The sequence below is a fragment of the Thalassophryne amazonica genome, chromosome 11 (genome assembly GCF_902500255.1).
Source record: "Thalassophryne amazonica chromosome 11, fThaAma1.1, whole genome shotgun sequence".
Lineage (NCBI taxonomy): Eukaryota > Metazoa > Chordata > Actinopteri > Batrachoidiformes > Batrachoididae > Thalassophryne > Thalassophryne amazonica.
The window spans coordinates 73452553-73524641 of NC_047113.1; positions in this window are offsets into that span (position 1 = coordinate 73452553).

Sequence of the window (72089 nt, forward strand, 5' to 3'; positions counted from 1 at the left end):
TCCGTTCGGTACAGTTGCTGTCTAAGCAGGCGGATCCTCTAATGAGCCAGCGGGTATCAGCAGATGTGGGTCTATAACTTAATTTCCCCCCTCAGCTATAGAGCAGATCCTATGGCGTGTAAGTGGTCTTGATGGATGAGCACTACAGCTCATCATACCCCCACCATCACCACCGACGCCGAACCCTCAGCATCCGCCACCCTTCAGCTCTGGCCTTTACTGTCCCACAGTAACCACGTTACTGCCGTTCTGAAATGTTTCCTTACTCGCATTCAGTTTTTACTGCCATATCACAGAGTTTCATGTTGCATGCACCACTTTGAAATACATTAAAACCTCAGTGTGTTATGTGAAAACACACAGGCATTCTTGTCTTCCATCAAGACAATTTTTCTCTTTTGCAGAAACTTAGCTGGCAACAGCGTCAAGTCGCCACACTGTTGCCTGAAACTTCTTGAAGTCTTGAAATACAATATGTCACTGAAACATGGTAGCAAACATCCCAGTAAATGCAACTTGCTTTATGCTTCAGATTAACTTCTAAATCATCACATTTTTGCTAAACGAGAAGTTTCAGTGGAAAAGTCCCGCCCAGTCTCATTACAAAGATGTCACATCACAAGACTCTTAACATGGCAACATCTCAGTTGTTCTCATCTTATTTGGTCCATTTCATTTGTCTGCTTTTATGATTATTAAGGGTAAGATAATTTTGAAGTAGACGTAATGGTGGCATGAAAGATTTGGAAGGAATAGAAGAAGTGGGAATTGAAAAATGTAATTATTTTTGTTAGGTCAAAATGGACAAAATGGGAGTTGACCTTCAGTATTGTACCAGGAAATGGGCTTTCAATCCATCCATCCATCTATCCATTCATCCATCATCCATCATCCATCCATCCATCCATCCATCCATCCATCCATCCATTAAAATGCATGCAATAATTTGTCCTTAAAACAAACAAATGTCAACCAATACAATTACAGTGTGAACTTGGACATAAAATCAATCTTTAGCCATCTGTACTGTTGGTAAGTGGTAGTTAAGCCTTTAGACCATGATGGCAATACATTTATTGATCAAACAGGAAAAAATGTCAGTGGTGAAGGTGAAGAAGAAGGACTAAGTCCTCCACAGGCTCCGAGGTCCACTGGAACCAGTACTTATCCTCATATAATGTTGCAGGTGGATAAGAGTGGATTAAGCACCATGAGGTAACGTTGTGATTTGATGCTATATAAATGAAAATAAATTGAATTGAAACTGAAATTGAAAATAAGAGTCTACGACTTAACTATGATAGAACACCAGTCGATCTCAAGTTACTTCCCAAGTGAAAGCTGGTGCCCACTTAAAGCTGGGTGAACTGGGACAACAGAGATGGAGTATGATTTAAAAAGATGAAGTCATGCTAGGTTAGCATGAAGGCCTGTACTGTGAAGCCTGAGATGCATCACAGCTAAAAATCGTGCATATACTGTTCTGTATAAACAACACGACAAAAATGCACAAACACACATCTTTATATCCTCTGTCCCCCTCAAGGGCAGAGAGATGCAGTCTCTGCTGGTGGGCTGAGGAGACCATGTGGCGAGATGTCCATATTAGGTAACCCGAGTCTTCGCGGGGTTAGACCGCTGTGTGCTGGAGCGCTCTGTTGACTGTTTCAACAGACATGTTTTCCCAAAGCAAGAAAAACGTACACTAAGAGGGGTGCCTTAAGACACGGCTCAGTTCACCGAACTGGCTCGCCGTTGGAATCTGATCCTGCTTAAAGCCAGCTGCACCGTGTCGACTTTATATTTTAAATGTCAAAAAGGAGAAAAAATGTATTTAGATTTTATGTGCACAAACCAATACAACAGTTTTCTCTTCACACAGTTGTGATCATCTTTTTTTTCCTGCTTGATTCAAGTCACCTGCAGTTGCAGTCAAAAGTGTTAATTACCCAAGTGACTTAATCAACATTAGAATAATTGCACCATTAGAATACAAGTTATGAATGTGGGATGGTAAACTTGTGTAAAACATGCCGTTTATTTAATGAACATCAGGATACAAAGGGGCGCCCCACCGACAAAACAAGTGATTGATTGAGAGAGTGAATGTTGTTGAAGGACGAGAAGACAGAGGAGCCTGGATTACTTTGGGGTGAAGCAACAAATACGTTTGGAAGATATTTAAAAAGTTTCAGGAGATGTATTTTGGTTTTAGTTTATGCAGACATAGAAAATAGATAAGCAAATAACAACAAAGTGCCATATTTGTGTGGTTTTTAAAGCAAAATTTGAAAGTTAGACCTTCCAATGTTAATCCCCTTTCTAAAAATCAAAGAATAACCATAGCACAATCTTTGTATGGTCAAATTATGCACAATGATATGGGCTCCACAGAAATGCAAGGGATTGTTAAAGTATGTCCAACTTTGCGACAGAAAAAAAAAAAAAAAAATATATATATATATATATATATATATATATATATATACACACACACACACACACACACACGCACACACACTGAGCCCCATTAATGTGGGTGAGCTGGGGTCCAAAAAATTGGACTGCGAGTTATCTGAAACTGCGAATTAATGAAGCTGGCCAAAAAAATATACAGTATATTGTAAAGTACTCAAAATTTTCTGGGTCCACAAATCGACCATGAGTAAAGCCAAATTGCAACTTACGCATACACAAGGTAATGGGGTTCACCTGTTGCTCACACATACAGTATATATATATATATAGAGAGAGAGAGAGAGAGAGAGAAAAGTATCGGACCTTTTTATTTTTTGCAAAAACCTGATGTATTTGAATCACGTGTGCTTGCATGAGCAAACCTTGAACCTTCGTGCGCATGCGTGAACTTTTTCACGCCTGTCGATTGCATCATTTTCTGGTAAGCAGCCTTTGTGTGAGGATATGTGCAGTGCGCTCGGCGGATTTTCATTTCAAGGAAAAAGACGGAACGACTGGAGCAGCGCCGCATCAAATTTTGCCAGAAACTGGGCGACAGCCAGGTGGAAACCATTCGGATGATTCAGACGGCTTTCAGTGACTTTTCAGTCATGTGACTATCCGAGAAATTGTGGAAGAGGTGGACATCAGCACTTTTTCGGTACATTCCACTGTGACAGAAGATTTGGCCATGAAAAGAGTGGCGGTGAGATTCATGTTGCTGCTAACGGCGGAGCAAAAGCGCCTCCGTGTTGAAGTCTCGTAGGACATGCTGTAACATGTCCACCTCTTCCGCAATTTCTCGGACAGTCACACGACAGTCACGCATCACCACAGCGTTCACGTTGGAATGATCTGGTCATTTCAGCATGTTGATGGCCGCCCAGAGCGTGGCTCGCTCTCCACTGTTGTGCAGATGTCTTTAAACCGGTTGTACCGCTCCTTAATCTGTGTGATGCCCATAGCATCATCACCGAAAGCTGTCTGAATCCATCAGGTTTTGCAAAAAATAAAAAGGTCCGATATTTTTATAAGACCTCGTATATATATATATATATATATATATATATATATATATATATATATATTTGAACTGTAAATTCTGCAATTACACGGATAAATCACAGTCTGAAGCACAATGAATGAATGAATTTATTCAGCACGCACAGACCCAATATAACAACATGAACTCACAAAGAAAACAATCCAACAATGCCTGAAAGGGTGTAGGCAGAAGCAAAAGTTTATAAACAGTCAGCAGTGATACCGGTCATATGCGAGGACTGTAGCCATTGGAAACTGTGCCGGTGTTGAAGAGGACACACAGGGAGAAATCAACAAACTATCAGCATGGATGTTGTAGAAAGAAATGCTGCTCATTGTGGCGGGTCCTGTCTCAAGATAAAAAAATTCATATCTTTGCTCTGTTTTGTCAAAACTGTTCCAAAATCACTGTTGTATTATAAAAGTGAGCCAAAGAATGCAATTCCATGTTTTTCATGTGTGTGTGTTTTGTTAATCAATTGGTAGGAAGGGAGCTAGCCTAACCTAGTTTACACAGTGGCCTGGCTAGTTAGTATGTTATTAGCACAAAAGCAGGTATATTGAGCTCATTTGTGACCAGTTAATGTATTCTGATTCAACCAGAAAACATCAAATGGCTATGGGACTTTAGTAATTAATTTAACATTTCGGTTGTGACTTTATATATTTATGTAAAATACTGACAACACCAATAGATTTTCTCAGAACGTGAAAGAAGATGCAACGTAGCCAGGTTTCCAGCTTAGCCATTTTGTGAGCAATCAAACATAGCCAACTCAATACAATAGATCATTATACTGAAATGTTAAACCACTTATGCCCAGACAGCAATTTCAATTAGTCATGGTTGCATTGGAAGACATTTTTATATCTTGACTACTTATACGATTAGCTTCATACTGACAACACAATAGATACTAATCTAGCTAGCCTACCCAAGTTGGTAGCTACCATGGCTCACTGAGCCAAATAGCTTGCTACATGCTAGACAACTACCTAAATAATGACGTTACTACCATGTTAAATACATTTCTAAAATTGCATTTTAGAAAACACCACAGTAATGTCTGTTTGTAATGGGTTTTTTTATGAATTTTTTTAAAACCTTTCCAGGGATGAGGAATTAAAATTAGCATTAGCTATAAATGCTGTGATGCATTGCGTTGGATAATTGGTATTCAGCTCACTATGTAAACTGGACTCGTTCCTATCAAATAAACAATAAATTAAATGAAATTCTGTGAATCTTTTAATTGAACTGCTACTTCCTAGTTAGTCTTTTTACTTTATGATAATGTTAAAGTGTATCTGTAATTATTAGCTCCATGCTAACAACACAGAAGAAGCTGTACAATGACAAAAAGTTTCCAGGAATAAAAAATAAAAATATAACACAATGCTAAAATACCCTTGCCATATGAGCATTGTGTTCTTCATAATTTACAGGTGTTTAATTAATTGTTAAGATCCTATTGTCTTACATACAAGTTACAAATCAAGGAATATTTGTAGATCACCCTCTGTGCATTTGCAGGTATTAATGAGACAAATTTAACTCCATAAGAAGTTAGCTTTGAGCTAGCAGAAGTTAGCATACACACTAACATCTACAAAATGTCTTGTAAATTACTCCAGAGGTGTAATCAGGTTACAAAAGCAGTGTTTTCAGTTAGAAGTATTTATTTCTCACTAGCTTTTACATAATATATGACAGAGAGGTTATATTTACACACAAATGAAACAGAGTTTGCAGCTAGCTACCAGCCTGTGATGTTACCATGCTAACATCCATGAAATGTCTTGTAAATAAGTTCAGAGGCATTGTTAGGTTCCAAAAACAGCATTTTCAGTTTTAGATGTGTTTATTTCTCACTAGCGTTTACATAATATATGAGAAACATTTATATAAACATACAAAACAAAGCGATTTTGGAGAGACCAACCACTGATGTCATGGTGCAGCTCTACTCTGATTAGCTGTCACGCCCGTCACTCAAAAACAAAACTGAACAGTTTGAAACAGAATGTGACTTTTTAACCTATTAAAATAGGTCAAGGTTAGCCATCTTTGAACTTGTCCAAGGTCTGTGTCCCAAGAATGATCCCTGTAAATTTGAAGACTCTGGCAGTAATTGGACTGGTCTTACGAGGTCTGTCAATAAAGTAACGGTCCTTTTTATTTTTTCAAAAACTATATGGATTTCATTCATATGTTTTTACGTCAGACATGCTTGAACCCTCGTGCGCATGCGTGAGTTTTTCCACGCCTGTCGGTTACGTCATTCGCCTGTGAGCACGCCTTGGGAAGGAGTGGTCCCACCCCCTCGTCGGATTTTCATTGTCTGGAAATGGCGGAATGAAAAGGACTTTTTTCCCATCAGAATTTTTTCAGAAGCTGTTAGAGACTGGCACCTGGAAACCATTCAAAAAATTTATCTGGCTTTCGGTGAAAATTTTACGGGCTTCACAGAGCATAAGGACTGTTACTACGGCTTTAAGGACCCCTTTAAGGACGCTCGGCGCGCCGCGCTCCAAGCTGCGACGACGTGGCACAAGCCACCGGACCATTTCTAAACGGATGGCTCTGTGGATACGAGACCGTCATGTGCTCTTTCTCTAGTTATCACAAGACCTGGACATCAGCCATTTTCCGGCAGATTTCACTTTTAACAAGAGATTTTGTCATGGAAAGCCGCGCGGAGGCTTCACGCGTCACGACCGATTCGCTGATGAAGCGAGACAACGGAACACCTCCGTTTCGGAGTGTTAGAGGACAAGTTGGGACATGTCCAGCTCTCCACAATTTCTCTTATACTCACTCGACTGGTAAGCACTGAAAGCCGAGATAGGCATGTCCCAACGTGTCCCCTGGCACTCTGAAACGGAGGTGTTCCTTTGTCTCTCTTCATCAGCAAATCGGTCGTGATGCGCGAAGCCTCCGCGCGGCTTTCCATGACAAAATCTCTTGTTAAAAGTGAAATCTGCCGGAAAATGGCTGATGTCCAGCTCTTGTGATAACCAGAGAAAGAGCACATGATGGTCTCGTATCCACAGAGCCATCCGTTTAGAAATGATTCGGTGGTTTGTGCCTCGTCGTCGCAGCTTGGAGCGCGGCGCGCCGACCGTCCTTAAAGCAGTCCTTAAAGCTGTAGTAACAGACCTTATTCTCTGTGAAGCCCGTAAAATTTTCACCGAAAGCCAGATAAATTTTTCGAATGGTTTCCAGGTGCCAGTCTCTAACAGCTTCTGAAAAAATTCTAATGGAAAAAAGTCCTTTTCATTCCGCCATTTCCAGATAATGAAAATCCGACGAGGGGGCGGGACCACTCCTTCCCAAGGCGTGCTCACAGGCGAATGACGTAACCGACAGGCGTGGGAAAAACTCACGCATGCGCACAAGGGTTTAAGCATGTCTGACGTAAAAACATATGAATGAAATCCATATAGTTTTTGAAAAAAATAAAAAGGACCATTACTTTATTGACAGACCTCGTATGCTGAGCACAGACAGACGGACAGACGGATGGACGCAAAGCCTTCGCAATACCCGATGGCCATATTTGATGGCCATCAGGTAAAAATGGGAAATTTGTCCAGTAATGTAGCCTCAAGAGCACACAATATATTTAATTCCATTACGGAATGTCCTGTCTCATAGTTTGTTGTAGTTGTTGTTGTTGTTTATGAAAAAACAAACTAGCAAACAAACAACCAGATGATCATAAACATAACACCCTGACAGAGGTACAAAAATTGTTTCCTGAAATCTGTTACAAATCATCTTACCAGTTGAATGAAAGCACCTTTTTTGTTCTTCAGGAAACAGGCAATAACAATTGATTTTCAGTTGAATGAGAACTGGTGGAAGGCTCTCCGATTATCATCAATATTTAAGCAAAGAGCTAATAAGTGGTTTTTAAGAACTGTTTTGGTGACGTTTTTACTTTAAGTGTCTCGTTTTGCAGTCGAGCAGGAGAGTGTTTTGGGGGAAAGCAGGTCAATACTGACACACACACACACACACACATGCAGGAGTCAGTTAATGCTGTAAAGTGTCTATTCTCTCTTTGGCAGTTCTTCCTGAGTGACAGACTGAACTCTAAACACCATCTGCTAAAAGTCTGGCTAAACTTGACCCCGCTTTCCCTGAGGGCTTGACTGACCTTTGCCACCAGATCTCGCTCGCCAGGCCATCCAGAGTAGAGAGGAGAGGCCTGGAGGTACGTCAGTGTGACGTGATGTGAGGGCTCGATGATTAATTGTGCCGCTGCCCGGTGAATTATAACCTGCGTTCAGCAGCGTCAAAACAAAAGCACCAGGAGTACAGCAGCTGAAGGGCCAAAACATTAACAGCCCATAAATCTGCCAGAAAGCTCCACAAGTGTTCTGTCTTTGGTGCAATTTAAGATGACGTACATGAGGGCCAGACAATGCATTACTCAGAATGCATTCCTCATAGGCATCTGAGTAAGGTGCACTTTCACTGATTTGCACTGTTGATTATGCAGGATCTGTTTTTCATCTTTTCTCACAGTTTGAGCCCATGTTTCAGACAGCCAGAGGCTGCAGACCAGCTTTTAATTATACAGGGAAATGTTTTATTTTTCTTGATTTGAAACAAAAAAAATAATTCATTGCATCTTCAATATTATTTTAGAAAACACAAAAACAACAGGATACTTATTACATCTACTACTATTTGCATTTTCTCCTCTGGGAGCCCTGTGGGCCAGACATTTCAAAATAAACATTAATAAAAAATCTTTTTTTTATTGTGTCTGGTTAGATTAGACAATTAGACTTAAGATAGTTTTCACAACAAAACAGTTCTTTATGAAGTCTGAAAACCAAACTTTAGGAGGAGACAGAAAGAAAAATGGGTGATAATATATTGAAATGCTGTCACTCAAAAGTAACAGGTCAGTTCTTGGGCCATGCGCTGGTGCCATTCGCCACACTATGGAACCACCTCACATTCTGAATAACAGCCACCCCGACAACCAACTGGTCCATCCACACATCCCAAAAGTACCCATCTATACTGCACTCCGGTAAAACATGGGCATCCCCTAGGCCTTTTCCAGCTGCTGGGGCCCTTAATACCGAGGCCCCTGTGTGCTGGATCCTGTTCAGGGAAACACACCACATGGACAAAATGTCATAGCTGATTCTCCCTCACAGTGCAAGTGATACTCCTCATCTTAGTTTCCCTAAGTAACCATGCATGTGACAGTGATACCCAAGGGCCTTCCAAAAAAAACTACTACCAAAGAGATCTAGGCCTCATCTCATAACTATTCTAATGATATAATATTATAATTAATAATAACAATAATATTACTAATTAATCTTTAGTTATTTAGGACCATTCATCTCAGAAATGCATCAAAGTTAATATGTAGTTAAAGTAATTTCAAATAATCACAGTAAGAATTCAAATACAGATGTATTTAAAAGGGAAAAAGAAATAAAGTTAAATAATTTAAAGAATGCAGTTAAGATTTCTTTTATAAAATGGACTAAACACCAGAGATAAAACTGTTACAGTGAATGACCCCCAAGTTGTCAAATTGGTAGATAATTTGTAGTTGGACTTAAGTCTTGATGTTTTGCTCCCCCTCAAAGTGATTTTTGACCATCAAAGTCCCTTTGCTCTATGGCAAACCTCTGCATCTGTCCTGTATTGAGTATGAGAATCTTCATGGACAAACTGGCAGGAGCCTTAACTTTGGCTCTCCCATTTGTGGTGGTGAAATGATGGGGCCTTGGGCTCTTCCAGTTGAACCAGGTCTATCAGCTAACTCAACATTCCATTGTGTGTGGTGAATGCTTGTCTGAGTCAAAGGGCATTGGCTACCCAAAACAACAGATGCTGATAGGACAAGGCTTAAATACTGAAGATTTTGAGTGATGGAAAGTGGACGTGTTGAAAGATTTTTGCAAAAAATAAATAAATAAATCATCAACAACAACAATTGGGTAACTCAGGTATTGGAATATATGAGAAGCAACTCATGGCTCTTGTATCCACTCACACTGTTACCACCACAATCATAGTGTTATGTAAAGCAGGAAAACACAAATGATGTCAGAGTGACAATTTTTGTTTAACTTTGCTGGCAGAATTAATATATTGACTATTAGCATTATTAATCATTGAAATTTGAATATAGAGCATAGAGTCCACTTACTAATTTAGCCCAACTAATCACATCTGTTGGGTGTTTGACTTCAGTAGTGAAATGGAACAGAATGAACCATGGGTGGTATGTACATCATGATTTCCTTTTATTGCAAATAAATTAGATCCCACGCATATAAAATTATAAATGCTGACACACTGTTGTGAAAGTGTAGGAACACGGACCCACAACAGGGGGCGCAATGAATGGACAATGGAGGAAGTCAAAAACAAGATTTACTACTGAAACAAGCACGAGTAGTATAACAAACACAATGTTTAGGGTCGAATCCGCTGGTGTCGTGTGGGCAGGCTCGAAGATAGGAGACGTCCGTCTCAGTCGAACCGGAACCACCCAGATCTCCACTGCCACCGAACCCCGGAAATACTGGAACCGCCAAGTCCCGAATTCCCAGGTGGCCACTGCCTCCGCTCGTCGGATCCGGTACTGCTGGCAGGAGAGAGCAAGAACACACAGGAGTGGATGAACGCACCCAGTACAGAGAGGGGAGAAGCCGCCTCCACCTCTTGGCAAAGTTCAGCAGGAAGGTGAGTACTTATCCAAAGAACGAGGGTCTCAGTAGTCACCAGTCCTGAAAGGTTTAACAAGTTTATCAATCACAGAATATGCTGCAGAGAATGTTACCTTGGTCTTAGGCGATATCTCGGCACTGAGGTGGAGACGCCGTCCTCCTGATATACCTCGGTGCTGAGTAGAAACAGCTGTGTTTGGTGATGGGTGACAGCTGTCACCCAGATTACTCCCATGATGCGGTAGCGCCCTCTGGTGCCTGGAGCCCGCACTCCAGGCAGGGCGCCCTCTGGTGGTGGTGGGCCAGCAGTACCTCCTCTTCAGCGGCCCACACAACAGGACCCCCCCCTCAACGGGCGCCTCCTGGCGCACGACCGGGCTTGTCCGGATGGCGCCGGTAGAAGTCGGCCAGGAGGGCCGGGTCCAGGATGAAGCCCTTCTTCACCCAGGAGCGCTCCTCGGGGCCGTACCCCTCCCAGTCCACCAGATACTGAAAACCCCGGCCCATCCGACGGACGTCAAGGAGCCGGCGGACAGTCCAAGCCGGTGCTCCGTCGATGATCCGGGCAGGAGGCGGTGTCGGACCCGGGGTGCAGAGGGGTGAGGTGTGAAGAGGCTTGATCCGGGAAACATGGAAAACTGGATGGATCCGCAGTGAGGCCGGAAGCTGGAGCCTCACTGCGGCGGGGTTGATGACCTTGAGGATTTTATACGGTCCGATGTATCGTTCTTGCAGTTTAGGTGAGTCAACCTGTAGGGGAATGTCCTTGGTGGATAACCAGACCTCCTGCCCAGGACGATACTTGGGGGCCGGGGCTCGTCGCCGGTCTGCATGTTTCTTCGCCCTCGTCCGGGCCTGCAACAAGGCAGAGCGGGCGGCCCGCCACACCCAACGGCACTTCCGTAGGTGGGCCTGGACCGAGGGCACACCGACCTCTCCCTCAACCACCGGAAACAAGGGGGGCTGATACCCCAAGCACACCTCAAACGGGGAGAGGCCGGTGGCTGATGACACTTGACTGTTGTGGGCGTACTCGATCCAGGCCAGGTGGGTACTCCAGGCCGTCGGGTGCGCGGCTGTCACACAGCGAAGTGTCTGCTCCAGTTCTTGATTCGCCCGCTCTGCCTGCCCGTTGGTCTGGGGATGGTACCCAGACGAGAGGCTGACCGTGGCCCCCAGTTCCCGGCAGAAGCTCCTCCAGACATGCGAGGTGAACTGGGGACCGCGATCGGAGACGATGTCTGATGGTATGCCATGCAGACGGACGACGTGGTGGACCAGGAGGTCCGCTGTCTCCTGGGCCGTAGGGAGCTTCGGGAGGGCCACGAAGTGGGCCGCCTTGGAGAAACGGTCCACTATCGTGAAGATAACAGTGTTTCCCTGGGACGGCGGGAGACCCGTGACGAAATCCAGGCCGATGTGGGACCAGGGGCGATGAGGCACAGGCAATGGCTGTAGTTGCCCTGAGGTCTTTCTATGATCGGCCTTGCCCCTGGCGCAGGTGGTACAGGCCTGGACGTAGTCCCGGACGTCGGTCTCCAGGGATGCCCACCAGAAGCGTTGCCGGACGACTGCCACGGTCCTTCGCACCCCTGGGTGACAGGAGAGCTTAGAACCATGACAGAAGTCCAGGACTGCGGCCCTAGCTTCTGGTGGGACGTACAGTCTGTTCTTTGGTCCGTTTCCGGGGTCCGGGACACGGGTCAGGGCCTCCCGGACGGTCTTCTCCACGTCCCAGGTGAGGGCGGCCACGATAGCGGACTCCGGGATGATGGGATCCGGGGGATCCGACGGTTCCGTTTTGACCTCATCTTCGTGCACCCGGGACAATGCATCCGATCTCTGATTCTTGGTCCCGGGGCGGTAGGTAATCCGGAAGTCAAAACGGCCAAAGAACAGTGACCAGCGGGCTTGCCTGGGGTTCAGACGCTTGGCGGTTCTGATGTACTCCAGGTTCCGATGGTCAGTGAAAACCGTGAATGGCACGGCTGTTCCCTCCAACAGATGTCTCCACTCTTCGAGGGCCTCTTTCACAGCAAGGAGTTCCCGATTGCTGACGTCATAATTCCGTTCAGCGGGGGTCAACCTGCGAGAAAAATAGGCACACGGGTGAAGGACCTTATCGGTCTTCCCGCTCTGGGAGAGCACCGCTCCTATCCCTGAGTCCGAGGCATCCACTTCAACCACTAACTGGCGGCTAGGATCGGGCTGCACCAGAACTGGTGCGGACGAGAAGCGCCGTTTCAACTCCTTGAACGCGGCCTCGCACCGGTCCGACCAGGTGAAGGGAACTTTTGGAGAGGTCAGGGCTGTCAGGGGGCTAACTACCTGACTGTAGCCCTTGATGAACCTCCTATAGAAATTAGCAAAACCGAGGAACTGTTGCAGCTTCCTACGGCTTGTTGGTTGGGGCCAATCTCTCACCGCCGCAACCTTGGCCGGGTCCGGGGCGACGGAGTTGGAGGAGATGATAAACCCCAGGAAGGACAAAGAAGTGCAGTGGAACTCACACTTCTCGCCCTTCACAAACAGACGGTTCTCCAACAACCGCTGCAGAACCTGACGGACATGCCGGACATGAGTCTCAGGATCCGGGGAAAAGATGAGTATATCGTCTAGATATACGAAGACGAACCGGTGCAGGAAGTCCCGCAAGACATCGTTTACCAACGCTTGAAAAGTCGCGGGAGCATTAGTGAGACCGAACGGCATGACCAGGTACTCAAAATGACCTAAGGGGGTGTTAAATGCCGTCTTCCATTCGTCTCCCTTCCGAATCCGAACCAAATGATACGCATTTCTAAGATCCAGCTTGGTGAAGATTTTGGCTCCATGCAAGGGAGTGAACACTGAATCCAACAAGGGCAACGGGTATCGGTTGCGAACCGTGATCTCGTTCAACCCCCTGTAATCAATGCATGGACGAAGCCCGCCATCTTTTTTACCCACAAAAAAGAAACCTGCGCCCATCGGTGAGGTGGAATTCCGGATCAATCCGGCAGCTAATGAGTCCCGGATATAGGTCTCCATTGATTCGCGTTCCGGCCGTGAGAGGTTGTACAGCCTACTGGACGGGAACTCACTGCCTGGAACCAAATCAATGGCACAATCGTACGGACGGTGGGGAGGAAGCGTGAGAGCCAGATCCTTGCTGAACACGTCAGCGAGGTCATGATACTCCGCTGGCACCGCCTTCAGATTGGGCGGGACTCGGACCTCCTCCTTAGCTTGGGAGCCGGGAGGAACCGAGGAACCGAGACACTCCCGATGGCAGGTTTCGCTCCACTGAACCACTACCCCGGACGGCCAATCAATCCGGGGATTGTGCTTAAGCATCCATGGAAACCCCAAAACCACACGGGAGGTGGCCTGAGTCACAAAGAACTCGATCACCTCCCGGTGGTTACCTGACACCACCAGAGTTACTGGAGGTGTCTTGTGCGTGATTGGTGGGAGTAGGGAGCCATCTAGTGCCCGAACCTGCACAGGCGAGGTAAGAGCCACCAGAGGGAGCCCTATCTCCCTGGCCCATCTACTGTCAAGCAGATTCCCCTCAGAGCCCGTGTCCACCAGTGCTGGGGCCTTCAGGGTTGAGTCCTCGAACAGGATCGTGACTGGGAGTCGTGTAGCAATGTGGGTGTGTCCCACGTGAATGTTTTGGCCCACCCCTGGCCCAGTCTCTAGGGGCGGGCGTTGGAGTTTAACCGCTCGGGGCAGTCGTTTGCCATATGCTCACTCGAGCCACAAACATAACAAGCTCCGTGGGCCCGCCTCCTTTGTGCTCCAGGTGCCTTAAATGTTGCCCTGCTCGTGTCCATAGCTTCGTCAGCAGGGGGAGCCATAGGCGCACGGAGCGCAGGAACAGAGGAGCGTGGGGAGGGCGGAGCTCGATCGGACCCGGAAGGGAGAGGGACGACGCGTGCCTGGCCACGCCCTTCGCCTCGTTCCCGACGGCGTTCTTCTAACCGGTTGTCGAGTCGTATGACTAGATCGATAAGCCCATCTAAATCCCGCGGTTCGTCCTTAGCCACCAGGTGCTCTTTTAGGACCAGTGACAGTCCGTTTATAAAGGCAGCGCGGAGGGCAGTGCTATTCCAGCCGGATCTCGCCGCCGCGATGCGGAAGGCGACTGCATAGGCAGCTGCGCTCCGGCGTCCCTGTCGAATGGACAGTAGTGCGGTTGAAGCGGACTCTCCTCTATTGGGATGATCGAACACCGTTCTGAGCTCCCGTACAAACCCATCGTAAGTATGAAGGAGCCGTGAGTTCTGCTCCCAGAGCGCTGTAGCCCAAGCGCGTGCCTCCCCACGAAGCAGATTTATCACATAAGCTACTCTGCTAGCGTCAGTCGCGTACATCACGGGACGCTGAGCGAAGACGAGCGAACACTGCATAAGAAAGTCCGCGCACGTCTCCACACAGCCTCCGTACGGCTCTGGGGGGCTTATGTATGCTTCCGGGGAAGGTGGGAGGGGTCGTTGAACGACCAGTGGAACGTCACTGTTACGCACAGGGTCGACGGGAGGGAGAGCCGCAGCGGCGCCCAGAGGGCGTGCCTCCACTTGTGCGGCGAGAGCCTCCACCCTGCGGTTTAGGAGAACGTACTGCTCGGTCATTAAATCGATCCGAGAGGTGAAAGCGGTGAGGATCCGCTGCAACTCACCGATTACCCCTCCCGAAGCCTCCGCTGCGCCTTGGTCTTCCATTGGCCGTTCAACAGCCGGTTGACGCCCCTCGGGATCCATGACGCTGGCCGAGATATCCTGTTGTGAAAGTGTAGGAACACGGACCCACAACAGGGGGCGCAATGAATGGACAATGGAGGAAGTAAAAAACAAGATTTACTACTGAAACAAGCACGAGTAGTATAACAAACACAATGTTTAGGGTCGAATCCGCTGGTGTCGTGTGGGCAGGCTCGAAGATAGGAGACGTCCGTCTCAGTCGAACCGGAACCACCCAGATCTCCACTGCCACCGAACCCCGGAAATACTGGAACCGCCAAGTCCCGAATTCCCAGGTGGCCACTGCCTCCGCTCGTCGGATCCGGTACTGCTGGCAGGAGAGAGCAAGAACACACAGGAGTGGATGAACGCACCCAGTACAGAGAGGGGAGAAGCCGCCTCCACCTCTTGGCAAAGTTCAGCAGGAAGGTGAGTACTTATCCAAAGAAGGAGGGTCTCAGTAGTCACCAGTCCTGAAAGGTTTAACAAGTTTATCAATCACAGAATATGCTGCAGAGAATGTTACCTTGGTCTTAGGCGATATCTCGGCACTGAGGTGGAGACGCCGTCCTCCTGATATACCTCGGTGCTGAGTAGAAACAGCTGTGTTTGGTGATGGGTGACAGCTGTCACCCAGATTACTCCCATGATGCGGTAGCGCCCTCTGGTGCCTGGAGCCCGCACTCCAGGCAGGGCGCCCTCTGGTGGTGGTGGGCCAGCAGTACCTCCTCTTCAGCGGCCCACACAACACACACAACACTTGAGTCAGCAACACAAACCCCAACTGTGCTGAGTTTGGACCCATCTCAAGACTCATGTTGGGTCTTGGTTCCTGGGAATCAAGGGATTTCATGAGTACCTCTAGGACTGATTCCACAGTACATACTGATTTGTAGATCAAAAGTTTGTGGGAAAGTGATTTAGAAATCTACATTATATAGTTACTGACACCCAGACCTTGCTTATAGGATATATGGAATTTTGTGGGGGTTGGAGATGGATCAGGTTTGGGTGAGAACTGAGGAATATCCCAATTCAATGACAGAGGGGGGTTTCCTTACCACTTTTGCCAGTGTGCTTGTTTAACAGATGGTAATGTTTAAATCTCGTTAATGCACTTTTATAGCACCTTGGGATTTGTGATTTGTGATACTTTGTGATTTGGAACTGTGTAAATAACCTGAATTGATTATTGTTGGACTATATTTCAGTGGAAGGCAGATGTTGACTAAATTTATGTCAGTGTATTATTACAAGAATTATGTTTCTTGCCTGATTAAAACTGAAAAATTTCAGTTACCTTAAGGAGCAATTGAATATGGACAGTGACACATGCTTTGAAACCAAATCTTTGAACCGGTTCGTGGAACGAAAACAAAAAACTGAAATTTTTGCATTTTACTAGGAACGAAAATGAAACCAGAACCTTTATATATATATATATAGAGAGAGAGAGAGAGAGAGAGAGAGAGAGAGAGAGAGAGAGAGAGAGAGAGCAGAACTGTTTATTTAAAATAATGGTAATTGGATAATACTGCTATGTTTTTTTTTGTTCTTGAAAAGATTTCCATTTACAATGACCCGGTGAGGATGTCAAACTCCATTCATGCTCTACACTCAAACAGTTGGTGGCAGTAATGCACCATGTCAGTTTGCAAACTGAGGATAAACTGGACAGAAGAAGAAGAAGACCCGGTGAGGTTCACTTCCGCCTGTCATTTATTTTGGTTGTTGTTGGCGGGACAATGCGCTGCCGTCCCATGTTTCACGTTGACAAAAGCACCCAGAGCAGACAAACATCAATGGACCTCTTTAAAAACACTGCATTTATTCACATCATTATTATGCTTTTTGTAAAAGTCTTGGTGGATCAAATTGGATTTATTTTTATCACAAGCAGAACGCTGAAGATACGTCAGATGGCTGAACACTGGCGGAAATACATTCCAACTTTTAAAATAACTTACTTTTCTTGTTGTTGATGGGACAAAGCACTGGAGTTCTCTGGGTCAGGCTGAGAAACACACCCAGAGCAGACAAACACTGAGGGACTTCTTTAAAATAACTGCATTTCTTCAGTAATTTCCACAATAAGGAATTACAGTATTTCCAGTATTTATATTAGAATTACAGTATTTATATTTGGGGAGGTGATGGTCTAGTGGTTGAGGTGTTGGGTTTGAGACCAGAAGATCCTCGGTTCAAATCTCCATCTGACTGGAAAATCATTAAGGGCCATTGGGCAAGGTCTTTAATCCCCTATTGATCCTGGAGTGTAGTGAGCGCCTTGTATGGCAGCACCCTGACATCGGGGTGAATGTGAGGCATAATTGTAAAGCGCTTTGAGCATCTGATGCAGATGGAAAAGCGCTATATAAATGCAGTCCATTTACCATTTCCCAGACTGTCATGCTTTGTACCTGTGCTCTGTGTTGTGCCATGTTTAGTTTAGGTTTTTACAGTTTTCTCAGTGCTGGGTTTTTCCTGCCTGCTCTTTTTCTGTCCTTATCTCTCTTGTCTGTCTCTCTTGGTGCTTGGTGGTGGGCGTTGCACTCTGCTTGGGCCACACCCAGTTCTGGATCTTTCCATACACCTGTTTCTAATCTGCATCTCATCACCTGGGTGTATTTATGTCCCACTGGTGGCATTACTCCTTCGCCAGATCGTTGCGCCTTGTGCTCTTGCTTCCAGCTTTGTGTTCCATGTCTCCAAGTCCTGCTACCGCGTTGTGTTTTGACCACCTGCCTGTTTGTATTGACCACGCCTTAAGCCTGATGTTTTTGATCTGTTTGCTTGTTTTGGACTGCCTTGCTGTGTACCGGACCCCACTGAATCCTTCAGTAAACGCCTTTACGAACCAGAGCTAGAGAGAGAGAGAGAGAGAGAGAGAGAGAGTCTTCCAAAACAAGAACAACTTCTCATCAGGCTGTGATGATGAATCTGACTGCAAGGACGTAACAGGTCAGATTAATCCTCTCCCTCCCAACTCTTCTGTACTTTGCTGCACGGTGAAACCATCTGATAAGACCGATGATTAAGTTGTGCACATATCATTCATCACAGAACCTACTGTGGACAAACTGTATCTGCATGAATTACCGACCAATTCCCATTTAAGTCAAAATGGGAGCCTTGCTACTGTCAAGACATGAAGTTTGTAAAATGTGTAAATAAAGATTAGAATTTTGCCTGGGCTGAAGAGGATTAAGACTTTATATTTACTCAGTGTGTGAGTGATTTTAATATTTGAAACAGTCGAAATGTATGAATGTTCGTATGAGGACTGGAGCTTTTGCTGCTGAGCCAGTCAATGGGCAGCAGTGGGTTTGTGCTCCCTCTATTATTTTGGTAACTCAGGCTTCTCTGTAAGGTGGAGACCAACACAGCGCCATATCTTTTAAAAATACAGGAAACACACTGCTTCGCTTTAAATACACAATGAGTCCACTGATCAGTGCGGACCCTCAGTGTTCCATTTTAGAAACTTGTAGCGTCTGCGTACATACAGGTCTGGCATATACAGTGTTTTCAGTGTCTCACAGCTGACATGGAGTGTTCCTAACTGGTTTGGGAATATGTTGTTGTTGTTCTGGTTCGGGAACATCAATTTTGGGTGGAACTCAAAACTGGAAATGTTAAAATAATGTTTCTATTTGGAACGAACCAGTTGGCAAAAATTTTTGGTTCAAAACCCTGCTTGAAACTACCAAAACCATACCACATATCTGACTGTTGTTAGAGATCTACTGCTGGCAATTTGGGTTTCTATCTGCTCTGGCTGAAACATCATGACCAGTTCCTCTCTGTTGGACAATAGATAACATGCTGCAGCTATTGATCTCTGCTGGTATTTTAAGTTTTGGGTGAGGGGCACTCTATCAGATTTCTACTCACAACTGCTCAGTCTGCTTTGCTAGATACCCGGTCTTTAGAGCCCCCCTTTCTGCTCCAGGGGCCTCATGGGAGAGCAGGTTGACTCCGATCTGATCTGAGACTAGAAGCACAGATCCTAAAACTGGCTCATGCTGACTTTGCATTCATGTATTCATTCACAAATTCTGCATATTAATGTGTAAATGCAAATTTTTGTCTTTTCTCTATTTTATGTTGCGTTATGGTATGGTTAGAGTTAGGAGAAGGGAGAAGGGATAAATAGTAAAATAAAATTTTTAAAAAGTGTGATGAAAATGGGCCGATTTTCATGACAGGGGCACAAAGCATGAGATTGGCTGTTTGAGGTGTTCATGAATCTGATTTTATCAAACTTGTGTATAGCTTAAGTCAGTCTAAAACTTCTTCAAAGAACTTTAAACCAGTTTAGACTTTGTGCCCAAATGAAAACCAATTTATACCATTTTTACCATTGATTTATAGCCATTTATACCCAGTGATAAGAACATAATGGTTAAACCAGTTTAAAATGTGTATGAAGTGGTGTGACAGCAATTTAAGAATACAGTATATATGCATTACCAGAAAATAATAACAGCATTTTTTTTTAATTAAGAAGCCCAATCAAATCAAAATTTGGAAGTTTGGGTTCACTTAGTGTTGTAGGGCTTCATTGAATAATTATTTCAGTCTTACACAGATGAGTTAAAATTGTTACATTTCATTTCAGAACATTATTAATTGTTTCAACTGTATGAAGTGTCATGTAGTGAACTTTAGAATGACTTGGCCAGAGTCCTGTTGACCTTATGACTTCCCATTTCAACCACAAATACACCGAAGACAAGAAGAAGAATAAAGGCTATATGGCTAATTTGAACTCATCATCTCAACTACCATTATCACAGTAAGACACGGAGACCCCGGCAGCCAGGCTGATTACAGATACTCTGTGTGTTATTTGAAAAATTGCTCATTTGGCAAATGCTTATGTCATCTGAAACCTTAGTCCTCATTTTCATCGATGCATTTCAAGGGATTTGCGTTTTAATTTAAAGAGACAAAAGAAAGCGAAAAATAGTGGGACGCATAAGTGTTCAGTAGTACAGTTGAGCCTCACATCCAACCTTGATAGACCCATCCCTCAAAACACAAACACACGGCTCACAAGGGAAATAAGCAACAGCGAGCCTAATGATGGAAACAACTTAATGTGGCATCAACATTGCCCAGACTCCTCCCCGACAGCGAGGTTTGGTGTTGTGTGCATGCGTAATGTCCATTTGGGACGGGCAAGCTAATTTAGCGTGCCCAAGAACAACACCGTGCGGTCCTAATGATCGCTAAGCCGCCAAAGTCGGCCCCATATCACATTCAAACTCTGGTCCAGTCGCAACTCAGGTAAAGCTGGAAAATGGGAATTCATTTGGAATCCAATCAGAGGTTTGGGAAAAGGAGCTCTTCCTGAGAGGAATATGTAGGCTGTGAAGTATCCTGATGTTCGTGAGACACCTTGAAGTTTCAAGTGAACAGTAAATACCTGCTTGATTTTCCTGACTTATTTATTCCCTTGTTTCTTATCATCCTTCTGATTTTGCTGTCTTCATACAAACTATTGCATATCTTATGGAAACTGTCCTTCATCCATCATATCTTTTGCTACGCTGCTGTCACATTATATAAATCGTTGAAGAATTGATTGACTGTTGGGTCTCTGAAAGAAAACATCTTCTCCACCTCATGCTATTGGCCTTCTTGGTAACATTATACCCACATCAGAAAGGCTGGCCTTATTGATTTTGCACTTAGCGCCATCATCCCATATGAATGGTTATCATTTTTGGCTCAGGACCAGAGTCCAGGCGTCAAACTTTGAAAATGTGGGAGGATCTGGAGAAGGGTGGAGTTAAGAACAGGGTGTAGATTACAGGAAATATAGTGTCAAAGGGAGGCAGCATGAAAGGCTGATGTGTTAGTGACATCTTTTAAGAGTTCCAATATTTTAGCATTTCAAAATAGGCAAAACAATTGTTAAAATATGCAACCATTGTGACGAATGCCCCACTTTTCAAATGCATTTAAAATAACATGCAGATTACTTAATGGACGGTAAAAATGTTTTGAGGGTGTTTTGTATCCAGTGTAAGCATCTCCTGGAGGTGATTGTTTAAAGGAGAAAAAGTTCTATGTAGGCCTTGAGGCACATTGGTGGATGCTTGTGTCAAGTTTTTGGCATTTTTGTTTCTTCTAATCTCCACGTTATTTGAGTTCTGGCACATTATCTTCAAGCTCTTTGGTTATTTCTCTGGTGCTTTTACTTTAACATTTCGTCTGCATTATGTCCATGTAGCATTACTTCCTGTTTCTGGTATTTCTGGATACACAGTAAAATTTACTCTGCTGGGATGACATTTGGTCCCAGTGTAGCGGCTGCACTCTGCATTGTGTTGTTATGACTCCGCCCATTCGCTCCCTTTGGGATGCAAACTCACGATCTCCGGGATGGGAGTTGGAATCTCTAACCAGAAAGCTAAAACCCAGGACTCTGGCCTTGTGACCAGAGAATCCTTTTGAGCTGTTGGGAGTGAGGAATATTTTACGCAAAGAAAAGGAATGTATAATTTAAGGGGTTTGTATCATTTTAAAATTGCTGGCGCTAGGACAACCAAGAAATGCTTTTGTGTCTCTATTTGTGGTCGTAAAAATGGAATAATCTACCCGAGGAACTCAAGCGATGTCCAGATATCAACTGGTTCAAATATTTATACAAAGAAATAGTATTCTCCAGATATGTATTAGATGAAAGGGGTTGTGTTGTATGAAGGTGTTATATTGAACCTTTTCTACTGAAATATGTAGGTGGTAACCACCTTGTATTGTGAGCTGTTTGGAATTTTTTTTATTTTTTTTATTGTAATTATGAGCTGCTGTTGTTCAGATTTTGTTTAAAAATGAATGTTTATGGACAGGCACATATGCCTGGTTTGATTTGACTTCATAGAAGGGTGTATAAGGCTTTGATAAGCTTTGCTTCTGTCAACGCCTTTAGGCACCGTGTACATTTTTTTTTTTCTTACTGTCTTTTTTTCTTTGACTATTTTGTTTAAGTTTTGTTGTATCTGAGTGAAATTTTGTTGCATGGGTGTCTAATAAATTCAATTCAAGGTTTACTATGGACAGCGACACCTGTTGGCCTCCATTACACAAGTCCAAATAGAGTTAAATATACTCTCACAGTGCTAAATCAACTCTATCACAGTGTAAAATCAACTCTTATTGGAGTAGAAACATTTGAGTTGACAAGACAGTAGAGCTGATTTCACTCTATAATAGAGTGTATTTTACTCTATTTAGACTGGGACCAAATGTTACCTCAGCAGAGTATATTTTACTCAGCAAAATTTATTGTGTACAGGTGTGTCTGCACTTCCACGTGTAATTGTTTGTTGCCTTTATAAGTGCCTTCAGAGTGTTCCTTCATGACTAGATTGTTTAGGTTTGTACATGTATTCTCACGTTCTGACTCCCAGTGTTCTCGTCCCATCCTGTCGATGGCTGATGCTGAGACTTTGATTCATGCATTTGTCTTTTCTAGATTGGACTATTGTAATGCTTTATTTTATGGTTTACCACAGTCCAGTATTAGAGGTCTTTAACTGGTTCAAAATGCTGCTGCCAGACTTTTGACACAAAGCAGAAAGTTTGACCACATTACACCCATTTTGGCAAGATCACTGCAAGATCAGATTTTAAGGTACTGTTATTAGTTTATAAAATTGTTCGTGGACTTGCACCTCCCTATCTGGCTGACCTGGTAAGGCCCTATGTACCAGCTCGGGCCCTGCATTCTCAGGGTGCAGGACTTTTATGTCTTCCCAGGGTGAATAAAAAGTCTGCTGGTCACAGAGCTTTCTCTTACCGTGCCCCAGCTCTGAATGATCTCCCGGCACACATATGACAGTCAGATACTGTGGAGACTTTTAAATCACATTTAAAGACTTTTTTGTTTTCCTTGTTTTATCATTAGTTTTATTGTATTATGATACGTTTTTATTCTTGTGTTCTTTTATGGTTTTGTCTTTTTATTGTGTTTTTAATTCAGGTTTCTCTGTTTTTGTTATGCTGTGTGAGGCACCTTGAGGCGATCTCATCGCGAATTGGCGCTATATAAATGAATAAATTTGATTTGATTTTGTTTTCCAGTGTTTAGCCTCTTTGTTACACACCCACGCTGCCATGCTGATTTTTCTGAGGTTTGCCTACTGTTGCTGGATTTGTTCACCTGGTATGTGCACTGACCTACTTTTTATGATAATCCATTAGCTATTCCCTTTGTAAGTCTGTTGCCTGTTGGACTGATCACCCGTGTGCCTAATCTGGGCCTACATTATTGACCAAGCCTCCTGCCTGCCATTTGGAGAACTGCTGCCCCATCTGTAAATATTCATGTGGACAATAAATCAACTTTTACTTAAAGTTGTTGTGGTTCTCTGCTTTGGGGTCATCTAGTAAGCCATTATAGCGTATCCCCGTATGGGTGGACAGGGATAAGGCAGAAGGACAGAGTGCCTGAATTGGTTCCACTGAGTCTCAAACCCTGAGTTGGTAGTCCAACTCCTATTCGTCAGAGATGCCTGCTCTACATTCTTTTACAGAATGCATAATTTTAAGGATTCCAAAACGTTCCATTCATCTTTCCACTAATGATGGTCACAGAAGTGTCATCCTTGTCCCAGCACACAGTTTTCAGATTTGTTGAGCTGTCAAAACACCAAGTTGACCATTGTACAAACAACCAGTGAGCATAGAGCAGGGGAGGGGAGTGGTTGTGCCCACAAAGTATGATTAACTAACACTAGTTACTAGTAATGTGTTTGAACTTCCAGCAATGTGGACCAATTAAATGGAACATAGTGATAAATATTTTTTTTATTTTTTTTTTTTTTTTAATGGCTAATGACTTGGCCAATGGTGCACAGTGGATCCAAAGCAGATGACATGTATATCACCACCACACGGTCTGTAGTATTAGAGAACTGCAGGGATCAATGTGAACATATCATCACATGCATGGACATCCAGTCACGTTCACATTTACAGCAACTTGAAGTTAGAGTTGCTCCTCCTTAAACATGCTTAGAGTTGCAACCCGAAAGAGCAAAATCCTTCTTGTGCTGTTTTATGCTTCGAGGAAGTGTGTAACAGTCTGACTATGCTGATGAAGTAGTCATCCCAAAACTTCCTTTTTATGAAGTATATTTTAATGTTTTCTTGCAGCTCCACCTGAGAAGCTGTTTTCTGGTAATCACACAAGTTCCATCTTTTCAAGGCAACACTTTTGGCTGCCCTCCTCTTTTCAGGACGTTCTGTTTAAGTGCCCTCCTGGGACAACCGGGCAGCGTGGCAGACCAGATGGGAAGGTCGGCAAAATGATTGCCTTTGAGATCTGAGCCGTTTTAGAGTTAGTCTGCACATTTTCATGTTTGAGTTACTGAATCAAACCATCTCAGATTTAACCAAAACTTGGAGGATTTAAAATAAAATGCAGGTGTGTGTGTGTGTGTATATATATATATATATATATATATATATATATATATATATATATATATATATATATATATATATATATATATATATATATATATATACACACATACAGTGGCTTGCAAAAGTATTCAGCCCCTTGGTATTTCACACATTTGAATTTGTTTATGGCATTTCAAATACAAAAAGTAAATCAGGCTTCTCAATATAAAATTTCTACATTATCTTGCTTAGATTTAAATTGAAACTAAATCTCTACAGCTTGATATAAATTAATTACAAAATATAAAAGCCAAGATGATGGGTTGCATAAGTAATCAGCACTTTGGTATAATACCTGTAAATAATCAGTTTAATTGCCAGTTTTCTTCAGACAAATTAGGGGATGGATACATGAACATTTCCAAGTCACTGAATATGTCTTGAACTTTATTTACATCAGTTGTGAAGAAATACAAACAGTATGACACTCTGTGGTAATTCTGTGTGGAGTAGACAGTTCTCAAAAATTGAGTGACTGTGCAAGAAGGAGAAGAGTGAGGAAAGCCACCAAAACACCCAGACAACCCAGAAGAAGTTACAGGCTTCTGTGACTGGAGAAATTGTGCACAGTGCATTTTTTGCATTTTGTACGTCCAGTGAAACAGCTTCTCAGATGTACCTTCAGGTCTTCTTTTTAATAAAACCCTCCTCTGTACCACTTCGTCATGAAGCTGAATACATAGTCATAAACCTCGGCTTTAACCATCCTCTTCTCCTGTCCGATAACTTCATCCTCAGCATCTTTCTCCCTATATGACTTGTGTCCCTCCTCTGTCTACACATTCATTCCCTACTCATCACATACTGATGTTTGATCAGTACCTCATAGTGTCACCATGTGACAAGTTGGGTATCAAGGTAACTTACAGTACAGTAGTGTAACAACTTTCAAACTGTCCTACCTGAGCTGTCCCTCTGAACTGTTCATTCCTAATCTTGCCCATGCTCGTCATGTCTTCAGCTCTGCCACGTGTTTTTTCTTTCTTTCTTAATGCCCCCGTCTCTATGCTGTATGACATAGCTGGTCTCACTATTGTCTTGTAGACTTTCCCCTGTCACTCTTGCAGATACCCTGTTGTCACAAATCACTCCTGCCACCTTTCTCCACCCTGCCTGCACTCCCTTCTTCACTGCTCTACCACAATCTCCATTACATTGGACAGTGGACCCCAAGTATTTCTACCTTCACCTCTTTGATTAAATAGTAAATGGACTGCATTTATATAGCGCTTTTCCATCTGCATCAAAGCGCTTTACAATAATGCCTCACATTCACCCAAATGTGAGGGTGTTGCCATACAAGGTGCTCACTACATACCGGGAGCAACTAGGGGATTAAGGACCTTGCCCAGGGGCCCTTAGTGTGTTTCCAGTCAGGCTGGGATTTGAACCGAGCATCCTCTGATCTCAAGCCCAACGCTTTAACCACTAGACCATCACCTCCCCTTGATTCCTTGCAACCTCAGTATTCCGCCGTCAAATTTGCAATTAGTGGGGCACACCCGAAATGCGACATAGACTGGACACCACAGATCATTAAACCTGGATCTTTAATGCATTTATTATTGATAAGCACATTTTTGCATCAAAAGCTCCATATTTGTTGATGATATATTGTAGATCCAAACTAGATTGGCAGGAGGCGTAAGTTTAAAAGAGTCAGCAACTATGAAAAGCAATGACTGTCAACTTGACTTTTATGGAAAACAGAGAGAAACTCAGAGTTTATTGATTTAGCCTCTGAGACACTTTATCAGGTACACAGTCACTTCAGTTATGAGTCACTTTTATTAATATTTAATGTTAATTAAAGGATGGCATTTAAAAACATGTACTATAGATATTTTTCACAGCATTAATGTGAAGCGGTGTCTCAGTAATCTGTGGAGATATTCTGACACTTTTCCACCTTAAATAAATATGTCTCATTATTCAGTTTAAAAATAAACATATTTCTTAACCTAATATTTTTTTCCCCAAAGGCTGTGTGTCCTGGTTAATCAAGCGTTATTGCCTTTTATTGGGATTAAGGGATGAACAGTTTGAGTCGAGTAATTTAGTATTTCCTTCCCACGTTGTCTAAAACCGGGACAGATAATTATGTTTTATCATAGCCTTGTTAATTCACCTAATAATGCTTCATTTATTTAGATAATGGGATCTATTTTGAGTTTTGGGGGATTTTAAGTCACCTACAACCTTAGTGATTTTCCAGTCAGGCTGGGATTTGAACCGAGGATCCTCTGGTCTCAAGCCCAACGCTTAACTACTAAACCATCACCTCCCAGTCTATGTCCAAAAATAAACATTTGCACATAGATTGACAATGGTTTTAAAATAAACATTCCGATCATAAAACTGGAATTGCAATATGCAATTTATGCCAATTTAATTTTATTTTCACCAAAAGTTATTGTCTCAAATGAATAAAGCGTCCTTCCTGCACATTTGAGGAGCTTTTGTCTCGATCTGGTGGGCAATGTGAGCATTTCAGGGCTTCTAGCACATGTCCTACTTGAAACCCAAAATTCAGTAAAAACAAACAAAAAACATTTTTAAATGTCAGAAAATGCATGATTTTTACTTCCGCCAACAAAGTTGGTGGAGGTTACATTTTTGCCCCTGTATGTTTGCCTGTCTGTCTCTTCGTCTGTTTGTGAACAGCCTGTAAGCCACAATTTTTATAAATCATTATGGATTTTTTTTTTTTTTTTACTGAAGATTCATATCCTAATGGCAAGAACTGATTCAATTTTCAAGGTCAAAGTCAGGAAAAATGTTGGGAAAATCCCTTATCTTTAACACTGTATGTATTTTCAAAAATTCCTAACTGTCAAAAAATATCAACTTTCTTTCATATTTGAGTGTGTTATGCAGGATGGTATCCTTTATCGACTGGTAAAGTTCGATCCGGATCTGACTCAAATGACAGATTTTGTGTCCATTTAAATTTAACATTGAAAACCCTATTTAATTATGGTATAACCCTGTTGTGTCTGATTTCAGGATGTTTAATGCTGGATTTTACGGTCGCAAATGGAGTTTTACCCGTGACGCATTATGGAAAAAAATTAACTACTTAATAGCAATAAAAACCTTTTAATTACGTTGAATCACTTTAATTAACCTTGTAGAGATCAAATCAAGTGTACTAAACTACATAACGAAATGTTTTACTAAACCTGAGTTAGTCTGACTATGAACATCTCATGGAATTTACTAAGTAATGACTGAGTTAGAATTGCTTAAAAAGGTCCATGCAAATTGTTACATTAGTTTTTTTTAAGTTGAGCAGTGCAAATTTTTAGAGTGCCGTTAAAACAAGCTGTACGTCCGGCGCCGAACATTACTTTTTGAAACACCAGTTAAAACAATGAAATACTTGTCATTTACACCTGTTACACTGTAGCATTGAACATAAGTGACCGTAGGAGGAAAACAGCGTCTCTAATCGCAGGCTGTACGTCTCTCTTTAAGAAGCCTCGTAAAGATTTTGTCCTCCAAGCCAAAAGGAAATTGGGTTGCCGTTGCAACAAATGAATACCACGGTTTCTCGAAGGCAAATGAAAACGCTTCACTCCGAGTGGATCTGAGCAGCCAGGAGTCATCGCCGGTACTCCCTGGTGTCACTTCCAGCCTATTAGTCTCTATAAAGGATGATGAATTAGAGACGGAGGGGGAGGAAAGCCTCGATACCAGCATCGAAGATGGGGGTCATAAGAATGATAAAGTGAACAGCATGAAAGCTTTAATGGGCAACACCAGCAGAGAAGGCGGAAAGAAGCAGGAACATGAAATCTTAAAGTTCTTAATATGGGAGAGTGTATAATCAAAACCTGCTCAAAATATTTATTCCGAGTCCTTAATTAAAGACAGGAAACAAACAGTAAAGGTAGTCAAGTTCGCAATCATCACTTTGGGTTTAACTGCACCATAATGCACCCTTATAGCTAGTTGAACAGCCAAATAAAAATAACCTGATTAGCTGTACAGGAAGGCAGGTCTGGGAGCACGCACGGAACCACCACAGGTCCTGGATGGCAACCTTCCAGGGAGACAACCGGTTCATCTCTACTGCTTGAAAGTGGACTTCGATCTTGTAGTCCTCAACACTGAGGCACTTGTGTGCTGGCGTGCCCAGCATCTTAACTGATTGTTTGACACACAGTCATCCCAATGATACTCAAGGATCCTCCAAAGACATCCAGTCGTTGCCTTGAGTCACTTCTTAGCGCCCATGTCTCTCAACCATACAGTAAGAGAGGAAGTATCCGGGACCCGAAAGACTTGGACTTTTGTTCTTTTTCAAAAATAGCAGTGACCTCATGACTTTGTTCATGGTCAAATCAGGGCACATACTATAGCTGTTTCTGGAAACAGCAGAGAACATGAACAACATGGAATCACCACAGTGCTGTGGTCATCTTTTGCTTTGCACACTATTCCACTATTCCAACATCAGATTAAAATGCAACACACCAAAAAAATGGATCATGTGGATTTTTAGGTGTCCGGCTATGGCCATTCTGAACAATGTGTTGGAAAAGGGTGTTCCAAGGTTCAAGAACTTTGACAAACTATGTTAACTAACAATGGTTTTCTGAAGTGTTCCTGAGCCCACGTGGTAAGATCTTTTACACAATGATGACGGTTTTTTTATGGCGCGCCGCCTGAGGGATTGAAGGTCACAGGCAATCAATTCAATGTTGGTTTTTGGCCCTGCCACTTACGTGTAGAAAGTTACCCAGATTCTCTCAATCTTCTGATATTATGGACTGTAGATTATGGAATCCCTAAATTCCTTGCAATTGAAAGTTGAGAAACATTATTCTTAAACTGCCGGACTATTTTTTTTCACGCAGTTATTCACAAAGTGGTGATCCTCACCCCATCTTTGCTTGTGAACGGCTGAGCCTTTTGGGAATGCTCCTTTTATACTCAATCATGACACTCACCTATTTCCACCTAACCTGTTCACCTATGGAATGTTCCAAACAGGTGTTCTTTGAGCATTCACCAACGTTCCCAGTCTTTTGTTGCTCCTGTCCCAACTTTTTTGAAATGTGTTGCAGGCATCCATTTCAAAATGAGCAAATATTTGCACAAAAACAAAGTTTATCAGTTTGAACATTAAATATCTTGCTTTGTGGTGTATTTAATAGGTTGAAGAGGATTTGCAAATCATTGTATTCTGTTTTTATTTACATTTCACACAACGTCCCAACTTCATTGTTATTGGGGTTGTAAATAAAATATAACACAATGCTAAAATATCCTCAGCTGTATGAGCATTGTGTTCTTTATAACTTGCAGTTGTTTAGTTAATTATTAAGATAATGTTGTCTTACGTACAATTTGTTCATGTTCAAATCATCATTTGTTCATGTTGTGCAAATCAAGTTTATATTTGTAGATCACCCTCTATGCATTTGTACATATTAATAATGAGACAAATTTAACTCCATAGGAAGTTAGCTTTGAGTTAGTGAAAGTTAGCATGCAAGCTAATGTCCAAATATGTCTTGTAAATGACTCCAGAGGTGTTATCAGGTTACAAAAACAGCGTTTTCAGTTTCAGAAGTGTTTATTTCTCGCTAGCTTTTACATAATATACCAGAAACAAAGCTGTTAGCAAGTAGCTACACCAGGAAGTGACATCACCATGCTATCATCGGCTAAATGTCTTGTAAGTAAGTTCAGAGGTGTTATTATGTCCCCAAAACAGAGTTTTCAGTTTTAGAAGTGTTTATTTCTTGGTAACTTTTACATAATATATGAGAAACACTTATATAAACACACAAAACAAAGTGATTTTGAAGAGACCAGTGACTGATGGCATGGTGCAGCGCTACTCTGATTGGCTGTCACCCGCATCACTCATAAACAAAACGGATCAGATTGAAACACAATGTGACTTTTTAACCTCCTTAAAATGCCTCTTTAAATACATCAAGGTTAGCCATCTTCGAACTTGTTCAAGGTCTGTGTCCCAAGAATGTTCCCTGTGAATTTCAAGAGTCTGGCAATAGTCAGACTGGACTTATGCTGAACACAGACAGACGGATGGACAGATGGGCAGAAAGCCTTCGAAATACCATATGTGATGGCCTCCGGTAAAAATGTGATGTTAGCTAATACAACAAGATGGCTTTTTGGTTTTCAACAAGCCCAGAACTCCAACCCTATAATCCCGAAGAGTACTTGACCTGCTTTTTTTCCTCACTCTACCTACTCCTCTATAGGCTTCGAGGATCTATATAGGACATTGGGCCTATAGTGGTGTTGATGCTTCTCCACAGATGCCATAGCATGAATAGGATGAGAGTCTATTACTATCTGTGCGAAATTATGCAGATGAAGTGTCTTACCCAAAGACACAAACAGTTAACTTGACTAGAAATTGAACCCAGGTCTATATACTGAAGCCCAACTCCCATCCCACTGAGCTACCTGCTCTCCCTGCTCCATCCACATCTTTTTAACTCAGGTGGAAGTTGTTCCAACAATAAGGTGATAGAAATGTTTTTCTATATACTGCATTTTCCAGAGTATAATTTGAGTCTTTCTTTTTTTCTGTATGTGGAACTCACCTTGGAACAGTGTTTTCCTGAGGGCAGGTTTAACAACAGACACTAACTCAGTGTAGCCACATGTACACACCACATCCTGTGCAGTTACTTAACATAAGGACTTTTAAATTACAAAAAAAAAGCAATATGAACAAATAAACATGTATTGGATAATATATGAGGCAATTGGGACAAAATAAATCATCAGGTGGGCACACAGAGAAATGAAAATGGATTTATGAAGAAACCCGCCAGCTTGCGGTGTGTAACATAAGTACTGTTAAATTTCAGAAATAAGCAAGATGGACAAATAAATGTGCAATGGACAACATATTGGAAATTATTTGACGTAGGTTGTACAAAAAAAAAAGGCAGATGAACATGGATTGCTAACCCACAGCACGGGAAACAATATAATGAAACCATGAGTCCAGTTTTTTTTTTTAAATCAGTTTTTTAATTTGGTATCTTTGCACACTGTTTTTACCTCCGCCAAGGAGGTTATGTTTTCAGTCGTGTTTGTTTGTTTGTTTGTCAGCAGGATAACTCAAAAAGTTTTGAACGGATTTTGATGAAATTTTGTGGAGTGGTTAGAAATGACAAGAGGAACAAGTGATTCAATTTTAGTGTTAAAAGTTAGCATTAAGCAGTTGTAACTGTAATCACGTTCAGGTACATTTGTTTTCAAATTGTAATATTTCTTAAATTTATTTTTGTTTATATATTAATAATCTAATGATTATTATATACAATTTTAGAGAACGAGACAAAAAGAAATAGATCACTGTGCCAAGGAGGGAATCTCTTTAGGGTCAATGACCCTATGGCCTTGTTTAGAGAAGTGTTTCATAAATGTTAAAAAATTCATATATTTGCAGTTTAGTTGAATAATAAATTGAATTTTGTCTCTTATTTGTTTTTGTCTATAAGCACATGCAATATCAATATCAGTGCTCAGATGACAGTAGCTTCTGGGAAAGGTGCAAGTTGCAATAAACTGATGGATACATGCTATCCAGTCACAGCAGATGAAACTTTTTTTTACTACTGAGCAAACATTATTGTTAGACTTTTAGGTTCAATGATTCCACAGCATGTAGATGTTATGGCGTCAGTGACCCCATGGCCTTGGCGGAGGTTTGCACTCTGAGTGCTTCTAGTAGTGAATATATTACTGGTATTTATTGTTTAATTATTTTAGTTTATCTTGTTTAGTGCTTTGATTCCTGCCAACTAATTTAACATAATATAATTATGATTTTTATTTTTATTATCATCATTATTATTATTATGAAATGCATGGTTTTTCAGTGTATATAAGTTGCAGTAGAATATAAGACACAAGACCTTCCAAACTAGTTTGGAAAAAAAACACACAATTTCATACTCTGGAAAATATGATAGCTGTGTTTCATATACATGTTATTAATGTTTGTGAAATATGAGAAACATTAGCAGAACAAAATTCTTGTAATATCACCAAAAGGTGAAAAAATGTGATTTGGTGGTACTTGCGTCTCTTCATAGGTTATCACTTTAACAACTCTATCTCGGACTTGAGTCGACTATTGGAAACAAATATTTAGCCTCCTGAGATAAAAGTCAATCATACCTTTACTACATTAGACAATGAAAACAAATGACTATCATAGAATATTCTGAAAGAAGAAACACTTAGTCTGATCTCTTAATGGGTATTTGTCTTGCAAAACCTTTCATCTCACATTGACAAATGAGGTAGAGTCCTACCTACAGTAGAATAACAGCTTCTACGGTAATGGCTGGATTGAATGAGGTCATGTGCTATTCATTTTATCAATTATTTTATATTGAACCACTCCTGCTGCTGCTGCAAGCCTTTTATGTGTCACTGAGATGCAAGACAATCCTGACATTGTTTTTCATGCCCTGATGAAGAGAAGCTGTCACATTCAGCATCAGCTTGTTTGTTTTTTCTGTTTATTTGTTTGCCACAAAAGAAAATGTGCTTGTTATTTTCTCAGTTTGTCAGGACTATGTAATTCCACTAATTTCATGGGGTTATAATTTTTGATGATCTGTGCACTTGTGCAGCACGAGAGAAAGTAGCGTGGACGGACACTGTGTCAGAAGGACAGATGTTCTGAAAGTGACATCCTCCGTGCGAGAGTATTAACCTCTGCTTCTGAGGATCCTCTTCCCTGCATGCTTGGCTGACAGCTGAGAAGCTCAGTATCGTGTAATTGCAGAGGAGCTGTGGCAGCATGCCGTGCAATAATATGCTAAGTGACTATTAATCATTTGGGTGACAAATAACAAAATAAAGACGAGACATGGGAAGGAACTTGGGGATGATTGATGGTTTCCAGGAAAAGTTGACTGTCGTTTAATTATTAATGAAGCCTTCTTCATTTTTTTAATCACCCACCCACCTAAACAAAGTAATGTTTGGAGGACAGAGAACAGAGCTCCGTCAAACATTTACCAATATGGGCCCTATCTTCACTATCTATTGTGCAATGTCCATGGAACATAATGACAATTCAGTCGGGGTATTCCCAGTTCACAGTTTCTATTTGTACGAGGTCTGTTAGAAAAGTATCCGACCTTTTTATTTTTTGCAAAAACCATATGGATTTGAATCACGTGTGATTGCATCAGCCAAGCTTGAACCTTCGTGTGCATGCGTGAGTTTTTTCACACCTGTCGGTTGTGTCATTCGCCTGTGAGCAGGCTTTGTGTGAGCAGTGGTCCACCCCTCTTGTCGGATTTTTATTGCGAATAAATGTCTGAACGATTTGGAGCTTTGCTGCATCAAATTTTTCCAGAAACTGTGAGAGACCTCCAGGTGGTAACCATTCGGAAAATTAATATGGCTTTCAGGGACCATTTTATGGGGATTACACAGATTAAGGAGTGCTCCAGCCAGTTTAAAGACCGCCCACAGCGTCTGAGAGTGCGGCGCGCTCCGAGCGCCGATCGACAGGCTGAAACAACCAGATCATTTCCAACGTGAAGGCTTTGTTGATCCGGGACGTCGTCTGACTTCCACAAAAATGGCAGAAGATGTGGACATCAAGACTTTTTAGGCACATACCACTGTTACAGGAGTTTTTTTCATGGAAAGAGAAGCGGAGGGATGCGCCACGGAGCCGCTCATGGCGCGGGACAAAAGCACCTCCGTGTTGGTCTCACAGGACGGCTTTCGGTGGCTTTTCAGTCGTGTGATTATCCGAGAAATTGTGCATGAGCTGAACATGCCAGAACATGTCCTGTGAGGCTTCATCACAGCATTGCTTTGCGCCATGCGGCTCCACCGCAACGCGTGGAATTCCTCCGCTCCTCTTTCCATGACAAAAACTCCTGTAACAGTGAAATGTGCCGTTCATTTCCAAACTGGATGCTGTGTTTTATCCGGTATGTCGTCTGACTTCCACAGGAATTGCGGAAGACGTGGACATCTGCACTTTTTCGGCACATTGAGAGAGACGTGCGGAGAAATTCCGCGCGTCGCGGTGGAGCCACATGGCGCAAAGCAACGCCGTGATGAAGCCTCACAGGACATGTTGGGGCATGTCCAGCTCATGCTCAATTTCACACGACTGAAAACCCACCGACAGCCGTCTGAAAGCCGTCCTGTGAGACCAACACGGAGGTGCTTTTGTCCCACGCCATTTGCGGCTCCGTGGCGCATCCCTCTGCTTCTCTTTCCATGAAAAAAAACTCCTGTATCAGTGGAATGTGCCAAAAAAGTACTGATGTCCACGTCTCCTGCCATTTTTGTGGAAGTCAGACGACGTCCCGGATCAACAAAGCCTTCACGTTGGAAATGATCTGGTTGTTTCAGCGGGGTTTCAGCCTGTTGATCGGCGCTTGGAGCGCGCCGCACTCTCAGACGCTGTCGGCGGTCTTTAAACCGGCTGGAGCACTCCTTAATCTGTGTGATCCCCATAAAATCGTCCCTGAAAGCCATCTGAATTTTCCGAATGGTTACCACCTGGAGGTCTCTCACAGTTTCTGGAAAAATTTGATGCAGCAAAGCTCCAAATCGTTCAGACATTTATTCGCAATAAAAATCCGACAAGGGGGGTGGACCACTGCTCACACGAAGCCTGCTCACAGGCGAATGACGCAACCGACAGGCGTGAAAAAACTCACGCATGCGCACGAAGGTTCAAGCTTGGCTGATGCAATCACACGTGATTCAAATCCATATGGTTTTTGCAAAAAATAAAAAGGTCCGATACTTTTCTAACAGACCTCGTATAGTGCCTGATCCCTGTGAAAAATAAGCTCCTCTCATCCTATCTATCTAGAAGATTTTTCAGTGTTATATGAACTCTGACGTGAGTATTAAATCAGCTCATCTAATGTAAATTCACTCTCAGTTCAGATCAATTTGATTTATCTCACTTTCATTACAAATATAACTTTTTTTGATCAGATGCAAATCTTATCATACAACCCCAATTCCAATGAAGTTGGGACATTGTGTAAAATGTAAATAACAACAGAATACAATGATTTGCAAATCCTCTTCAACCTATATTCAATATAATGATCAAATCCCTAAATTCCTTGCAATTGAACGTTGAAAAACATTGTTCTTAAACTGCTGGACTATTTTTTTCCATGCAGTTGTTCACAAAGTGGTGATCCTCGCCCCATCTTTGCTTGTGAACGGCTGAGCCTTTTGGGGATGCTCCTTTTATACCTAATCATGACACTCAAAGTTAGTGTCCTCAGTTCCCAAATGCTTATTGAGTGTTGTTAGAAGGAAACGTGATGTAACACAGTGGTAAACATACCACTGTCCCAGCTTTTTTGAAACGTGTTGCAGGCATCCATTTCAAAATGAGCAAATATTTGCACAAAAACAATGAAGTTTATTCGTTTGAACATTAAATATCTTGTCTTTGTGGTGTATTCAGTTGAATATAGGTTGAAGAGGATTTGCAAATCATTTTATTCTGTTTCTATTTACATTTTACACAATGTCCCAACTTCATTGGAATTGGGGTTGTATATAAATAACAAGTAAATTGGCCATAAGGGCAAAGGGCACCACTGTAGACTGATTTTTTTTTTTTCCTTATTTTTGCCAAAAGTTGACTAATTAAATTAACAGTCGAAACGTTGCTACACATTTGAGCAGTTTCTGTCACCATCTAGTGGGTGATGTGAGCTTTTCAGGGCTACTGGTACATTTCCAACTTGAAACACAAAATTCAGTTTTAAAAAAGACATTTCTAAATGTGAGAAATGATGATTTTTTCTTTCTTTCTTTCTTTCTTTTTTATTTATTTATTTATTGCATGCAGAGTTTTGACGTCCCAGTATTAATGTGCAAAGAAACAGTTAAAGGCCATTTATAAAGGTGAGAAATCAATTTTTTTTATTTAATTTTAATTTTTAATTAATGTATTTATTTATTGCATGCAGAGTTTTGGCTTCCCAGTATTAATGTATAACAATTCAGTAAAAAATAAAGAAATAATTAAAAATAAAAAGCCATTTCTAAATGTAAGAAATATATTTATATATGAATATATATTTTTATTTATTTTATTCATTGTAGCATGCAGGATTTTGACCTCCCAGCATTCATGTATAAAAATTCAGTAAAAAAAATAAATAAATAAATAAAAATCCATTTCTAAATGTAAGAAATATATGATTATTTTATATCATTTATTTATTGTATAAAAGGGTCATTCTTTAACTACGGGCACTATTGGCCTTGTAAATGTAATTTCCACCACACCATTGCCTTACAATATAAAGCGCCTTGGGGCAACTGTTTGTTGTGATTTGGCGCTATATACATGTGCTCTGATGTCACTGTTTATCTCCATAGAAACTACCCAAACAATCTTTCATACAAACTGTTTAAAGGGACATTACAGTGTTGTGGTGGAAATTACGGCAATACTGTGGGACAACTACATTTTGTTTAAAAAAATCACAACAGTTGTATGACATTGAATACCCCAATTATGTTTTGATTATTTTACTGATATTTTGAGATATTTTAAAACATTAGAAAAAAACATTTCTTTACCATTCATTTTTATCATTGAAGATCAAAAGTCTGGGTGTGGGACAAGCACAAAACGGCAATATTTCCATATAATGATGCTGAAAAAAGGTGAAAAAGTCATCACAGAATACTAGAACAAATTTCTTAACACACTTTCACTGTAAAGATAACTATAAAAGTGTGAAATTTCCCCTTTTTTCTGTTTTTCATACAATATGATCAAAGGACATAAGTGCCTGTAGTCTAAGAATCACCCAAAAATTCTGATTTTAAAAGTCTTACAGTTGTTGAGTTTTAAGATACAAAGGTTTGCAAGAAGGTCATGCAAAAGGATGAGATTTCTCCTGACAGTTGTTGGTGACACTTTTTTTTTTTTTTTTTACAAAATACAATTAGAGATGATACTTTCTTCAGAAACAGTTGAATGAATTTGAGCACAGTTTAGCAGCATGGTGAATTAGCACTTAGCACTGTTGCCTCAGAGCAAGAAGGTCATGGTATCGATTCCCCCCACCTTTGGCCTTTCTGTGTGGAGTTTGTTTGTGTGGGTTCACTCTGGCTTTTACCCACATCCAAAGACATGCAGGTTAGGTGGATTGTAAACTTTAAAGTGGGTGTGAATATTTTTGTTTGACTGTATGTGACCCTGTGACAGACTGGTGTCCCGTCCAGGGTGTACTCCGCCTCACGGCCGGTGACTGCTACTATAGGCTCCACCCCCTGTGACCCTTAATTGGAGTAAGCGGGTCTAGAAGATGGATGGAGAACAGTTTATACAAATCCTAGTTATTGTTATTTCAATGAAAATTGCAGCCCCCAAAATAAAGTCCTTTAAAGCTCCTGACTACACTTAATCACTGCCAAATGTCTTGATGGATTGGATTGTTGTAGTATTTCTCACAGATGGCGTTTTTTCTTTTTCTTTTTTTTTTTTTTGCAATAAATGAGACGGATCTTGAGTTGTGGATCTCTGTGTTGCTGTCACTGTAACAGTGGGTCACCAGGGTTGGGAGGGTTACTTTAAAAATGTATTCCGATACAGTTACTAGTTACTTGTTGAAAAATGTAATCAGTAACGTAATACAAGTACCATAATATTAAAGTAATGTAATTTGATTACTTTCAATTACTTCTGGATTACTCCAATATCAAATATGCTAATACAGACAAAAGAAACTAAATAGAAATAGTCTTGACCACATAGTACAGTTTATTAAGCAAAAATAAAACTGTTTCTTTTACATGGCATGCTCTGTTTTACTTCACATTATGAATTAAGAGCACCCACAATATTGTTTTAAACACACCCAGTGTTCACCTGCTAAATTTTCAACAAAAAATGCCAAACAAATGAAGGATAATGAAAACTCAGGCGTGTGCGGATGAATTTGTAATTAAAAGTGGCTTGCAGAACAATATACAAAACAAAAAAAAGTCTACTACTTGTTCAGTAAATCTGCACCATGTTTAACATATCAGTCCACTTATTGAACTTTCAAAATAAGAACAAAAGCATAATGAAAACCATTAAGTAAATACTGTCAGTAAGGAGGCGTGGTCGCCATTTTAATTCCGGGCAAGTTAGTGATTTGCGTGCATAGAAATTCAAGAAACAGGTGGAATATCTCGGAAAGCTGCCCATGTTGGCAAAGCCACAAACGGAGGAACAAGGGAGACAATATTTCCTTCCATAAGTAAGTGGTTTTGGTTCTTCGTGTCACTTTGTCCGTGATATTTGGATGATAAACAGCTGTATAAGCTGATTAAATTGCAATTGAGCAACATTTTATTGAGTCTTAAAGTAAATAAATATGAAATTGGTTACTGGATCCTTAAACTCTGGACATAATAAACTCTACGTGGTGTATCCTTGATCTCTGGACATAAACAGAAATAAAATCTGTTAGTTTTTGTCAAAAGCATTTCCTTTCAGACATTATTATTGGAATGAATGTCTTTACATACCTATGAGCTGCAGGTCAGGTTTATAAAGAATGCAGGACGTCTCATTTTGGGAGGAAAAAACGTTTTAGTCGATTGTAGTTTATTGTCTGTATTGCAACGTTTGTAAGAGGTGTCATTTTATTTAAAGCGGCAATTCGTTTTGAATTTATTAAATCCGAGCGGACTCAGAGAGCCGCGTAGCGTTTGAAGCTGTGACAAAACGGAGGCCGATTCTCGTTTCTCGACTGCAACAAGACCAGAGTCCCAGTTAGTGACTTTAATCCACATAAAAGTGACTCATGATATTTTAATGGCTTTCAGAGGGGTGAAGAAGCAGACTTACCGCTTCTGAAGAGCAGCGAATCAAAGAGCCACGAGCCAGTGAATCGAAGCATTGCTTCGATTCACGCTTCAAACTGGAGTCGCGCTGCAGAAACGGTTGATTACAGACGCTGTATTGAAAATCGTAACGGTCCAAAATAAGCGTAATGGTCCAAAATTATAGCGTAACGGGCCGTAACGCAAGCTTGAACTAGCTAGAACCTTGGATAATATCATAAAATGCATTAAAATTGTAATCCTGCGAAGTAATCCCCATTTTTACTAAATATACCTGTAATCTGAATACGTCTTTTTTTCTGTAACTGTAGCGGAGTTACCTTTTTTTTGTATCCTAATTACGTAACGCCGTTACATGTATTCCGTTACTCCCCAAGCCTGTGGGTCACAAGATCGTGATGATTCCTCTCCCAAGATTGCAGGTAAAAATATTGTGGAAATAAGCACAATGTGCACTCTAGCAGCAAGATCTTCAAAAATACTTTTTACCTCACTGAGAAAACTGTGAAATTTGTGTCAAACCAAAATGATGATGATTATTATTATTACTGTTATTTCCCCACTGTTTCAGTTTTGCCTCCAGAAGAGAAAGATTGTGCAATATCTCGAATTACCTTCTTTTAAACTTTCAAAACAGAACTCATCAGCCCTAAAATTAGTTATCAAATAGAAACTAAAATGAGGCTGAGAATCTCACTTTTGTCTCTCGAGCTGTTTCCTCTGGGTGCATGTCTTATGCATGAAATAGGAAATAACTGCACAAAAAAGGGTGCTGAATTCTGGATTTACCATGTTTATTACCCTGTGTTCCGGTGAAGTGGTGAGGCAGGGTGTCACTGGAGTGTGTGTGTGCGCGCGCGCGTCAAATAGTCAAAGTTTTATTTGCCATTTGTAGAGCACAACAAAATTGTACACATACATAGGAATTGTATTGTCACCCTTAGAGTCAAAAGAACATCTTAAAAATAAAATCTTAAAACATCTTAAAAAAATAAAACAACAACGCTTGTTTCCAGTACATTTATAGTCTATAGATTGGCCATCAGCCTTACAGCTGCTGGAAAGAAGCTACTGTAGAAACATGTTTTGTGTGTGATAATGCTGTCTGCTCTAATGCTGTCTGCTCTAATCTCAGACTGTAGGGTTTGTATCTGGGCCTCAGTAACAGGTGTCCTGGATGGTGCCTGTCTCTGATTATGGACTGAGCTTTCTTCTTGCACTGCTCTGTGTATGTCGTGGTTATGGATGGAAGGTCTATCCCAATGATCCTCTCTGCAGTCTTAATGACTCTTTGGAGTGACACTTGTGCACTTGTGGACAAGATAACTCACAAATGACTGGATGGATATGCTTTAAACTTGTTGGAAATATTACTTGGGCAGATATCTAAATGTGATTAGATTTAAGAGAAGACTGTTCAAAGGTCAAGGAACACATGCTGGAACATACACACTTTTTGTATATCTCAACAACTAAGAAGCCTAGATGGGTACAACTTGGTGGGAATATTACTTGGATGGATATCGAGAGGTGATTAGATTTTGGGGTAGTTTGGTCAAAGGATAAAGACAACACAGATCTGGAAAAAAAAAACAACTTTTTTTATACCTCAGCAGCCAAGAAGCAGACAGATAATCTGACGCATATATTGATCGGCAAAATATTTGTGATTGATTGGTATGAATGTCTTCATAATAAAGTCACACAGAGGTCATATGATGATGTCATAGATAATCAGAAGCACCATGACAGACATCTGGATCTGATGCCAGCCACGTCCTTCTGTTCGTTCAGGAAGAACTGACAAACAGAGGGCTCTTGGGTCAAGGTGCAAGTGTGCACTCTGAGTGCCCTACTAGTTAAGAATTTAGTGTTTGTGGTTTAACAGGTCATTTTGTGTGTAAAATCTTGTAGACACTGAAAGTGACTTGAAGTGGACAGCAGAATAGTTTGTGTTCTGGCGTCCAGAACTCTCTCCTGGTCCATCCTGTGCCATCTTCATCACTGCATGATTAGGACTCGGCGATGATGGATGGCGGGTGAGAAGACGTATTTCTGTGCCTCTTAACAGGCATCTATGTCACGAGCACATTCCCCAGGGGACCATCAATCCAGTTATGCAGCATCAAAAACCTGCGTCCAATAATATCACGACAACTCAGACCTGAAGAGAAACAAGAAGCATGAGAAAGAGGGGGACATTCTGAGGCAGAAACGGAAAACAAGCTGCTCACGCTGACATCAAATGTACCTCGGAGGGGCGTCTAGAGGAAGCGCTGAGCGGTACGAGCGCCTACGGACGGGAAGTGGAGGCAGGGCGGGAACAGCGTCTGCAGGAGGAGGATGAGCTAATGCACGGGGGAGGAAGGGAGAATCACCTCTTCCTCCTCTTGATTCGACGTGATTGATGTGACAACTTTAAAAACAACATTAGGCACAGCTAAAATCGCTGACAATCATTTTGGTAGTAAATCAAAGACTTATTACTGTAATCCGCGTGATGTCGGATTGGCCAGGCTTCGTTTTCCACCGTGTGCTCAGGAGCTGCTGTAAAAATAATGAAGAGCGAGTGGATATCATGCCGACACTGATACGTATATCAGGATTTAACACAGGATGCCACTGAGAATCTTGTTTAAAGGTGGATTTTATTTTACATTCAAACTCATATGCATCATTCAAGGCCCCTTCACACACAGCACGAATAAATAGGAATCAGGGCAAATCACGGCGAAACAGCCCGAATGAGCGAACCCTGAAAACATTGAGCCGACGTCGTGAGGGACACGCGGTAGAGCAGGCATGAACGATCCCGCTGTGACGGTTTCATGCACACTTGTGCGTGTGCACGAACACAGTGCGAGCACCTGGAACATGTGGAACCACATCGTGCAGCTGATGTGGAGATTAAAAACAAATAAAAACCAGCTGGAACGTGTGGAACCACTTCGTGTCACTGCTGTGGAGATTAAAAACAAATAAAAACCAGCTGGAACGTGTGGAACCACATCACGTCGCTGCTGTGGAGATTAAAAACAAATAAAAACCAGCTGGAACGTGTGCAACCACATCGCGTCGCTGCTGTGGAGATTAAAAACAAATAAAAACCAGCTGGAACGTGTGCAACCACATCGCACCGCTGCTGTGGAGATTAAAAACAAATAAAAACCAGCTGGAACGTGTGGAACCACATCGCGCCGCTGCTGTGGAGATAAAAAATATAAAAACCAGCTGGAACGTGTGGAACCACATCGCGTCGCTGCTGTGGAGATAAAAAATATAAAAACCAGCTGGAACGTTGTGGAACCACTTCGCGTCGCTGCTGTGGAGATTAAAAACAAATAAAAACCAGCTGGAACGTGTGGAACCACTTCGCGTCGCTGCTGTGGAGATTAAAAACAAATAAAAACCAGCTGGAACGTGTGGAACCACATCGCGTCGTTGCTGTGGAGATTAAAAACAAATAAAAACCAGCTGGAACGTGTGGAACCACATCGCGTCGTTGCTGTGGAGATTAAAAACAAATAAAAACCAGCTGGAACATGTGGAACCACATCGCGTCATTACTGTGGAGATTAAAAACCAGCTGGAACGTGTGGAACCACATTGTGTCGCTGCTGCTGTGGAGATTAAAAATAAAAACAAAAACCAGCTGGAACGTGTGCAACCACATCGTGTCGGTGCTGCTGTGGAGATAAATAAAAACAAACGAGCTGGAACGTGTGCAACCACATCGTGTCGCTGCTGCTGTGGAGATAAATAAAAACAAAAACCAGCTGGAATGTGTGCAACCACATCGTGTCGCTGCTGCTGTGGAGATAAATAAAAACAAAAACCAGCTGGAATGTGTGGAACCACATTGCGCCGCTGCTGTGGAGATAAAAACAAAGAAAAACCAGCTGGAACGTGTGCAACCACATCGCGCCGCTGCTGTGTGGATAAAAACAAAGAAAAACCAGCTGGAATGTGTGGAACCACATTGCGCTGCTGCTGTTGGGATAAAAAAAAAACTACACACCATAAACACTGCAATGTCCAATATTTAATCCCTCTTATTGAGCAGACAATACATGTATGATCCCTCTGTGCCTCTGTATATGAGCCATGGTCAGAGACGTACAGTCATGAAATGACATGAATGTAGCAGAGCACTCTTATTATGTCCAGCTGGGTATATAAATAATTACTACAATCACAGGACACTGATAGATTAAATACTGGTGTATATTTAGTGAAAATCACTGGGTTGATATAAATAATGAATAAAATGGAACCCAATACAGAACCCTACGGTTAAATAACCCTGGTTTAAAAAAAAAAAAAGAAATGCCACTCGTGGGATTCGAACCTGCACTTTACGAAAGTTCTGATTAACATACAGAAACGTTACCACTGCGCTACAATCACTGTCTTATAACATGATTGTGTTATAAATGCCTACAATCAACAAGGAGATAAACATTTTTTTAAGAGAAATTAGACAATGTATAGAAGAGGAAGTTTTTGTCGTCTTTAATTACGGCAAAAAAAGCGCTGTAATGACTAGGAATGGGTATTGATAAGATTTTATCTATTGATTCCGCTTATCGATCCGATTCCTTATCAGTTCCCATGTGAATTTTCTGTGTACTAAAAGTAGAATTTACAGGTTTTTTATGACAACATTTTGAGTCTTAAAGTAAATAAATATGAAATTGATCTCTGGACTTTAATAAACTCTATATGGTGGATCCTTGATCTCTGGACTTTAATAAACTCTATATGGTGGATCCTTGATCTCTGGACATAAATAAACTCTACATGGTGGATCCTTGATCTCTGGACTTTAATAAACTCTATATGGTGGATTCTTGATCTCTGGACATAAATAAACTCTACATGGTGGATCCTTGATCTCTGGACATAAATAGAAATAAAAAAATCTGTAGATTTGTCAAAAGCATTTCCTTTCAGATTTTGGTATGAATGTCTCTTCATACAGTAGTGTTCAGAATAATAGTAGTGCTATGTGACAAAAAAGATTAATCCAGGTTTTGAGTATATTTCTTCTTATTATATGGGAAACAAGGTACCAGTAGATTCTCACAAATCCAACAAGACCAAGCATTCATGACATGCACATTCTTAAGGCTATGAAATTGGGCTATAAGTAAAAAAAAAAAAAAGGAGAAAAGGGGGTGTTCACAATAATAGTAGTGTGGCATTCAGTCAGTGAGTTTTCAGTTTTGTGGAACAAACAGGTGTGAATCAGGTGTCCCCTATTTAAGGATGAAGCCAGCACCTGTTGAACATGCTTTTCTCTTTGAAAGCCTGAAGAAAATGGGACGCTCAAGACATTGTTCAAAAGAACAGCGTAGTTTGATTAAAAAGCTGATTGGAGAGGGAAAAACTCATACGCAGGTGCAAAAAATTATAGGCTGTTCATCTACAATGATCTCCAATGCTTTAAAATGGAAAAAAAAAAAAAAACAGATGCGTGGAAGAAAACGGAAAACAACCATCAAAATGGACAGAAGAATAATCAGAATGGCAAAGGCTCACCCATTGATCAGCTCCAGGATGATCAAAGACAGTCTGGAGTTACCTCTAAGTGCTGTGACAGTTAGAAGACACCTGTGTGAAGCTAATTTATTTGTAAGAATCCGCCGCAAAGTCCCTCTGTTAAATAAAAGACGTGCAGAAGAGGTTACAATTTGCCAAAGAACACGTCAACTGGCCTAAAGAGAAATAGAGGAATATTTTGTGGACTGAGAGTAAAATTGTTGTTTTTGGGTCCAAGGGCCACAGACAGGTTGTGAGACAACCCCCAAACTCTAAATTCAAGCCACAGTTCACAGTGAAGACAGTGAAGAATGGTGGTGCAAGCATCATGATATGGGCATGTTTCTCCTACTATGGTGTTGGGTATATATATATATATATATATATATATATATATATATATATATATATATATATATATATATATATATATATATATATATATATCACATACCAGGTATCATGGATCAGTTTGGATATGTCAAAATAATTGAAGAGGTCATGTTGCCTTATGCTGAAGAGGACATGCCCTTGAAATGGGTGTTTCAACAAGACAATGACCCCAAGCACACTAGTAAACCAGCAAAATCTTGGTTCCAAACCAACAAACTGAATGCCTCACAGATGTGAAGAAATCATGAAAAACTGTGGTTATACAACTAAATACTAGTTTAGTGATTCACAGGATTGCTAAAAAAGCAGTTTGAACATAACAGTTTTGAGTTTGTAGCATCAACAGCAGATGCTACTATTATTCTGAATACCCCCTTTTCTACTTTTTTTTTACTAATAGCCCAATTTCATAGCCTTAAGAGTGTGCATATCATGAATGCTTGGTCTTGTTGGATTTGTGAGACTCTACCGAATCTACTGGTACCTTATTTCCCATGTAACAATAAGAAATATACTCAAAACCTGGATTAATCTTTTTAGTCACATAGCACTACTATTATTCTGAACACTACTGTACCTCTGAGTCGAGCTTAGCCGGCTGCTGCACGTCAGCGCAGGACATCTCATTTTGGGGGGGGGGAAAGCATTTTGATCGATTGTAGTTTATTGTTTGTATTACAGCGTTTGGAAAGAGGTGCCATTTGATTTAAAAAGCAATTCGCTTTGAAGTTATTAATTCCGACTGGATTCTGTCTTCCTATCTTGACTCGGCAGAGAGTCACACAGCGTTTGGAGCTGTGTGAATGGAACGGAGGACGATTCTATTTCTTTCTCTCAACAAGACAAGAGTCTCAGTTAGTGACTTTAATCCACACAAAAGTGACTCACGATTGACATATTTTAATGGCTTTGAGCGGGGTTAAGAAGGGGACTTGCCACAGAAAAGCAGTGAAGCAAAGAACCAATGAAGGAGCCGGTTGGAGCACTGCCTCATTGCTTCAAACCAGAGCCGTGCTGCAGAAGCAGTTGATTACAGACCCGCTGCAGGGTCTGTAATCAATGCAAAGATATGATCTTGTTCCCGACAAACACCCTTAAAAGAAACGGCCGCTCTGAAGGACCGATGCTATTGATGTCGGTGGATCGAATCATTTCTTACTGATTCTCAAAAAGAACCAGTTCCTGATACCCAACCCTAATAATAACTGACAAAATAGCATTTGTTACGCTGTGTTTTTGGTGATACGTGACTGAAAGTGGCGTATTTGTCACACTGTTGCACACCACTCACAGGACATGTGTCGGGTCTGCTACGTGGTCACATGATCTGATGGTCCGTTTCACATGGAGCAGCCTGCCAAGGTGTGCTGTGTGCAGCTGCTGCAGCCCGGCGCAAAGGCAAAATATGTTTTATGTATTTCCACATGAGGACAGCAGGCAAGACACGTGCCTTATGGAGGACAGTTGTAAGGTCATGTCCTTCCAAACATGGTACGTGTTCCCCAGCTGTGATGTCCAAGACCAGAGATATCAACAGCTGCTGCTGTCTGGGACCACACCCCATTGTTTGTTCAGTGCCCAGACCAAAGTGTCACTCTGTTTCTGTGTTATGTGATCATTCATTTTAGTTATTTGGCATGTAACTGTGTATGTAGTTATTGTCACAATTATTTAGATTCCTGTCCTGGCGGTGGTCTCTGTGTTTGTAATGTTACACGTCATTTCTAGCTGTCAGTGTTCTGCGATCAGTGTTGGATGTTCGTGTGTGTCACCTGGAATTTGGCCGACACCTGCCACGAGAGGGATCAAACAGGCTGTCACAGGGCACACTCTGTCTTTCAGCCGCTGGTGTGCGCAAATAGTTGCAGCGACAGATGTACGAGCTTTAGAGGCAACTCCGATTTTTCACGAATGGCATGCAATTCTTCCTTCGGGCACTAGTTGGCGCTAGTCAGTTGTGTGGGAATAGGGCCTTCAAAATATCTGAAATGGAGTAATAGTTAATATTTTGGTGTCTCTGAGAAGAATCTTCATATTTCATTGTGTGAGTGATTCATGACACTGATCACTCATCTAGTTTCATTTTACACTGTTGTTTTGAGATCATTCTTATCCTGGTGATGGATTGTGCACACTCCAGATTGCATCGCACAATTGTGTTTAGGGTGTTTGCCATTTCTACAAGTGCAATGCACCTATGAGTGCAAAGTAAGGTGCAGGGTGTTAAAAGGGGTAAGATCATATTTTTCAGAGTAACTGGCACAGGTGGTTTTTTTGTTGTTTGTCTGTTTGTGGAGCCCTCAGTTTTTCATATGTCATTATGAAAGTTTTACTGAGAATTCATATCCTGATAGGCAAGAAGTGATTCAATTTTCAAGGTCAAAGTCAGAATAAAGCTTGGGAAATTGGAAAAAGCCCTATCTTTAACGCCGAACAAATTTTCTAAAATTCATCACTGTCAAAAAATTGTTTCATATTTGACAGTGTTATATAGGATGTATTCTTTATCGACTGACAAAGTTTGATCAGGATGTGATCCAGATTACAGATTTTGTGGCCATTTAAATTTAACATTGAAAACTCCATTTAATGTATATTTTATATGATCACGTCCACCAAGGATGTAATAAAATCATTAGCGTTTATTTATTTGTCTGCCTGTTAGTAGGATAACATAAAAACTGCTGCATGAATGATGGATTTTAGGCCATGGAAGACTCCATTAAATATTAGAGGTGATCCGGATCACCTCCAAAATCCTGATCTGGATTCTGTATCAAGATTTCACTTCACATAGGCTTTGAAGGATTACATAAAAAATCCTACTTCACAGTTTCTCACCAAATTTGCAACACAGATAGATATTAGACCATGGAGGACTCCACTGAATTTTGGAGGTAATCTGGATCCGGATCCAGATTCTGAATCAATATTTCACTTTATATAGGTTTTGACGGATTACGTTAAAACTACTTCACGGATTTTCACCAACTTTTCACCACACATTGGTGTTGGGCCTTGGAAGAGTCCATTAAATTTTGGAGGTGATCCTAAAGTGTATGTGATAAATGATACAGTATCATCTATCACATACACCCATGTTGAATTCAGAAATGTATTTGTTTTGATTTCTTGTGATTCTAATTTCATTGTCACATATGATGCAATGGATACAGTTTTATGAATATTTTGTCAGACTCCTTTTTATTTGTGTTCATGTTTTCATTTAAATTGTAGTGAAGACTGTCTTCATTACATGAACTGTAATGAAGACAGTCTTCACTTGTCCGTGATAAACACAATGAAATTTGAGTTTTGACTGTATTCCTACTCTCTTTCAAGTTTACTCTCATTTTTCTCACTTTTTTCTGTGTTATGTCTCATACAACATTCATATTCACTGCTATAATTTTATTCACCTACTCAGTGTTTTATACAGCTTAGTTTAACTTTTTTCTTCAAACATAAAATGCAGCATGCATCTCATTTTTCAGACTTAATCCCTCACATTTACATGCACATAAAAATGACAGTTGAATTTTTTTTAATTATGATTCTTTAATCAAATATTTTGCAGGTTTCGTGTAATCATCAGCAGTTGGATTTATTGGTACCATATCATGAACAAAAGTGGATTAAAATAATCAAGATATCTTGCTTTGCGTCATTATGCTTCTTAACAGCTTGTAAATTTGGTACACATAAAATTATGCTGCTTCTACAATGCACTACCTCCTCAAAATATGAAGCATTTATGGAATCAGTGAATTGGAAAGCATTTAACATTATTCACAGAATCTTTTAAAACCATGCACAGTAATAAAACTTCCACAAGATTGAATAACAGCAAAAGCCACATTTTATCTATTATTCTCCAAAAGATTTCACTACAACTTCTATATCCTTCGTCCACAGCCTTTGAACTGGCAGTTTGTGCAGTTTACAGCTGCACATCACCAGGGAGTGGTACTGTGGCGGCCGAGTTGCTTCAAAAATATCAGCCAATGAGATATCCAGATATTTATACATAGAGATCAGTGATCGTGCATGCTGATATCCGTGAAGTGTGTTGTAAATCACTGCAGAGGTGTTATCAGGTTACAAAAATATCATTTTTTCCTTTTGGAAATGTTTATTTCTTGCTAGCTTTTTTAATATTATATGAAGATTACAAACACCAGCCTGATTATTTCTTTAGGTTTTAGTGCTGCTGACAAGACAGATGAGAACAAAATATTTTTTTCACCTCTTTTTTTCCACAGTGTGACAGAATGAGTCAGGTGACAGAGAACTCAGGTGAGATGACTAAGGTCTCCAAAAAAGAAGGGCAGAGGAAAGTACAGGTCCCCAGAACCCATGGAGGAACCATCAGATGTTTCACCTCCATCTCATGTGGGACACAAAGAGGCCGTGGAGCAGCAGCAGCCTGTCCATGAACCAGGACAGAGTCAGAACAGAGCGGGTAGAACACAGAGAGGCAAGAAGAAGGGCGCGTCAAAGCCAAGAGGGGAGAGTAAATCTCCACAGACACGGAGGAAACAACATCAGTCACCTGTGACCTTTGACGATGACAACTTTTCTTCACAAACAAATCCAGAACTCGTGGACATCCAGACATGTCCTGATGAAGACGTTGCTTCTGATGATCAACAGCAGACTGTGGACGAGAAGAAGAAAAAAATACACAAGAAGAACAAAACAAACACACAACCAAAGGAGGATGAGGAGAAACATCAAAGTCCACCTGAGGACCTCTTGGAACCTGTGAAGACAACTGTACAAGAAGACATCCACAGAAGATCTCATAGATGCTGATGTGGAAGAGAATCTGATAACAGATCTGAAAGAAATGAAAGATGAGGAGACATCTACAGAAGGTCTGATAGATGGTCATGTGGAAGAGGATTTGATAATGGAGCTCAAAGAAATGAAAGATGAGGAGACGTCTATGGAAACGGAGCTCAAAGAAATGAAAGATGAGGAGACGTCTACGGAAGATCTGGTAGATGTTCATGTGGAAGAGGTTCTGATAATGGAGCTCAAAGAAATGAAAGATGAGGAGACGTCTACAGAAGATGTTCATGTGGAAAAGCTGTTTCAGCTCAAACAAACTGAAGAGCATCTGAAAAAGGAGCTCAAAGAAATGAAAGACATTTTCAAGGAAATTATATCAGACTTGAAAATTGCCTATGAACAACAACTGAAATACATGACGGATGCCTTCTGCTGTCATCTGAGAGCCCACAAAGAAACAGCATTCCAAGAACTGAAAGCCCAGAAGGCCTTGATAGAATAAGAACAGGCACAGAAAGAAGCCAGTTTCAAACAGCTGGAAGCCCAGGAGACCAGGACGAAGAATGAAATGAAGTCAAAGACCAGTAGGTCTTGGTTGTACATTGTTGGTGGTGTTTGTGCTGTCACTGGTTTCTTGTTAGCAAAGTTTCTCACATACACTCAACAAAAATATAAACGCAACACTTTTGGTTTTGCTCCCATTTTGTATGAGATGAACTCAAAGATCTAAAACTTTTTCCACATACACAATATCACCATTTCCCTCAAATATTGTTCACAAACCAGTCTAAATCTGTGATAGTGAGCACTTCTTTGCTGAGATAATCCATCCCACCTCACAGGTGTGCCATATCAAGATGCTGATTAGACACCATGATTAGTGCACAGGTGTGCCTTAGACTGCCCACAATAAAAGGCCACTCTGAAAGGTGCAGTTTTATCACACAGCACAATGCCACAGATGTCGCAAGATTTGAGGGAGCGTGCAATTGGCATGCTGACAGCAGGAATGTCAACCAGAGCTGTTGCTCGTGTATTGAATGTTCATTTCTCTACCATAAGCCATCTCCAAAGGCGTTTCAGAGAATTTGGCAGTACATCCAACCAGCCTCACAACCGCAGACCACGTGTAACCACACCAGCCCAGAACCTCCACATCCAGCATGTTCACCTCCAAGATCGTCTGAGACCAGCCACTCGGACAGCGGCTGAAACAATCGGTTTGCATAACCAAAGAATTTCTGCACAAACTGTCAGAAACCGTCTCAGGGAAGCTCATCTGCATGCTCGTCGTCCTCATCTGGGTCTCGACCTGACTCCAGTTCGTCGTCGTAACCGACTTGAGTAGGCAAATGCTCACATTCGCTGGCGTTTGGCACGTTGGAGAGGTGTTCTCTTCATGGATAAATCCCGGTTCACACTGTTCAGGGCAGATGGCAGACAGCGTGTGTGGCATCGTGTGGGTGAGCGGTTTTCTGATGTCAATGTTGTGGATCGAATGGCCCATGGTGGCGGTGGGGTTATGGTATGGGCAGGCGTCTGTTATGGATGAAGAACACAGGTGCATTTTATTGATGGCATTTTGAATGCACAGAGATACCGTGACGAGATCCTGAGGCCCATTGTTGTGCCATACATCCAAGAACATCACCTCATGTTGCAGCAGGATAATGCACGGCCCCATGTTGCAAGGATCTGTACACAATTCTTGGAGGCTGAAAATGTCCCAGTTCTTGCATGGCCAGCATACTCACCGGACATGTCACCCATTGAGCATGTTTGGGATGCTCTGGACCGGCGTATACGACAGCGCATACCAGTTCCTGCCAATATCCAGCAACTTCGCACAGCCATTGAAGAGGAGTGGACCAACATTCCACAGGCCACAATTGACAACCTGATCAACTCTATGCGAAGGAGATGTGTTGCACTGGATGAGGCAAATGGTGGTCACACCAGATACTGACTGGTATCCCCCCCCCCCCCCCAATAAAACAAAACTGCACCTTTCAGAGTGGCCTTTTATTGTGGGCAGTCTAAGGCACACCTGTGCACTAATCATGGTGTCTAATCAGCATCTTGGTATGGCACACCTGTGAGGTGGGATGGATTATCTCAGCAAAGGAGAAGTGCTCACTATCACAGATTTAGACTGGTTTGTGAACAATATTTGAGGGAAATGGTGATATTGTGTATGTGGAAAAAGTTTTAGATCTTTGAGTTCATCTCATACAAAATGGGAGCAAAACCAAAAGTGTTGCGTTTATATTTTTGTTGAGTGTAATAACAGATTTTGGTGATGACTGCTGGGCTAAAAGAAGAAAAACATAAAACAACAAACCTCAAAGTGGACCTGAAGACCTGTTGATAACTGAGAAGACCCAGGTACAAGATGTCAACAAAAGGTCTCAGACGCTCCTCTGGATGACGTCTAAAATATTTAACCCTCATTCTTCAAATTGTTGGTAAAAATACAACCTCAATCATGTGGAAAAGCTTATCTGTATTTGAAATGGGTTGGCCAAAGAATTTGGATCACAAAATATAAATATAAATCATATATATTGTTTATTTCAGTGAAAAATAAACAGTTGAAATGAAAACACGTATTCTCACTTATTGAGTCAAAATTCTGTCACTGTACATTATCACCCTTTTTGTGGGAGTAAAGACACTAAATAAAGACTGCATACTGCATATCAAGTTTCCTTTCTAACTTCCTCCATTCATTCCTTCTTTCCTCCCTTCCTTGACATGACCTGGCATTTATTTCTGCATCTGCCCATGTCCAAAAGACACCCATTCAAATCCATCACTGATGTTCACTTTTCAAGGTTCATATTTGAAAGTGAGGTGCAGACTGACACTCGCTATCACCTGACAAAGTTTGATCTGGATCTGATCCAGATCGTGGATTCTGTGGACATTTGAATTTAATATTGAAAAGCCCATGTGGTAAAAAGTGCACATGCTCCACTATTTTGATCTATATTTTGTATTATATTTTAGCTTATGAAAAGTGACTTCTAATAGGACATTGCCAACTTCCAGCAGCTGCTGAGGGAAGATACCTGCCTCCCGGTCACCACTGAGTTGGACCCTCATATTAGTCTTAAGGCTGTAGCGGAGCACACTGGACCACAGGTAGGATGACTTGATGACTCATCTGCCCTTGTGCCTTTTGGAATTACTGGCAAGGTTTGGCAAAAGTCTCCTGAGAGCAGGACAGTAGCTCCGCCCATGAGACTTGTGTTCCACCTTAGATCTTGTAGAGTGCGATCAAGGGCCTCAAAGGCTCCCTTGTGGCTCATGGTAGCCTCATCCCAAATAATGTTTGGCCTTGGTTGAGCCGCGACTAATATTGCAGGTTGACATTTCTCTCTTGGCCAGGTCAAGTGGCAGCTTAAAGGTGGAGTGTGCGGTCCTTCCTCCAACAAGCAGAGTGGCAGCAATACCACTTGAGGCCACTGCCAGAGCAATTTTCTTGGTCTGCCGGAGCTTGTCTAGGTGCAAGTTGATCACAAAGGCTTTGCCTGTTCCACCTGGAGCATCAAGGAAGAAGAAGCCACCTGTGCCCTCTTCTATGCTGCAGATAATGGCATTGTAGACATGTTGCTGGTCCTCCATCAGGCGTGGCTCATTGTTTTGCACATAGGTGGCCATTTCCTTATAGATTATTTCTAGAATAAAGTATTAAATTATTGGTTGCCCAGTAACCATAAATTTCCTTATAGATTATTTCTAGCAGTAATGATTAAAGATGAATTCTGTAATAGATAAACAGATAAAGAGAATAGATTAAAGCATTAAATTAGTGGTTGCCCAGAATTTAAAAAAATGGTACCAGTTTGTTCCCCATGTCATGAGGATTCAGAATATATATAGTTTTTAGGGTACATATTATAGTTTGGGAGTTTATCCCAGACAGACATACAGAACCAACCGTTTTTTAAAGTCGTTTATACCTTCGGCAAGTCAACTTTTAAATGCTCCGTAGGTCTGCCATGTTTTTATTTATTTATTCTTGCTATTCATTTTAACTTCTTAAGTCTGTTTTATTAGTTTTTTTAATTAGTTTTATTATTTGTATTTTATGTTTTCTTAAACAGACTGTTCAAATGAAATTTCCCCTTGTGGGATTAATAAAGTTGTTGACTGATTGATTGATTGAGAATTAGTCCTTTATGTACATATAGACTTTTTTATTTGCTTATTTTTCCTTTTGTCAAAGAACAGATTTCATCTAATGCCTTCGCCGTGCTGTTAAGTTGCTCAGTCTTATGCAATGACTTTGGGACTTTCACAGTAAAGGTCTTGGCCCTTTACATTGAAATGCTTTTATTGTTAAATGACTTTATCTGAGATGTTATTTAACTTTGCAACCAGTAGCAAAGAATACAGCAAAGAGGCAAACACGTTTACCTGACTGCTATTCCTTTTTTTTTTGTTTTCTTTTTTTGCCCTTGTCTTGTTCCCTGAAGAATTGTTTTGCTTCATCCTGACATCAAAGTTGTCACCATTAAATTGCCGACATTTGCTATATGAGGGGGAGGCCAGGCCCAGTGTATTCCAACCCTGTATTGGAGAGCATTTTGTGCCCTGGTTCAGTTCCAGGCCCCAGTGCGGTCGTATTGACTGTTTACCACTAGATACGCAACAGACTGCTGTGGTTTTTAAAGAAAAAAATAGAAAATGTCACTGTCCAAATGGTCACAGACTGCACAGTAACTGGAGCCACTATTAATCCCATTTTTCAAAATCTAAATTGTGTGTATTGATTTATCGGCTCTGCTGTAAAGGCTTTTTCCCCTTTAATTTCATGACACCAATAGCAGCAGACAAGAGACCAGAGACTGTCTAACAGACAGTGATGTCATTAATGCCCTCATGGCAACTGTCAGAGACATACCTGTCACCCCCCCCCCCCCCCCCCCCCCCCCGTGTATTTAATTGAACTGTCATCTTTAGGTCAAGCTGATACCTTTCCAAATGGCACGGCACTGACTCGGATCACCTCTGACAGCAATTACGAGCAAATGCAGTTTGACATCAGTTTCATCACTGACTCTCGCATCACACTGACCGGCCATTATCAGTCAGACTGTCATTTGCAGAAAACGCATCAACATGATGAATTGTTACCTGCAAAAGCAATAATTCACATTTTCAAATCAGCAAGTAGCCATTTCAATGAATTCCACACAACAGCCATTCAGCCACATTTGAATCAAGAAGCCTTTTGTGGAAAACAGCTTTGGTCAGACAGAAAGTGATGTTCAATAATGACATAATGGAGGTATACAACTACACTCTTCAAAAACATGCCTTGCATCACTTCTTTATTGATGTTGTTATGCAAAAAAAAAAACTTGTTTTGGAAGAGGTCTGGGTTGGTTGTTCACCTTGCAAAGTCTTTGACATTCATTCTGCATATAAGAACAAACATTCTTCACTTTATCATCAGAGTTTTAGTTAGCAACGCCACTGGAAGCACACTCTCGTGATCACCTTTGTGTCTATTTAACTGCGGTTTGTATGTATCTTGTCAAGATATCATAAGAAAGTCTCATCAGATTTAGTAACTTTTGAATATGTTGGGCCTACGGATGGGTAGAGGTGATTTAATTTGGATTTGTTGCTGGGGTCCTCACATATCAGGCTGGATTATGCCTAAAGAAATGCACCACAGGGACAAAATGTTGTAGCTGACATGCTGTCATCCAAATGATACTCGTCATCTGATTCCATTGGGTTCCCTCTCATTCACACACAGATAATCTGTCTTGCCCTGACTAACGTTAATTTCCCTTCTCTCAAGTCTAGTTTTTACCTGCTCTCTACTCTTACTATAGATCAAAATGTCATCTGCAAACAATAGCATAGTCCACAGTCTCCTGTCTGACACCATCCGTCAACCTGTCTATCACCATTGCCAAAAAGAAAGGGCTCAGAGCCGATCCTTGATGCAATCCCAACTCCACCTTGAATGCATCTGTCATTCCTACTGCACCTCTCACCGCTGTCACACTGTCCTTGTACATACAGTAGTTGTTGGGAAAGTGTAGGTACACGGACCCACAACAGGGGGCGCGAATGAATGGACAATGGATGAGGTCAAATAACAACACTTTACTGTTGTGAATGGGCACAACAACTACAATCAGATTACAACAATAGACAAAAGCCAAATCACAAAGGTGTCGTGTGGGCAGGCTCGAAGATAGGAGACGTCCGTCCAAAGCAGAACCGGAACCACACGATTTCCTCCGCCACCAGACCCCGGGAATACTGGAGCCGCCAAGTCCCGAACTCCCAGGTGGCCACTGCCTTCGCGTGTCGGACCTGGTACTGCTGGCGAGGAACAAAAGAACAATTAAATGTGGGTGCGTCTGCACCCAGGAATCCGCACGGCAGGAAAACTACCTCCACCACTCGTTGGAAAAGGAGTCAGCTAAACAACTCACAAAAGTCACAAAAGATCACTGTTAACCAGTCAGCTGAGCACGTTACCTTCCAGGTAGAACGATATCTCGGCAAAGAGGTGGAGGCGTCGTCCTGCTGATATTCCCCTGCTGATCAGATGATGGGTAACAGCTGTTGCAGGTGATGCGTGACAGCTGTCACCCTGGCTGCTCCTGTGAGGCGGCTGCGCCCTCTCGTGCCTGAAGCCCACACTTCAGGCAGGGCGCCCTCTGGTGGTGGGCCAGCAGTACCTCCTCTTCTGGCGGCCCACACAACAGGACCCCCCCCTCAACGGGCGCCTCCTGGCGCCCGACCAGGCTTGTCCGGGTGGCGGCGGTAGAAATCGGCCAGGAGGGCCGGGTCCAGGATGAAGCTCCTCTTCACCCAGGAGCGTTCTTCGGGGCCGTACCCCTCCCAGTCCACCAAATACTGGAAGCCCCGGCCCATCCTACGGACATCCAAAAGCCGGCGTACAGTCCAAGCCGGCTCGCCATCAATGATCCGGGCAGGAGGCGGTGCCGGACCAGGAGTACAGAGGGGTGAGGTGTGATGTGGTTTTATCCGGGACACGTGAAACACAGGATGGATCCGCAGTGAGGCCAGAAGCTGAAGCCTCACCGTGGCTGGAATGATGACCTTAACGATCTTAAATGGGCCGATGTAACGGTCCTGTAGCTTGGGGGAGTCCACCTTGAGGGGAATGTCCTTTGTGGATAACCACACCTCCTGCCCTGGCCGATACGCAGGGGCCGGGGCCCGCCGACGGTCTGCATGGGCTTTTGCCCTCGTCCGGGCCTTTAGCAAAGCAGAACGGGCGGCACGCCACACCCGACGGCACTTCCGTAGGTGGGCCTGGACCGAGGGCACACCGACCTCTCCCTCAACCACCGGAAACAACGGGGGCTGATACCCCAGACATACCTCAAAAGGGGAGAGGCCGGTGGCTGAAGACACCTGGCTGTTATGAGCATACTCGATCCAGGCCAAATGGGTACTCCAGGCCGCCGGGTGCGCGGCAGTCACGCAGCGCAAAGCCTGTTCCACCTCCTGGTTTACCCGTTCTGCTTGCCCGTTGGTCTGAGGGTGGTACCCGGATGAGAAACTCACCGTGGCCCCCAGTTCCCGGCAGAAGCTCCTCCAGACTTGCGAGGAGAACTGGGGACCGCGATCGGAGACGATGTCTGTTGGAATCCCATGCAGCCGGACGACGTGGTGGACCAGGAGGTCCGCTGTCTCCTGGGCTGTTGGGAGCTTCGGGAGGGCCACGAAATGGGCCGCCTTGGAGAACCGGTCCACTATCGTGAGGATGGTGGTGTTGCCCTGGGACGGCGGGAGGCCCGTGACAAAATCCAGGCCGATGTGGGACCAGGGGCGATGAGGCACAGGCAGCGGCTGGAGTAGGCCTGGTGCCCTGCAATGGTCAGCCTTGCCCCTGGCGCAGGTGGTGCAGGCCTGGATATAATCCCGGACGTCGGCCTCTAGGGACGCCCACCAGAAGCGCTGCCGGACAACTGCCACGGTTCTTCGCAGCCCTGGATGACAGGAGAGCTTGGAGCCGTGACAGAAGTCCAGGACTGCAGCCCTAGCTTCTGGTGGGACGTATAGTCTGTTCTTCAGCCCAGTTCCGGGGTCCGGGCTTCGTGCCAGGGCCTCCCGGACGGTTCTCTCTACGTCCCAGGTGAGAGTGGCCACGATAGTGGACTCCGGGATGATGGGTTCCGGTGGATCTGACAACTCCGCTTTGACTTCATCTTCATGTACCCGGGACAAGGCATCCGATCTCTGGTTTTTGGTCCCGGGACGGTAGGTGATCCGGAAGTCAAAACGGCCGAAGAACAGTGACCAGCGGGCTTGCCTGGGGTTCAGCCGCTTGGCGGTCCTGATATACTCCAGGTTCCGGTGGTCAGTGAAAACCGTGAATGGCACGGACGTTCCCTCCAACAGATGTCTCCACTCTTCAAGAGCCTCTTTCACCGCAAGGAGTTCTCGATTGCCGACGTCATAGTTCCGTTCGGCCGGGGTCAACCTGCGGGAAAAATAGGCACATGGGTGAAGGACCTTATCGGTCTTCCCGCTCTGGGAAAGCACAGCTCCTATCCCTGAGTCCGAGGCGTCCACTTCAACCACTAACTGGCGACTAGGATCGGGCTGCACCAGAACGGGTGCAGACGAGAAGCGCCGTTTCAACTCCTTGAACGCGGCATCGCAACGATCCGACCAGGTGAAGGGGACTTTTGGTGAGGTCAGGGCTGTCAGGGGGCTAACTACCTGACTGTAGCCCTTAATGAACCTCCTGTAGAAATTTGCAAAGCCGTGGAACTGTTGCAGCTTCCTACGGCTAGTGGGTTGGGGCCAGTCTCTCACCGCCGCAACCTTGGCCGGATCAGGAGCGACGGAGTTGGGGGAGATGATAAACCCCAGGAAGGACAAAGATGTGCGGTGAAACTCACACTTCTCGCCCTTCACAAACAGCCGGTTATCCAACAACCGCTGCAGGACCTGACGTACATGCCGGACATGAGTCTCAGGATCCGGGGAAAAGATGAGTATATCGTCTAGATATACGAAGACGAATCGGTGCAGGAAATCCCGCAAGACATCATTAACTAATGCTTGGAACGTCGCGGGGGCGTTTGTGAGGCCGAACGGCATGACCAGGTACTCAAAGTGACCTAATGGGGTGTTGAATGCCGTCTTCCATTCGTCTCCCTTCCGGATCCGAACCAGGTGATACGCATTTCTAAGATCCAGCTTAGTAAAGATTTTGGCTCCATGCAGGGGGGTGAACACGGAATCTAACAATGGCAACGGGTATCGGTTGCGAACCGTAATCTCATTCAGCCCCCTGTAATCAATACATGGACGAAGTCCGCCATCTTTCTTGCCCACAAAAAAGAAACCTGCCCCCATCGGGGAGGTGGAGTTCCGGATCAGCCCGGCAGCTAATGAGTCCCGGATGTAGGTCTCCATTGATTCGCGCTCAGGTCGTGAGAGGTTGTACAGCCTGCTGGACGGGAACTCAGCGCCTGGAACCAAATCAATGGCACAATCATACGGACGGTGCGGGGGAAGGGTGCGTGCCAGATCCTTGCTGAAGACGTCAGCAAGATCGTGGTACTCAACCGGCACTGCCGTCAGATTGGGAGGAACTTTGACCTCCTCCTTAGCCTGGGAACCGGGAGGAACCGAGGATCCTAAACACACCCGATGGCAGGTTTCGCTCCACTGAACCACCACCTCAGATGGCCAATCGATCCGGGGATTGTGCTTTAACATCCATGGGATGCCCAAAATCACGCGGGAGGTAGGAGTTACAAAAAACTCAATCTCCTCCCGGTGGTTTCCAGACACCACCAGAGTTACTGGTTGTGTCTTGTGTGTGAGTAAAGGGAGGAGGGTGCCATCTAGTGCCCGCACCTGCAATGGCGTAGGAAGCGCCACCAGAGGGAGCCCTACCTCCTTTGCCCATCTGCTGTCTAGCAGATTCCCTTCTGACCCCGTGTCCACCAGTGCTTGGGCTTGAAGGGTTAAATCCCCGCTCAGGATTGTGACTGGGAGTCGTGTGGCAATTTGTGTGTGTCTCACTTGAATGTCTTGACCCCCCCTTAGCCCAGTCTCTAAGGGCGAGTGTTGACGTTTTGGCCGTTTGGGGCAGTCTCTCTGTGTGTGCTCTGTTGAGCTGCAGAGAAAACACTCTCCACGGATCAGCCCCCCCATTTTGGCCCTGTGTGTTTCCCTAACAACGTCAACAGGGGGAGCTGTTGCCCCACAAAGCGCTGCGGCTGTGGAGCGTGGGGAGGGTGGCCCCTTTTCGAACCCGGAAGGGAGAGGGGCGGCGCGTATCCGGTCACGTCCTTCGCCTCGCTCCCGACGGCGTTCCTCTAACCGATTGTCTAATCGTATAACGAGATCAATAAGCCCGTCCAAATCCCGCGGTTCGTCCTTAGCCACCAGGTGCTCCTTCAGGACCAACGATAGTCCGTTCACGAAGGCGGCGCGGAGGGCAGTGTTATTCCAGCCGGACCTCGCAGCCGCGATGCGGAAGCCGACTGCATAAGCAGCTGCGCTCTGGCGCCCCTGTCTCATTGACAGCAGCACGGCTGAAGCGGTCTCTCCTCTATTTGGGTGATCGAACACTGTTCTGAACTCCCTCACAAACCCATCATATGTCAGAAGGAGCCGTGAATTTTGCTCCCAGAGCGCTGTAGCCCAAGCGCGTGCCTTGCCGCGAAGCAGATTAATCACAGAAGCTATCTTGCTAGCATCAGTCGCGTACATGACGGGTCGTTGTGCGAAGACGAGCAAACACTGCATAAGAAAGTCCGCACATGTCTCCACACAACCCCCGTACGGCTCTGGAGGGCTTATGTATGCTTCAGGGGAAGGTGGGAGGGGTCGTTGAACGACCTGTGGAACATCACTGTTGCGCACAGGATCGACAGGAGGGGGAGCCGCAGCAGCGCCCTGAGGGCGCGCCTCCACCTGCGCGGCGAGAGCCTCCACCCTGCGGTTAAGGAGGACGTTCTGCTCGGTCATCAGATCCATCCGAGCAGTAAAAGCGGTGAGGATTCGCTGCAACTCACCGACCATTCCTCCTGCAGACGCCTGCGCGCCCTGCTCTTCCATTGGCCGTTCAACAGCCGGTTGACGCCCCTCGGGGTCCATGACGTTGGCTGAGATATCCTGTTGGGAAAGTGTAGGTACACGGACCCACAACAGGGGGTGCAAATGAACGGACAATGGATGAGGTCAAATAACAACACTTTACTGTTGTGAATGGGCACAACAACTACAATCAGATTACAACAATAGACAAAAGCCAAATCACAAAGGTGTCGTGTGGGCAGGCCCGAAGATAGGAGACGTCCGTCCAAAGCAGAACCGGAACCACACGATTTCCTCCGCCACCAGACCCCGGGAATACTGGAGCCGCCAAGTCCCGAACTCCCAGGTGGCCACTGCCTTCGCGTGTCGGACCTGGTACTGCTGGCGAGGAACAAAAGAACAATTAAATGTGGGTGCGTCTGCACCCAGGAATCCGCACGGCAGGAAAACTACCTCCACCACTCGTTGGAAAAGGAGTCAGCTAAACAACTCACAAAAGTCACAAAAGATCACTGTTAACCAGTCAGCTGAGCATGTTACCTTCCAGGTAGAACGATATCTCGGCAAAGAGGTGGAGGCGTCGTCCTGCTGATATTCCCCTGCTGATCAGATGATGGGTAACAGCTGTTGCAGGTGATGCGTGACAGCTGTCACCCTGGCTGCTCCTGTGAGGCGGCTGCGCCCTCTCGTGCCTGAAGCCCGCACTTCAGGCAGGGCGCCCTCTGGTGGTGGGCCAGCAGTACCTCCTCTTCTGGCGGCCCACACAACAGTAGTGTTCAGAATAATAGTAGTGCTATGTGACTAAAAAGATTAATCCAGGTTTTGAGTATATTTCTTATTGTTACATGGGAAACAAGGTACCATTAGATTCAGTAGATTCTCACAAATCCAACAAGACCACGCATTCATGATATGCACACTCTTAAGGCTATGAAATTGGGCAATTAGTAAAAAAAAAAGTAGAAAAGGGGGTGTTCACAATAATAGTAACATCTGCTGTTGATGCTACAAACTCAAAACTGTTATGTTGAAACTGCTTTTTTAGCAATCCTGTGAATCACTAAACTAGTATTTAGTTGTAGAACCACAGTTTTTCATGATTTCTTCACATCTGCGAGGCATTAATTTTGTTGGTTTGGAACCAAGATTTTACTGGTTTACTAGTGTGCTTGGGGTCATTGTCTTGTTGAAACACCCATTTCAAGGGCATGTCCTCTTCAGCATAAGGCAACATGACCTCTTCAAGTATTCTGACATATCCAAACTGATCCATGATACCTGGTATGCGATATATAGGCCCAACACCATAGTAGGAGAAACATGCCCATATCATGATGCTTGCACCACCATGCTTCACTGTGAACTGTGGCTTGAATTCAGAGTTTGGGGGTCGTCTCACAAACTGTCTGCAGCCCTTGGACCCAGAAGGAACAATTTTACTGTCATCAGTCCACAAAATATTCCTCCATTTCTCTTTAGGCCAGTTGATGTGTTCTTTGGCAAATTGTAACCTCTTCTGCACATCTTTTATTTAACAGACGGGACTTTGCGGGGGATTCTTGCAAATAAATTAGCTTTACACAGGCGTCTTCTAACTGTCACAGCACTTACAGGTAACTCCAGACTGTCTTTGAGCGTCCTGGAGCTGATCAGTGGGTGAGCCTTTGCCATTCTGGTTATTCTTCTATTTTTTGCTTCCACGCGTCTCTTTTTTTTTTTGTTTTTGTTTTTTTTTTTGTCCATTTTAAAGCATTGGAGATCATTGTAGATGAACAGCCTATAATTTTTTGCACCTGCGTATAAGTTTTCCCCTCTCCAATCAATTTTTTAATCAATCTACACTGTTCTTCTGAACAGTGTCTCGAACGTCCCATTTTCCTCAGGCTTTCAAAGAGAAAAGCATGTTCAACAGGTGCTGGCTTCATCCTTAAATAGGGGACACCTGATTCAGAATGGTTTGTTCCACAAAATTGACAAACTCACTGATTGAATGCCACACTACTATTATTGTGAACACCCACTTTTCTACTTTTCTTTTACTAATAGCCCAATTTCATAGCCTTAAGAGTGTGCATATCATGAATGCTTGGTCTTGTTGGATTTGTGAGAATCTACTGAATCTACTGGTACCTTGTTTCCCATGTAACAATAAGAAATATACTCAAAACCTGGATTAATCTTTTTAGTCACATAGCACTACTATTATTCTGAATACTACTGTATCCTGGACCACACCTACATACATCGCTCCAGACTTCCTCAAGCAATATTACAACTCTTCTCTTGGCATCCTGCCATAAGCTTTCTCTAAAAAAAGACACAATGCAACTCCTTCTGTATACTTCTCTATCAGGACTTTCAGAGCAAACATTGCATCTGCTGTGCTCTTTCTCCACATGAAACTTATTGCTGCTCACAGATCTTAAGCCTAGCTTCCACTACTCTTTCCTATAACTTCATGCTGTGGTCAATCAACTTTATGCCTCTGTAAATGTATCTCTGCACATCAGCATCATCATCTGTATTCTTAAAAAATGGGAACTAGCACACTTCTTTTACACTCCTCAGGCATCCTCTCATTTTTCAAGATTTTATTAAACAATCTGGTTAAAACCTTCACTGCCATCTCTTCATGCCTTTAATGCTATGTCAGCTTCTTAAGTGTTGCAATCAGGGCAATGACTGTTTTGGCAAGATCACAGGACAGTCCGCAAAATCAAGATCAGTACACCCCTCCTCTACACCAAATGGGCCTAAGCTGCTGGTCTTCACAATCCTCCCCACCATCCTGTCTGTGCAAGCACTGAACATGCAAAGAATTGCATGGATACAGAATGCACTGGGTAAGAATTGTCAGGAAAAATTGAAATGACATTAATTTGTCATTTTACCATGAACCTGTTTTACAAAAACGGCATCATAACCAGATTAACCAGAAGTGCAAAAATAAATATCCATCCTTAGCTGCAATGCTTTTCATTGTAAATCATATCAAACACATCTGTGACTAATAAAGCATTAACTCAGTACATCGATTTAACACCTCTCCTGTGATCGTTGAGCCTGATGGCAATGACAATACCCAAAGTGTTGGTGCTGTTGGATGGGATTCAGTAATTGATGGTCGGATGTGTTTTCCCACCGATAATGTGCCTTTGCTGTCATGGGGTTGCTGCTTTCCTTCCTCTCGCTCTGTCAGAGCCCTTACTGTCAAAACAGCACATGTCTCCCCAATGAAGATGGATGACTCTCTGTTGGGTAGATACTGAGGGATGCAGAGGAGGCGAGGGGCGGAGGTAGGGCAAGGGCAAGATGGAAGGCAAAAAAGAGTGCAACGGATAGGAGAGAATAATCAGTGAAGGAGACAGAAAGGGAGGAAGGATGGAAAAATGCATAAAGAGTGAAAGAGAAAGAAGCACAGAGACAGGAGGTGAAACGATTTTGCGGCGGATATATTGAGGGGTTTCCCATGTTGATGAGGTTTCGGTGTTTCCTGTGGAGGGCTGATAGATTTTACACAAATCATCAAAACTCAATCAGCTGTCAGTCGATGTTTTTTTTCTTTTGAACAGAATGCATCCATTCATTTAATCACAATATCCTACTGGATGAAGGGGGACACCAAAGAACACAGTCTACATCCTGTGTTCCATCAAAATAAAACACAACACCTAAAAAATAAATATGTTAAGATAATTGGGAATTATTCTTCACAATTATCTACATTAACAAAGTTGTTCCTAGGATTTGAATGTTTTTGTTCATGTTTTCCTCAATGCTCAAATAAAATAAGCAGATCACCACAGAAACAAAATTATGCAGCAAATTAGGGGCATGAACAAAACTACATCTTTCATCTTTGAGGAAGGCTGTGGCATTTACCATAAAATGCAACTTTTTCTCCTTGTTCTTCATACAACCTCAAACCATAGAAATATGACAACATTTATATAATAATCAACTTCCTCTGATGTCATGATCATGATTGTGAAAATCTCCTGAAAAGCATTTGAATTTGGTTCTAAATGAGCTGCTACACCCTGAAAAAATGTTGGTCACAAGTGATATATTGGGCCCATTTTTGTCCAAAGTGGACTAGTTTTTATTAAATATATATATATAATATATAATATCAGTAACATTTTTCTCATTTTGTGTCCCACTCGTTTCACAGGCTGAACACACACACACACATGTGCGTTTGGAAGACTGTCTGAACAATTTTATTTGATTTTAAAAACATTACAATTTTCATTATTTCTTTTGGGTTTGAATTTTTTTTTCTGAAATATCTGCTTTATATTAGCTTTTTTAATGTGTAAATTTATTCATTTATTTGTTTGTTTGTTTATTTATTTATTTATTGTTGCTTATTAACTGATTGTATTTATTTATTTGTGTTTGTTTATACTGTGGTCAGCAAAGCAACATTAAGTTGCTTAAAATCAAATAAGCAGCTTTGGAAGTGATCGAAAATGACAAACAAGCTCATTTCAACCCACATGTAACTTCAAAACTGCACAAATGTTGAAAGAGGTCCTGAGAAAGGGAAGAAGTGTCTATTTTTGGCTAGAATCATACATGGGTTGTGTGGGTTTATGACGGTCGTATTTGAGATTGAGGTTATAACTACTGTGAAAATAATGTTTTATTTCTCAGATTCAGTCTTCTTTCTGGTGGAAACAGTGTCTGTGACTTCCATCCCATTCATTGCATACCTCATTCAACCATACCAATTGATGTTTTTATTTTATTTTATTTGACGTCATTGGTAAAACATCCATTAACCAACCAGCAGGTGGCAGAGACATCGATTGAATAGTACATCTGCAAAACAAAGAGTTGTTTATGGGATTGATTTTGAGATTCAACATTGACCAACACTTTGAGTTTGTCCTAATCATTAATTTATTTGTTTATTTATTTAAATTTTGTCTGCTCCAGGTTTCTTGTTTCCAACCTGTCTGAGATGCTTGTCCTCCTTGTATGTCCATCTAATTTAGTATGTTTCAAGATGACAGCATTTATTGTTTGAGTTATCATGTAAAAAAAAAAAGTGTAGGTTATGGACTTTATCGTTTTTCTCGCTGTATTTTGCAGCGTACATGCCAAATAAAAGGACTATTTAGAGAGTGAATACCTTCACCAGACTAATAACGTTCAACCAGTATTACCACCACCATCTAACATGAGTGTCACCAGAATGACTAGCATCTTTATGACTTCATAAAGGAAGAACTTTAGATAGATTAAGGGAAAGCAATCTCACAACATTTAATAAGTTAAAGAAAAACTGACAGATCTCGCTCACCACCAAAACAGAATTAATACTTCATAAAACCACAAGGTTTCCTCCAATTCCTTTAAAATGAGACAAAGAAAGAAATCATAGGCGGGTCATCACGTAGCCTCCACGTTTATAACATATATTTTCTGTCTTATATCGGATATTTCCAACAGTCTTTATAACATTACAGCCCCATAACTGCAGGACAAACGGATATGAAGCAGCTTTTCTTGCTACACCACCTATTAGCACTGACCTTTGACCTGACCAGTGGTGATCATGTGATTGTGAAACACAGAGGTCATGGTGGCTTGTCAAAACAGCAGTGCTGATGTGTGACAACGTGGTGGTAACCTACATGCCAATTTGTTTGACACAGTCAGGCAGCAGAAGAGCAGTAATGCAGAAAGTGTGGCATTAAGTTCTGTTATTACTGTAAAAACAAACTAGAGCGCCACACTCAGAGCACAAACCTTCACCAACACTCATTTCCAATTTCACAAATTTTTATCTTGGAAAAAATTTTCAAGGTCAAAGTCCTGTTAGAAGTGACTTTTCATAAGCTAAAATAGATGTGATCAAATGTCAGGAGAATGTATTCAGTTCATGCACTTGAATCAAAGTATTTTTTGTGGTGTTGTGAGGGTTTATTTCCAGATTTTTTGGTTTCTGAATTCTTTTTCAGAACATTTTCACAGAACATTGGTTATCAATGCTGTGCATAATTTGTCATTGCTTTTTGGCACTTGGTTTCTGACTGATAACTGGAAGACAAACAGGCATAAAACTGTAACCTCCATCGAATTTTGGTGGTGTAGGTAAATCCATAACATAAAAATGAGAATAATTGAGGCACTTGACTTTTGATTGAGATAAAATGCAAAATGTACACCAAATGGGTTTTTCAATATTAACCCCTTAACGCCCGAATTTATATAGCTGTATATAAAAAAATGTTTTGTGTGTGTTTTTGCCTTTAAGTAGATGGTAAATAATGTTGAGATTATTAATTTCACTTTTGCACAAAAACTAGATAGTAATATTGGGTATTCTGGTAATGACTTTATGTTATAATAATAATGATGGTATGTTGCAAATTTGCAACAACGGGCATACAGGTCAATTTGGTAAGTTGCATATTTGAGTCAGAGATTGTAGCATATATGCGACAATGGGTGTTAAGGGGTTGATTTCAAATGTCCACAAAATCCAATTTGGATTAAATCTGGATCAATCTTGACCAAAAAAATATGATAGTGAGTGTCAGTCTGCACCTCACTTTCAAATACAGTTGCATGTGAAAGTTTGGGCAGCCCTGATCATTTTCATGATTTTCCTTTATAAATCATTGGCTGTCTGGATCAGAAATTTCAGTTAAATATATCATATAGCAGACAAACAAACATATTTGAGAAGCGAAATGAAGTTTCTAGTATTTACAGAAAGTGTGCAATAATTATTTAAACAAAATTGGGCAGGTGCATAAATTTAGACATCCTTGTCATTTTATTGATTTGAATACATTTAGCATGAATTATTGGAACACAAAATTGGTTTGGTAAGCTCATTGACCCTTGATCTCCTTACATAGGTGAATCCAATTATGAGAAAGGGTAGTTAAGGTGGCCATTTGCAAATGTATCCCCTTTTTGCATCTCTTCTAATGAGTGGCAACATGGGAACCTCTAAACAACTCTCAAATGACCTGAAAACAAAGATTGTTCAAAATCATGGTTTAGGGGAAGGATACAAAAAGCTGTCTCAGAGATTTCAGATGTCAGTTTCTGCTGTGAGGAACATAGTGAAGAAATGGAAGACCACAGGCACAGTACTAGTTAAGGCCTGAAGTGGCAGGCCAAGAAAAATCTCAGATAAGCTGAAGCGAAGGATGGTGAGAACAGTCATAGTCAACCCACAAACCTGCTCCAAAGACCTACAACATGACCTTGCTGCAGATAGTGTCTCTGTGCATCGTTCAACTATATAGCGCACTTTGCATAAAGAGATGCTATATGATGCTGTAATGCAGAGGAAGTCTTTTCTGTGTACATGCCACAAACAGAGTCGTTTGAGGTACTTGCTACCTACAATAAAATTTGGAGGTGGTTCCATCATGCTGTGGGGCTGTGGGGCCAGCGCAGGTACTGGGAATCTTGTTAAAGTTGAGGGTCACATGGATTCCAGTCAATATCAGCAGATTCTTGAGAACAATGTTCATGAATCAGTGACAAAGTTTAAGTTGCGCCAGAGCTGGATCAACAAGACAACGACCCTAAACACTGCTCAAAATCTACTAAGGCATTCATTACAAGGAACAAGTGCAATGTTCTGGAATGACCATCTCAGTCCCCAGACCTGAATATTATTAAAAATCTGTGGTTTGATTTTAAGTGGGCTGTCCATGCTCGGAAACCAACAAACTTGGCTGAACTGGAGATGTTTTGTAAAGATTAATGGTCCAAAATACCTTCAACCAAAATCCAGACTTTCACTGGAAGCTATAAGCATTGAGAGGGTGTGACACATTTCTGCAAAAGGAGGATCTATTAAATATTGATATTTTTTCTGTTGGGGTGCCCAAATTTGTGCACCTGCCTAATTTTGTTTAAAGAATTATTGCACACTTTCTGTATATCCTATAAACTTCATCTCAAATATCACTGTGTTTGTCTGCTATATGCAGTGGTGGGCATAGCTAACGAAATGTTAGCTTCAATAACCATTAATCCGATAACTGAAAAGTTATCCCTCCTGTCCTGTGAACCAACAGCATTTCGTGTATATTCACTTTGTGAATTGTTCTGTAATTTATGTCTGTAGCATGGCCCAAGCAAAGGGTCACCCCTTTGAGCCTGGTCTGCTTGAGGTTTCTTCCTCAAAGGGAGGTTTTCCTTACCATTGCTGCTCTGGGGGTTAGTAAGGTTAGATCTTATTTGTGTGAAGCACCTTGAGGCAACTCAGTTATAATTTGGCTCTATATAAATGAAAATAAATTGAAATTGAAAATTGTTATCTTTAATGACGCTAAACCGATAAACTGTTAAAAAATTTAACTTTATTTCAGATAACCGAAAACTTTTATTATTGATTCGGAAGTAGCTACATCAGATTACAATGTCAGCTTCTGATAAACCAGTTTCACTTTCACTTTTCGCTGCTGGGTAAATTCAAGGATCACAAACACATAAGAACACACGAAATTGAATGAATAAAAAAATAAAACCCCATACATTGTCATCATCTTTCAAAAGCAGTAAAACACAGTATTAGAAGTCACAGTTTGTCTCAGTATTAGATACACCGTCATTTACAAACTAAAAAGTTGCTGCTTTTTTCACACGGTTTGAACCCTGAGGCTTAAACAACCGAAATACGTCCATTAATGCATTGATTGGCAGAGTAAAAGACATATAAATTCCTACCTGTTAGTTTCAGTGGGATTCATCTGAATAAATAATCCACATAAAGAGTCTTTTTTTAAAATCCAAAACAGTGTCTAAACGGTGACAAAAAGTACACGGCTGCACCATGAGAGCTCCTCTCCCCCACCAAGTCTTGGCGATTAAATTATACCATCATCCACAAAGAAATAAAGTGTTAAAATTAGTCCATTTTGTTTTTGTGTCAAGCGGACAACTCACTGTAACGTACAAAGTGAACCTGAACTACACTATCCACAATGCTCCCTGTGATGACCTGCCAATCACGTTTAGCACTTGATGACATCTTCAGCAAGTGACAGACAGCCAGTCTGCTACAAACACACAACAGATGGTCTAAAATGTTTAATTTTATGGTTTACACACATTTTTAACGGTTAAACTTTGCTCACTTTACCAGCAAAAAAAAATGTTATCGGACAGAAAGTTATTGGAACTAAATTTATCGGAAGATAATTGGTCCAATGATGGTTTTAAAACTTATCTGAAAAGCTAATCTGCTAGCAAAAACATTAGCTTCAATGATTATCTGTTATCGGATCACACTCTCACAAGCGCCACTAGCTTAGCTTATGGCAAGCTAAAAGTGGATGCTCTCGTTATGGCCGAACAACTGTCCAGTTTCTGGGTATTCTGTGTTAGTACGCACCTGCGGCCGATGTGCTTGATGAATTCCTGCGCAAAAGTAGTTCCCAGATAATTGTGATATATTCCTGTGAGATAATGAGTATATCTCATCTAAATCAATTCTAAAATTTTCAGTAATAAAATTATAAAGATAACTGACGTTGTAAGAGTGGCCATAATAAATATTTCAAAAACTTAAAGTTTATGAACAACTTCACCTGTTATTGCTCAAGCACATTGACACAATGGAGTTTGATACGGAAGAGTTCAGAATGATACAATTGGAATGTTTTGATTACCATTTACAGTTGGCGATGAAAGACTTGGGTGTTAACTTCGTGTTAAAGTCAGAACAAGAAGCTACACTGAAAGAGATCTATCTGGGAAGAGACACATTCTGTGTGTTGTCGCTCCAACGAGAGCGGCGCTCTGAGCAGAGTGGCAAAAGTAGTCCGGCGAGCTCAGTCTGTGGGCGCGAGCTATCCCACAATGCCAAAATAGCAGAGATGTCGGTCCAATGAAAGCGGCACTCTGAGCAAGGCGTTATCGGATTTGCTGAACTGTGTCCACCACTGGCTATATGATATATTTAAGTGAAATTGTTGATCCAAACAACCAATGATTTATAAAGGAAAATCATGGAAATCATCAGGGCTGCACAAACCTTTACATACAACTAACTGTACGAGAGTGATTGGGGCACGTTTGATTAAGATATAATGTAAAATACACATACATTTAAATATACATTAAATATACATATAATTTAAATGTATACAAAATCTGTAATCCAGATCAGTTCCAGATCAATCTTTGACAGTTGATAAAGGATACTATCTTACATAATGCTCCCAAATATGAAAGAATGTTGATCTTTTTGGGCAGAGTTATGAATTTTTGAAAATGTATTCAATGTTAAAGGACAGGGATTTTGTTCAATGTTTCAATTGAATTTGACCTTTGACCTATGACCTTGAAAAGTGAATCAAAAAATTGGAAGCCTTACAGGACAAGTTGGAACATGCCCAGCTGTGAAACAATTTCTCTGATACTCACTTGACTGAAAAGCGATCGAAAGCCACCTGAATCTTACGAATGGTTTCCAACACGGAGGTGTTTTTTGTCCCGCCGCGCCATGAGCAGCTGCGTCCTGACGCGTGAATCCGTCCGCACGTCTTTCATTACAAAATCTCCTTTAACAGTGGAATGTGCCGATAAAGTGCTGATTCCGACCTCTTCTGAAACTTCTCTGCTAGTTACACGACATCCTGCATCAACAGAGCCTTAAATTTGGAAGTGATCAGCTCCTTTCAGCCTGTCAATGGCGGCTCGGAGCGCGGCGCGCCCTCCGGCGCTGTGGGCCATCCTTAAAGCGGCAGTAACAATCCTTAATCTCTCTGAAGCCCATAAAATTTTCACCGAAAGCCAACCGAATCTTCGAAATGGTTTCCAGCTGGTTGTCTGGCAGAGTTTCTGAAAAAAATTTAATGCAACAAAACGGCAGTCCTTTAGACATTCTTCTGACAATGGAAAAAAACGACGAGAAGGGTGGACCAGTGCTCACACAAAGCCTGCTCACAGGCGAATGACGCAACCGACAGGCGTGAAAAAACTCACGCATGCGCACGAAGGTTCAAGCTTGGCTGATGC